At 36.3% G+C, this 72,089-nt stretch overlaps 2 protein-coding genes across 3 annotated transcripts; one reads left to right on the top strand and one right to left on the bottom strand.

Moving 5' to 3' along the window:
• Positions 1 to 8,892: 8,892 nt before the first annotated feature.
• On the bottom strand, positions 8,893 to 16,052 carry LOC139700905 (high mobility group nucleosome-binding domain-containing protein 5-like). The gene is made up of 3 exons (XM_071599358.1): positions 15,786 to 16,052; positions 12,456 to 12,623; positions 8,893 to 10,015 (listed from the first exon to the last, which is right to left on the bottom strand). The coding sequence occupies exons 1-3, from the start codon at positions 15,798 to 15,800 to the stop codon at positions 9,305 to 9,307; spliced, it is 894 nt and encodes a 297-aa protein (XP_071455459.1). The 5' UTR covers positions 15,801 to 16,052; the 3' UTR covers positions 8,893 to 9,304.
• Positions 16,053 to 27,854: 11,802 nt separating this feature from the next.
• On the top strand, positions 27,855 to 61,681 carry LOC139700786 (uncharacterized). Of its 2 annotated transcripts, XR_011703889.1 has the most exons (3): positions 27,855 to 28,122; positions 28,225 to 28,335; positions 60,945 to 61,681. XR_011703889.1 is itself a non-coding variant. In XM_071599208.1 (2 exons), the coding sequence occupies exons 1-2, from the start codon at positions 60,063 to 60,065 to the stop codon at positions 61,326 to 61,328; spliced, it is 393 nt and encodes a 130-aa protein (XP_071455309.1). In that variant the 5' UTR covers positions 59,981 to 60,062; the 3' UTR covers positions 61,329 to 61,681. The 2 variants fall into 2 exon arrangements, 1 of the variants encoding a protein (XP_071455309.1); XM_071599208.1 differs by lacking the exons at positions 27,855 to 28,122; positions 28,225 to 28,335 and adding an exon at positions 59,981 to 60,071.
• The last annotated feature ends 10,408 nt before the right edge of the window (positions 61,682 to 72,089 follow it).

The following is a 72,089-nucleotide window of genomic DNA, read 5'->3' as shown; positions in this document are numbered from 1 at the left end:
TTTATAAAATACTTGCGGAGAAGGAAAGACAATTGGGAAAACATATCAGTTTTTTTAAAAAAGAGAATGGAACTTTAATCGTTGAAGTACAAGGAAAGACTGGTGCATTTAACAACTGGTATGCAAGTACATAGCATATGTATGCAAGTAAGAACAGGGTAGGCAAAATAGAGTCTTTAGACTCAGGACTGCATCTTTTGAGTGGTTATGCATAATTACTAAGAACAACTCTCGCATATTATTGGAAAAATTATGTAAATGAGGTCGAGTAAATCAGTAGGGCCAGATAGAATTTCAATTGATTTGCTCAAATTGGGCAAGTAGCGCAGTTTCAAATTATATAAACCATTTATTCAATGGTACCATGAACAATAATGGGCTGCCAAATATTTGCAACGATGAATATTTGAGACCAATTTTCAAAGGAGGAGGAAAAGTTTAGATATTGCGACATGATTATGCCATAACTTCTTTAACAGCATCGGTAGTGTTTTTATAAAGACAAATGGGCCAAGGCTTGAACATTCTACTGTGTTTGTCCAAATTTGATTGCATCAATAACTTGAATGTTTCTATGTTAAAACACATAATTAAAACTTTGAATCATAATTAGTTCTCTATTTAATGGCATAAAGAAAATATCTGCTTTTATACTCCTTTTTTGACGCTTTTAGTAATTATGAGAACAATTTTAAAATTAACCCCTATGAAGGTCTTCAAATCTTTGGGGTAATTAATGTAATTTAAACTGCTTGATCGCGGGCACTCGCAACTCAAGGCGTTTCATCTGCGCGCCGCTTTTTCGCGGGTGTCGCCATCTCCCAGAGTTGGCTTTTATTATTTTCATTTTATTCTCCACATAGTTGAACTGATCCCCGTGAGAGTGAGCACACTGCTTCTGTTTTGAAATTTGTTTGCGAGAAAACCCCTCCCGATACTCAGATTTATTTAAATAGAAAAAAGACAATGAATAACTCCAAATATAGTTCTCGTCTTAAAGAACTTTAATCCTTTCTGGATCTCAATTAATCTCATTTTTAATTAAAAAGTTTTACTCCACTTTACTAATAAATTTTATCTTCTTTTTAAACATTTAAAACTACTGATGCACATGTTACATTAATAATATTCACCTCTCTGCCTATTCCGAAAACGGATGGCAATGTCTTATTCATTCACAAACCCAGCCGTATGAATATATAATAGTCGTGTATTATCATTTATATAATATTATTATATATGATAATATCTCGTCACCATTGTACCTAGTAAATATAGCGAATTAACGTGAAAGAGTTTCATGACATGTTAAGTCTTATTGTGACGAAAAATAGTAATTATAGTTTTTCCTTAAATGAAATACTTCATAGCAATGAACTCATGTTTTATCTTGTAAATGATGGTTAATCAACGTATTTTTAGGTAAGTATGCTTTAGCCTCTATTTTACACACGAAAACAGTCGTTGCCACGTTCAACCACATAATCTACGAATATAACTTGGAGGAAAACGCTCTCATCGCTTGAGTTGAAGTTTTTCGATTCGAATCACACCACGTCCGTTTCATTGCCATAGAAATGATACTCATACGTGGACTTGGACTTATAAAAATGTTCTTCCTCCATCTATCTAACTTTCCATAACTGCTAATACTTATCTACTGATGCCAAGAAATTAATGCAACAAGAATATTATTTACAGGTTTTACTGGATTTTATAATGACTTTAATTATAATAAACTTCCATTGGGAAGCGCATTTAAATCTTTCGTGATTGTCTTTAAATTGGGTGTGTTGTATGTTGGCCGTTATTGCCTGCACCGGAAAACTTTGGTTCGGAGTACTTCTTTCCTGAAAATAATCCTCCTTGCCTTAAGATCGTATTCCAAGAGTTTTAATCTAAAAATATATAAGGTGGCAATTAGGCCTAAGGAATTTTTCATCCCATTTTTATTGTATTAGAAATAATATTAGAATAATATTAATCAAACGTGTTTGTGTTATTCATCGTGAAGACATTTTAGTTTATTTAATTGATAGAGTATATTTATCAAACCAATCATCCGGTCGATAGTTGTGGGAATTTATTCGGTTACTTAAACCCAGGAATTGAATGTATTTTCATATTTTTATGTTAAAGTAAAATGTAATTCAGACGCGAAAGAACTAAATGTCCCATGCTTCCTTAATTGTTGTAATAAACTTTTTAACTTATTTTTTAAGCTTGAATATTAATATCTCCAATGATAAAAGAAAGTTTTGTAAACGCGAGTCATCTGTACGTTCATTTGATATCCAGGTGGTGCAGTATCGTGGGCATGAAAGCCCGAAACTTTTTTATTCTCTTCTCGTAACCATATTTGAATTAATAAGTTTTATGTGTTATCTTATGAGAAATACTTCTGTTATTGTTATAAAAAGACTTCAAGACGCAAATTAATCACTCGTTCGGTATCTCATTGGGACAAAAAGGGTCGTGGGGGTTCAAGCGTCCCAAATGGACTCGAAAATCAAGGAGATGTGCAGAAAGTGAGCCATTACTTAATGCATGCGAATATCTAGAACAATCCGTGATTGGAATTCACGGAAAGTACAGTATTGGTAATGTGGGGGCTACAGTTTAATGGAGCGTCAGGAAATCGAGGGATAATCCAGTGTTCCCAGAATGTTTTTTAATCACGGTTACGGTAACATGCCAGAAATTTTCTCCTCCACAAAAACTCAAAGTACGATGTAACCATCTACAGCTAAAGTTACCCTGTGGAGTTGGTACTGTCAGATTGGTTAAACTAAAAACATCATGGAACATTAAAAGTAACCATTATATTAACTTTGGAACTATTAAAAATGTAAGCAAATATCTTTAAACTTATGTTTTTTCGATAAATAGGATAAATGGTAGATGTTTGCGAAGTAATTCGTTCTCAATTTGGGAACTACTTGAACGAACATTATGAAAACCCTTAGAGTAAGGCCACTGAACAGCTAAAGACAGGCTTTTCCAATCTGACATAAACTATGCATACACTACAGTCTAGAAACTTTTCACTTTCAAATAACTTAATAATTTCATATTTTTCTGTACTCTAAGCTGCAAATAAAAAATTTAGCATTTGACTTAGCAGGTGATTTTCCTCCATGAATACATATTCAGTCTCAACAAATGTAAATGTCCAATATTATTGGCCCACTTATTTTTAGGAAAATCTTGGAAGCAAGTAATTTCCTTGAAATTTGAATGAAGGAGAGAGGAAGCAAAGTGCCGATAATTATTTGTCTGATGTTTCAGCAGAATAATCGATGTTTATGATATGGATCTATAAAGGGAAATAATCTTAAATAGAGAGCAGGAGAAATAAAATGCCTATTCATGATCTACCATTTTTTGCGAGTGGTTTCAAACATTATTCCGAAGGTCAGACAATAATATTAATGTCACTTGCCGGAAACTTTCAAGTCATCTTGAAATGCATCATCTTTATAAATAAGGAAAGTAAAGTAACCGCCGAAGGTAACTTCCTTCTTGAGATTAACGAGTCATTAGCTAACATTCATTAATGTCTAGTGAATACTTAACCTATTTGTCAATCCAGGAAATATATATTACTCTTTCAAAAACGTTTCAGCAAAATACTAAGAACACCACATAAGAGTCGAGGAAAAGTGAATTGATAGTATCTTTTGAAATCTTAGTTTTTTATTAACTTAAATTTTAAAGGATTCTTTTTTCCATAATCAGGAAAAAATATTTACTGGAGTGATAAATTAAGGCGTTATGTGGAACCATGGCATCAATTTATGGGCTTTTTATATTATATCTTTAACTTTAGGCATTAGGTGTGTATACGTACATTTGTAAATCAAGTGAATCTTCATCAGGTTATATCCATTCAAGGTAAGAGCGAATGAGGTGAGTTGTGGTTTTGCACAGGATCGCTTCGGCGAGATGATGAAACGGCAATTCAGTTGATAATTATGTTTGATGCTTAAGATTCGATTCATTGAGCCCGTAAAACACTTTATTAAAAATCATTCACTATTATTCCAAATGCAAGGGTAGATAGATAATTAAATGTTTGATAGCTAACAAGTATTTTGAGTCAAAAGTTGTCTGGTGTTTAGTCACTCCCTTTCACATCCCCGAGCGGTGACTTGCAGAATACTAATTATTGTCATAAAAAAACCACAAACACAGTAATCAACCCGAAGGTCGAATTGTTAGGTGATGGCAGCGGTCACCAAATACTAAGTCCGACGGCGTGTGAAATTCACACATCAGGGTAGGGGGGGTAGTTCCTTTCCCTATGCCGGTTATGGTTTCCCAGGAAGATCTGGTACCCAAAAAATCAAATATCTTGGTCGGAGCAGCAGGTGACCAGAGAGGCTTGCCCGGGAATCGAACCCGGGCCATCCGGTCTATGTCCAGTGCTCTACCCCGGGACCACCGTGACCCATAACCTCCTCTTCCCTGAGGAAGGTGGCTGCGACCACCGTAAAAACAAAACTTAGTGAGTGTCTTTTCTTTTCTGCGTGTTTCTGTGTTATTGTCTGGGTCCACTAGAGCTAAATTTCACACACACACACACACATCATCCTACTCTATATCAGGTCCCTCTTCATCTCTGAGTACTCTCTTCCTCCCTTCATCCCGTCCAACATCCCTATCCTGTTCCTTCCCTTTCCTCTTTTGCCCAACATTCTACCCTCTATCACAGTCTTCAACATCCCACTGCCGGTCAACACCCCCTTCATCCACTTTTCCTGCCTCCATAGGATTGCTCCCAACAAACCCCTCTCTTCACCCACCATACCAAGTACTTCCTCATTTGTTTTCTTCTCTGTCCATTTCACCTTCTCCATTCTTCTCCACACCCACATTTCAAAAGCCTCCAATCTACGTCTATCCTCCTGCTTTAATGACCACGTTTCCGCACCGTACATAGCTACGCTCCATATCAAAGTTTTTACGAGTCTTTTCTTAACATCCTTACTCAAAGTCCCTGTCATCAACTCCCTCCTCCTTGTGAAAGCCTCTTTGCCTAGCGCAATTCTTCTCCTTACGTCCCTACTACTTTGACCGTGTTGGTCCAAAACACTACCGAGATACGTAAACTGTTCTACCTGCTCTAGTTTTTGCCCTCCTATTTAATGTTTAGCTTAGCCTTTTTCTTTCTAGAAAATCGCATAACCTTTGTTTTATTAATATTGATTCTCATCCCATACCTGTCGCACTGAATTTCCAATTCACTCAGCAAAGCTTGCAGCCCCTTGGCTGACTGACAAACTAAAGCTTGGTCATCAGCAAACCTAACTGATTTTACGAATTCCTCGCCCACCTTCATTCCTACCTCCAGTTCTTCCCATGCCTCTTTGATCATTTCCTCTGCATACAGGTTGAACAGCAACGGTGATAATGGACAACCCTGCCTTACACCCCTTCCTAACACTGCCCATCCTGACTCCCCGTTTCCCACCCGCACCTGAGCAGTCTGAGACATGTACAGGTTGCGGATTAGCCTCCTTTCCCTCCAATCTATTCCTATTTTCTGCAATATACTCATTAGTTTTTCCCAATTCACTCTATCAAACGCTTTTTCGAAATCTAAGAAACAGGCAAATACCTCCTGGTTGTGTCCTATATTCTTCTCGATTAATAATCTCATTACTGCAATGGCATCACGCGTACCTCTTCCCTTCCTAAACCCAAACTGATCATCCCCTTAGTAATCATTTGCCCTACTCTCTATCCTTTTGTTTATGATCCTGAGAACAACTTTAGCTGCGTGGGATATCAAACTAATTGTCCTATAGTCCTCACATGACGTGGCCTTTACCTTTTTCGGAATAGGAACTAAAACTTATCTCGCAAAGTCTTCCGGCCAGATTCCCTCCTCATAAATACTACGGATCAGCCCATAGAGTCTCTTCCTCCCACATTTTCCTAAGCATTTTAAAAGTTCCACGGGAATATATAATAAATGTGAAACTCCTTTCTAATGAAGAAGTAAAATAGGCAAATAATCACTAATCTTAATGTGTTGAATACCGACATTATTATGTCAACATATTTCTAAATTATATTAGTTAAATTTATTTTCAACCTGTTATTTCTGTAGTAATTTTTTAGCGGAAAAATTCTGCTCTGTAAATAATTATATTTCCCCATTTCAGGGATTTTAAACCTTCATTTTACTTTGTAAGCTGATATGTTTTCTCATTCATTTCATTTCCTATGATCAATTTTTCCCCGCATTGTTGATTACTCGTTTTTGCAAATCAATCCCTTCAATCCAATATTATTGATAGTAATGAGAGAATATCAGTTTTATTGATACTATAACACTCTTCTAATGCATACAAAGTCTCATTTTAGCGTATTTTTTTCGGGGTGGCATACAATAGGCTATGGAGCATAATCGTGGAAAGCCATAACACCACCAAACAGAGCATAAAATGACACATTTAAGGTATTAGAAAACTCTTCATTGATGGAAGTTGTGCCACCAAAATAAACTCACTCAGTAATATTACCTTATTTAAGTTAACTTTGGCATTACCTAGTTCGCAGGTATTGACAATTAGATCAATTTTGGTGAAAAAGTCTCTCAGGTTTCACAAAAGGACAGAGATAAAAAGTAAGTTTAAATACCTTCCTTTTGCCATTCTAGAATGACAAATTAAACAATATAATATTGATAATTATTTAACTCAAAGAATAATTTTAATTAACCATTACTGAAGGAAGGATGTTATTTTTTGAAGAAACTAGTTGAAAATTAATAATATAAAATGAAAGTATGAAAAATATCTCATAGAAGTGAAACACTTTAAATTGCAGGCTATTAAAACAGAATATTGGAACTGAACATGGCAATGGGAAGATATATAACTAAACTCATTGACAGGAGTAATAGTTAAGAAGGAACGATGAAGGATGGGAGATGAGCATGAAAGTCAAAACAAAACATTTGAACAAAATTATGCATTGTAAAGATATCAGGAACATTTGTTGTTGTATGTGTATGTTAGTTGGTAGTTTGTATGTTAGCATGTGTGTGGGGTGTAAGTGTTCTTGCATGAATGTATACCATGTTTTATTTGTGGACTGCATAAATTTCTGGCTTTTTCATGGATTTTTTTTCCTTTCTTAATTACGGATGGTGTCCTAGCTCCCCCCACCACACGCCTATGCGGCAGCTTGCGGGGAAGTAGATATAGATGTGGAAAGTCAACAATAAAAGCCAATGCGAGTGTATGAGTTATTATGAGCTCTCAATGATAAAGCCAAAGTCAATGATAAAGTTAAGGCTAATGATGAGTGACAACGCTTAAGCCATCAGGTTAAATTATTGCAGTAAATTAGACAAAATTACGGACTAAAGATGCTCTGGGAAAAGGCAAATCAAATTTAACTTACTACTGGCTGAATACGATGATAATGAATGTTGTGGGTCATACAATGAGAAAATGAAGGGGAAAGTTATTGTAAAACGAAGGAGAAAATATGGTGGATGTTGGTTTTAGAATATAGTCAAGGTCGCAAGGGAATAAGGACATGACTTCCATCCGATGAAGAAGCTTTTACAAGAAGGGGTGTGTTTTTGGGGATCTTAAGTAAGAATATAAAGAATTGATTAGTGAAAACGTCCATGCATATAGAGCGTGGGAAAATTAAGTCATTGCGACAATAGGATAAGCGTAGGCTGAATGCTTTTGAGATTTGGGTTTGACGAAAGATTAAAAAGTAAAACGGACGGAAAATAAAACAATCTATGGAATATTGAGGATTCGTGTGATAGAATGGAGTTGCGTAAACATATTAAGCAAGCGAGGAATGCGGAAGAAAAAATGGGTAAATCGAACGAAATAAATGGAAGTAGAAACTATGAGGCATTTAAGGGTCTTTGGTTGTGTAGCACACTAACTCATTAACCTCCTGTCTTATGCTTTTCTCAATTCGTACTCTACTAATAGACGGCCAATACGTGTAATTTTCCGTAACTTGGTGAGACGAGTGCGGATATTAAGTGCTCCTATATTTAAAAAAAACGAGAAAATTATCGACCAATTCTGTTAAACAAATTAATGAAGGTTCATTACCTAAGTCTTGCTAACAGATGGGCATTTTTTTTAATAAGAAGATTAAGACTGGATTCTGAGACTAAAAGACTAGATTGGAATATGGAATAAGACATAAAAGTAACCAGGGAATAAGAAATCATAGAAAGGAGCTCTAGAATGTATCGGTGAAGACCAAAATCTACCAGAAGAATTTCAGGAAGGCACGGGAAGTGGATGTACGAGATATCGTGAGTTTGTCGAAGCATGAAATTTCTTAGTAACCAGGAAGGTATTTCAACATGTTATATTTTTTAATGAATTATGAAGGGAAGAATTGTTAGCACGAATTTAGACAAAAACAATAATAATTGTGCCTCTTCTTTACTAACGTATTTTTAAAGTCTGTGTTGATGTAATTTCGTTTTTAGTGACCTTTGAAACCTGTCTCTTAACAAATCATATAATTCTATGTCATTTATATACAAAACCATTCGAATAAAATTTTATTGAATGCTTAATATTTCTTACAGTTTAAATTTTGATACATTTTGTTCATAAAATCTGAATAATTTGTAAACAATTTCAATTTATTTTTATTTGCATGATGTTATGCCAATTTGATCGTTACGTCATATGGTTAATCATCGGTCTTATATCACTGACCTGAATTGAAAAGGACAAAAGTTTCCGATCAGAGAAATTCAAATTGAAGAAAATTAGCGCCTCTTGATATTTACGGATGAATTTCAATTTCCTCTTCCTATGCACCCAAAATCTAAAATTCGCTGTGATAGTAATATAACTAAATTGTATAAGTTAAAATAATTCGACATTTATTTTCAAGATAAGTATTTATTAACCAAAACATTTCCTTTATCAAGAAATTCATTGCCTTCATCATTTCCAAATATATTTACAAAATTATGCTCACATCAAAAGTGTAAATAATATCTCTTGTTACTCGTCTTCCAACATTTTTTTCTGTTGCCATTTTTTTTTACCTGCAACTACTATACAAAAATATTTACCTCCGAATTCAAACGAAGGCACTTTCATATTGGCAGGTAAATTATCCCTGACCACTCAATGATTTTTTGGACATATATTTCTGGATGACTTTATCGGAGATGCTTGTGACTCTCTTTGAAATATAACCTCCTGTGGTCATTCTTCTGTATGTTCATCATGTCCACTTTCGGCATTAAAGGACACTCGATCAAATAACGAGGGAGCAATTTGGACTTTCACAGTCCTTGGTACGGCGACCCATGCAGATACCGAGGATCGACCCTGATAAAGTAGATGGGCACGACTACTTTCCTCGGAGACAACAGTTCGTTGCCCACCGGATGCACCTCGTGGTCCGGGATGCCCGCAGCGGGGTGGTGGTCCAGAGGTAGAGGTTCCCAGGGCCAGGGGAAAGGTCCTTCCACGGGGTGGTGTCCGTATTGAAAGAATGGTCCTTCCTCGGGTCCCAAGGGCCTTCCCACCTCATCCATCCCGCCTGCCGGTATGCCCTCCCCATTCTCATGATTCACCTCCTCTTCCACTGGTATCCCCCCTCCGATCTTGCCCTCCGCCTCCCCTTCCTTTTCCTCCGCACCCTCCTCCGGCTTCTCGGTCTCAACCTCCACCGCTGTCTCTCCTTCCTCCTCATTCGCCCCTTCCTCCACCTTGGCTTCCTCTTCTTCCTCCACCTTGGCTTCCTCTTCTTCCTCCACCTTGGCTTCCTCTTCTTCCTCCTCCTTGACTTCCTCCTTTATCTCTTCCTGCGCCCCTTCCTCCTCCTTCACGTCCTCCTTCTCGTCGTGATCCATCGCTTCCTCCTCGGCCACCTCCGTTGTAGATACACCCTCCGTCTCCGTCGCTTCCTCTTCCTCAATCTTCTTGAGGGTGGTGATTTCGCTCTCAACCGGCTCCTCCCCTTCGCTCGCTTCTTCCACGACCAGTTCCGTCTGCGGGCAGGAAAACATCGTGTCTTTATAACAAATATACATATGGGTATATCATAGTAACAGTTACTAGCAAGAAGGCCGATTTTTTAGGTGATGGTAGAGTTCAACCAATATTAAGCCAACGGTTTGTGAAATTCATACATCTGGGTAGGAGAGCCAGACCCTGTATCGCCTATGGTCCCCCATGAAGTTTTGGTGCCCGGAAAATCTCCGTATCTTAAAAAAATGCATATATATATATATATATATATATATATATATATATATATATATATATATATATATATATATATATATATATATATACACGCACACACACAAACACACACACGCACACACGCGCGTGCACACACATACACACACTCATATATCACTCATATATATATAAAGATATATATATGCGGGTCGCGGTGGTCCAGTGGGTAGAGCGTTGGACTGCTGACCAGAGGGTTCCGGGTTCGATTCCCGTGCAAGGCACTCTGGGAACCTACAGCTCCACCCAAGCTATGTGATTTTTCGGGTACCAGATCTTCCTGGGAAACCATAACCGGCACAGGGAAAGGAACTGGCCCCCCTACCCTGTGTGTGAATTTTCGTGAATGTGTGAATTTTCACACGCCGTATAAGGCTTAGTACTGGGTGAACTCTACCATCACCCACTAAACCGACCTTCGGGTTGATTACTGTGTTTATGGTATATATATATATATATATATATATATATATATATATATATATATGTATATATATATATATGTATGTATATATATATATACATACATACATATATATATATATGTAGATACGGTCTATATATATATATATATATATATACCATAAACACAGTAATCAACCCGAAGGTCGGTATGTATATATATATATACATACATTATATAGATACATATATATACTTACACATTATAAGGTCTTAAAAAGGCGAAAACAGAATCCTAAGGATATGGAAAAGGATATAAGGAAAATGGCTAGTGAAACACAAAAAAATTTACCAAGTTAGAGGGGAAGGTAGAATGGTGCGAATGACATGTTAAAAAACATGCCGGGCTGATGCTGTGTCAATTAATCTTCCCAAAAATATATCTTCTATCTGCTTTGCTTATTTGGCTCACGAACATTTCCGAAGCAGGTCAATTCCTCCAATTCCACTATTTTATGAACTCTGATCTTATCGCTCTGTCTTTCCAATGCGATCAGCAATCCTTGGAACCCATTTGGACTGACCGGCAAATCAAAGCTTAATTATTCTCGAAGGTGACTGATTATATGGATTCTCCACCGGCTTTCATTCCCATCTCCAGCTCTTTTATGCCTCTCTAACTATTTCCACCACCTGTATGTGTATATCACCGGAAATAGTCGACACCTCTGTGTTACTCTACTCCTCAAAACTGTCCAACTAGACTCCATTCGCCACTCAAACCTTAGCAGTCAAGGAAATATGCAGGTGGGGGCTAAGGTTCCTATTCCGCCAGTCTATTCCTACCTACTACAATACATTCATTACTGCTACTGATGCAATCTATGAATCCCCTACACTAAATCTACGAAACAAAAAAGGACATTTTGAATATACTTCAAGTTCCTCTGTATTAGTGATTTCATTTCTGCTTAGGCACCAAGCGCGCCTCTACTCTTTCTGAACCCGAACTGATCATCTCACAAGAAATCATTGGCATTCTTCTGCATCATGTAATTAATGAACCCCTACACCACTTTAGCTATGGAGATGATCAATGACATCATTCTGTAGTCCTCACAAATGGCTGCCTTTCCCTTTTTTACGATGGAAACTAGCAACGAGTTGACGAAATAATTCCGGCCAAGTTCCTCCCTCATGGTATAATTTCAGAACCCTAGCCATTGGTTTCTTTCAAATGTCAAATTCCTTGGTAGAGGAAATACAACAACTCAGGAAGTAAGTGGGATTTTACATTTTTCTTGCTAGTTCGTATCTATTCATTTCTTTCATTTTTTTCCTGATAGCTGGCCTGTGTTTTTAATTGTCATTTTTATGATTTTTGCGTTTACGAATCACTTTGTAACAGGAAAACATTCATCCTTCGGATTAAATTTTTTAAAAAGAAAACCAAAAATATTTTTTATAAAAATGTTTGAGGTGGTTAAATGGCATTTATTTTACTAATTGCATCCGTATTCATTGATCCTGATATTTCTAAATTGCAGCTTAGTTGTTTCCTTGTCGTACATTGGTCCACCATCCAGGACGTATATTTTCAGTCCATTTAATCGCACAATTGCCTGAAGGGTTCCTGTGAAAATAGTCTTTCCAAGTATTAAACTTTCAAGTACTGAGGTCAGAATTTTCAGAAATTTCTGTCACAATTTTGATGTCGGTTTTTTCGAGTCGTGGCAATTGATAGTTGAAAAAGAAGAATGTCTCTGAGGCACACACGCCATTTACCTGCGTCTCTGTTGTGTCCAGATCCCCTCTCACCTCCCTCTTCTCGATTGACGCGCTCTCAGTGCCATGATCGAGAACGGAGTGAGCGCTAACCAGTGCTATCGATCGTGGTTCAGGAAGAGGGATTGCTCTGGTGGCCACCGCCAGCAACAGGAGAGGAAGAAAATCCTGCAATTAGAAATTAACAAGGGCTAGATTAGCATCTGGGATTCCCGCCAAAAAATAATAGAGGGATTTTCCGGCGGATGTTCTACGTTTCTGTCATGCACGACGACGCTGACAGAGGGGAATAGAGCCTTCAGGTGACCGAGGTCATGAAGGTATATCTTCAGAAGTCTTGAAGCACGCCGATTGCATATTTGCTGGTAGCCATTTCCAATTGTGGATGTAACATACGAGATTAAGTGTTTTTTGCATAATTTTACAACAAACATCTTTATAAATTGATGAGTCATATTTCTTGCTGATTTATAGATTAATTTCAGTATACAGAAATTTTCAGCAGCGTTCAATTTTCAGGAGGATAAACCACCTTGCAGGTTTTTGCGAATCAAGCGTAAGTGCTTGTGCCTTTAAATTCAACTTGGGATTGGGGGTAGTATATTATAACACAGAAATTGGCCTTGGTTTAATTTTGTTGCTAACTTAACAACAAAACTCAAAGAAAATAAGGGTGTTATAATTCAGTCCATTAATATTTTGAAAGTGAACTAATCTCGGACGTCCAGGAAATTTTGCTATAAAATCCAATGCAATAGTACAACAATTTTTTCTTATGAATGTGGAAAATTATATTTCTATTTTTAATTACTCGTGCCCTAATTTTAGTTTCTTCTTTATCAGTCAAGGAATATTTTAATCGCACCGAACCTCTATTACCACGAGTTCTTTAGGAATTGAATTATGGCCATGTACATTTTTACGACCAAAATTTTTCATCTCTCACGAAAAATCAGTAAAAATTTGAAGGATACGGTGTTAAGAACACACAAGTCAAATCATGGGCCAATTTAAGACTGGTTGTTGGTCATGCAAAAACAATTTTTGCCTCGAGAATTTATTGAGGGCACTATTAATTTCCCCTACTCTTTAAAATGACCTGACCCGCTTGGCGGAACAAACTAAATTATTTCATGATGTAATCAACCCAGAAATAGATCTTCTACTTTTGGGCTTTCTACTAAGGATAATTTATTCAATGTAAATCGCCCCTTTTACAGTAGATCAATCATTGACCTTAAAGCGTTAAATTCAGTATGAACATGTAAACCTATATTAGTTCGGCACGTTTTTATTGGAAGGTCTTCAATTTTCCCAGTGATTAGTAGATGCCCTAGTTCATCATGTATTTATTATACTGCAAAACATATCATTTGCATTAATTTGAGGTTCATTTACGGAATCACTGATTTATAGTTGTTCAAACACTTATAGGTTGAACGTCAGTAAGGATTAAAAAATACCTTCTCAAGGTTTGTGAATATTGAGCCTTGTAAAACTTTGGAATTTGTATTAAAAAAATCACTGACTTTGAGTCATTGCCTTGATATGTAAACTACTACTCGATATTACGCACCACGTATCATTGAAAATATTTGTCTGGTGATTTTGACTAAATTGAATATATTTGCAGACAATGGTAACATAATATAACGACTTGAAAGTTCAAATCTTTCTTGATTTATATTCATTAACGCTGTAAGTTCCGATGCTAGACAGTAACTAAAAATTCCAAAGGACATGCACTATTAAGTTAATTTATATTCCTATAGATATTAAATGCAATTTTGCTACATTTCTACATCCATTGTGTAGTAATAGTTGGATAGGATCTGATTTTTAAATATTAGTGCCCATCTTAACTTTGCTACTGAAATTAAAAAGGCTTGAATTGTCAATGCTGGTGACGTTTACTCTTCTTTCGGATCCGTTATTTATTTTCGCGATTCGTGCATTGAATCTCAAAATTCACATCTCTATTAACATAGCGAAAAGTTAAAAATTCATAACATTTTGCATACTCTCCACGATATAATTTTTCCTTTCAATTCTTGTTTATGTCTGGATTAAATTCTGTAATTTGGGTTAGTGGGTATCATATCACTCCAAAGTAGTGACAACCTTAGATAGAATACACTTCAGACTCCTCTGACCATGATTACAAGAAACAGATGATCTTTTTATCAAATTAACAGCAAACAAGCGTTGTGGAAATTATTTGGATGACGATGATTACAACTGATCTTTAGCACAAAACGATCCATCTCCTTCACATTTGACTTAAGTAAGTATGAAAATCCTTTTTTGTAAATTATTTTCCAACCAAATAATTATGTTAAATTTCAGTAAAATAGGTATGTTGCTCAGGATTCTAAACCGTCATTTTCCTCATTCACGGTGGCATATTAGTATTGTAAATCGTGCTTATGATAAATATTCGAACTACCCCAATGACAAATTCTTGACGAAAAATTTACCGCTCCACGTATTTTAAAAATGTCAACCATTCGAACCTATGAATATTTTTTATAAATAAACTAGACACAAATAATAACTATGATTAGATGACTCCACTGCAACAGAAATGGACAAATTTAGGATGATAGTTAACTCTAATTATCAAAAGTGTTTTAGCACTAAACGACCGACTTTATTCTATAGCACGGAGAGACATTCGAAGGTGAATTGCATGAAATTTTATTCAAATAACGGAAAAATATTTTTACCCTTAAAGAAAACTAGTTTCTGCCAATTAATTGTTTTTTCCCCCATTTAGTGAATCTCATTTGGGATTTTCTTGAACACCATCATATTGCATGTCCTCTGCTGCTGAATTGTAGCATTTATTGCCGATATTTGTATTTCTTTTTCAATGTTATAATCGTATATTCTATTCAACTGGTCGCAATTTCTAGTTCTACCTTTCGATTCTAGATCTAAAATCATAGCAAGTATCTGACTTAAGCGCTACTAACTTAACACCGACGTGGGGAGAAAGTGATCTGGAACGTCAATTTAATGACAACAAATTGGCAGCAGCGGTTCTTAAGAATTTTCTAGTAACTGCCAGCTCTGGATTTAATCAAAACAAATTTAATTCGGCTATATATCATCTGTCTTGGCATCAAGCACCTAGTTTTTTGAGCACCATAGAGAAAATCAGTAGGCAAATAAAGTTGTCCATTTAAATTGCATGTGCCTATGCATAATAATGGGCTTCGCCATGGTTGCCCTTACTTTCGTAAAAAAGACAGCAGTAACTATTGAGCTAACGAGAACAAGTGATGCGTACAAATCGATCTTGGATGCCACGGAATCTTTCCAACTTACCTTTAAGCCCTTCATGTCCTGGTCTGGGTGTCTTCACCCTTTGGATTCTCTGAATGGGACGGGTCGAACACACTTGGCCCCCGCGCTGCCTCTCGAGAGAAATAAAAGAGTGTGAACGCGGTGGCGTGGATTATTCCTGAGTGACTGCCTTGCCACTTCTCAATCCTTGGCACTTCTTACTGCAGTTATGGGGGACGGCCGCCTCGGGAGGGGGGGAGAGGGGTGCGGAGGGATGGAAGTGGTGCAGAGTGGGGAGCGGGTGTTTTGATTGTTGCGTGGGTGCTCTCCGCGCCGTGGATTTTCCCTCGTTAACGATCTAGTCGTGGTGGGGAGCGGAGGAGTGGAGGAGGGAGATGGGTGTCGAAACTGCAGTCATTTCTGCTTTCCACACACTGCGCACACACGCTATCCACTCCAGCGTTGGAGTCTCCACTTGCTCATTCCATAGTTGAAGTCTCCACAGCCTTCCCTCCTCCCCCTCTCCCTCCTACTGCCTTCCTTTCCATCGATATCACCGGTTCATCCATACTCAGGCTTTTATCCCCCCACAGATGCCAGCTAATTCCGCTCAGCATCAGGCAACGTTAATTTTCCGACAATCGATCTACCCATTCATTAACTCTGTTTGTTTCCTTATTCTTAGAATTGGTAATTCAATGCAGAATCTTTGTTTATCCGGAATATTGCGTAAAAAATCTCTTCCTTTACCACCCAGAGGGATATTCCAAGAGGTTTCAATGTAATCGATAATGTCCACATGATCAAGACTTCCTCCTCAGCTTAAATATTCTAGCTTGATAAATATTTCCAAAGATATTTGTTTCGGCTTAATGTTTAATATAATACTGATTGATTTCTCGATATATGCTAAGTTTTCTTTCACTCAAGATTCATTTCAATGCCATGATACTCGAGATATTAGTTGTTTCTAGGGGTTTCTGACTTTGTGATTACTTCGCTTTCCACGATTATGTCAGTGACTGTTTCCATATAATTAAAAAAAATTAACGGCCTGAACTTCCTCCACCGCTAAAAAAATAGAATTACTCAGTGTAGGTCATTCGGTTTTAAGGTGAGGGTGAACTGAGCCAGAACGGCCAAAACACTCTGCCGTCACTGCAAAGTACCGCCGACGTAAATAAAATACTGGGTCATGCGATTTCTCGGCACCGGTTGGATTGAGTCACGAGGCTGGGAACGCCTCTGCTCAAAATGTTCCCACTCTGTGTGGATACTTGTCTTCTTGCCATTACTTTATTTGCGTTTGTGCGTACGCTTATTTTATTTGCATCCAATGGCTCTGGTTACCTTGCATGAAGGACGACAGGTGAGCTTGCGTAGCTTCCATTTGTCCCCGCAGAGTGATCGTTGAACATGCGTTGAACGAAGCTCAAGCGCGTATTATTCTCTTCACTCTCCAACTAACTGGCGTCCGAAGTTGGTAACACTTTATGCGATTTCTCATCCTAAGTTCTGTTAGTTTTTAAACAACATTTCTTCTTTAGATATTTATATTAAAGATATGATTATTACATGGATCATTATTCCATGAAAATTAAATTACATAGATGAAAAATATATGCATGCAAGTGTTTAAAAATGAGTATAGAAAAATTTTTTATGGACTATGTCATCTTTTTTATGAGTAATTCAATACAATTTGTTATTTCCGCCACGGATAAAAGTGTATGAATTAAATCAAATCAATAAATGTTTGATTTAAGAGGAAAAACCCTGATCCGATCAGTTAATCGAAGAAAACGTCTTTTTGGGAGAAACTATGGAATGAAAGAAATTTTTTTCCCTGGTAAGATCATATAAGATATAACAGTTTCCCGTTTTATTAAACCGCATCATAATGTGCAATTCTATAACTCAAGTGCCCACCGGTAGAAACCTTACGATCGTTAAAGTTGTACATTTAATGTTCTCATTTGGAGAAATTATAGAACACAGCATACAGAGGCAAACCGTATATATTCCATGATTTTGATTTGAGATACTTATAATATTTTTGCATAAATATATGAAAATAACTGAAAAATTCTGTAATTAAATATAAACACGAATTAATTCAGGGAATTTGTGATTTCAATAACCTTCCAACATTCTTAATTAACTTTAAGCATGCTTGCTGATATTGATCAAATGGTATTGAGCATGCTCGTAGATAATTGATAACTTTGGCACTAGTTTGTATACTAATGTATACTAATACCATAAAGGTATCACCTTTTACTAACATGTACTTAGTCATACAAATTTATTAGCGGCTTGCATTATGTCGTATGCTGAGCGTGATCCTTTTTCTGGGTGATTTTCAATACGCTTCGTTTTACTCAATAGTTTTAAAAAATCCAAGCGGCGTAGGGGTATTAATTACGTAGGCTGACTAATCGAATGCGGAACTTCGTCAATTTTCCCAATAAAAGGTGCATGGTCCATTGTCGAAGTCATCCTCCATGGTGAATATTGCTGAAAGAGTTCGTGAGCGTGCCAGTGTCCCCAATTAGCGTAATTACAGATTTTCAAACAAGAAATGGTCGGATGACTCCGTTTATCTACTCGACGTGTAACTATCTATTAAACATTTTCCGAGGAAATAGTTTTGAGGAAGGTTGGAACAATCTATCAATTTGAGTGCTGGCTCACGATACGCTGCAGCAGGTACCCCAAGAGTGAATCATCATTTTTATCTCAAGGCCTTGAGCACGTGCACCGTTGGCGGTAACGATTTTGGATCTGAAAGTAGTTTTTTACGTTAATATTGGGATTCCTATCGTCTTTAGCTTGATTTGAATAGCAGGGAAGGTCGTCCAGTTTCTGCATACCCTCCCTGCAACAGCTGACACTATACCTTCCAAAACCCCAATGAGTCAAATGGCAATATAACTTCGTCCCATAGTCAACCATCACAATTAACCGCAATACTACAAAAAAATAATGGCACGGTCGCCGACGTTTTTGCAAGTGAATCAAGGAATATATGAAATCAAAAATAAATGCAAAACTCTACAACGCAATTGAAGTTGACATGATGTGTATTAATATATTTTACTTCGCAGGAAATGAATTGAAGGAATATATCTTTACTTTTTACTCAGTCGTGTGTGATGTTTTCTTATTGTTTAACAAAATAATATGAATAGTTGTCTGTGTCAGTCGTAATCATTCGAAAGTCATCATTTGCCTGGAACAGAGAATCTGGAAAGGCAGCTTTTACTTTGTTGGGTTATCCGTCATGCCTTTTTGTCATTAAATATATTAGTAATTATATCCATTTTAGTCAGTCTGGGTTGCAGTCAAACATTAATGAGAAAAATTAAAAATACCCGCTCTTTCAGAATTGAAAATCCACGAAATATTTCTACAGAAAGAGGGAAGTATTAGAGAACAAACTTGCCTCTATCGTCTTTATCCAAAGTTTAGACTGCTATAATATGTTTGTCTTTTACTTCAGCAGTATCAGCTGATATGATAAACCTATTATCAGTTAATGAATACCTGCTATGTATTTTAAACTTTTACGTAACTGATGAAAATAACCTCAGATTTCATATCCGTACAGAAATTTAGCTGAATTTTATAAAGGTAGCATTCCATTAACTTTCTTCCTCATGCCGCACTTGAGTTAGCTTTATTTTCTTCAAAGCGTTTCCTCACTCTACTGAGACACTCTGCCCAAGACTACACAAATTAGCATGATGAAATGTAGTCCCAGAGCTTTTTAAGGGCAAAACGTTGCAAAAATATTTTATGGAGCTAATATTTGTGTGTAGCACCCTATAAAACCAGCAAAATCGCACCTATCCGACAACATCACACGTGTATAATGGAGAGCATTTACCTTCCTTAGCCACATTATGCCTTTGCTATTTTCGCAGAGTTGGCATTTTATTTTCTCATAATTATCGGTCCTTTGCGGTTGAGCGAAGATAGGAGAGCTGGTGCGTTGTGCAAATGGTAACCTTGGCAATCATATGCCTAAGGATACAGTGACGCATTGCAGTTATCGCGTCCGCACTTGGTTCCATGTCGTTCACTTAGATGCCCATGCCCTTGTCTTCCACACATTGCTTCCGCAAGTTGAGTCCTCAAGGATTGTGACTCTTAATTATGGTGACCAGTTTTTCCCCAGAAATTGTCGCGAAATCCGCATGATCGAGCTTGTGACAGCATTCTTCGTAATGAATTAAAAATGCATCTTTAGATCCAGTGATCCTGACTCAAACTTTTTTAAATCTATCCTATCGTTGACCATGAGGGTAAAATACGTAAACCTGAGAAGAGGAAATAGAATTAATTTGCTTATGTTATGTTCTGTTGATCTTGTGGCATGATATTTATTCTGAAAGCCAGCATGCGACTCTGTTAGTGCGTGGAAAATATTGAATTAAATGCCATGTTAATATTATCATATTCAAGAGTTAGAATTAGCCCAAGTCTCTTGCTCAAAAGGAGAACTGATAAGAGTTACCAAATTGTCTCAACCATTAAAAGCACAATAATTTTCCCGGAGGGTGCTTTAAAGTAATTATCGAAGGCAAAGCTCATTCGCCACGCACTAAGTACAGCTCTATCTTGAGTTAAATGGATACATTAGGTTGGTGGAGCATAGCTCTTGCAATGCCCGTGGATATCCAGGAAGATGTGGTCGTCGAAATTCAGCGTAGCTTTGATGGAGCTGAGGGTTTCAAGAGATGTTACACGGATTTGCACCAGGGCCCTCTGGTCTCAATAGTCTATCCAATAGCCCGACCCAATTTTTCGCATGCCCAATGATGTAATAGATTCACACATTTACGGTAGGAGAGGCATTCTCTTCCTCTTAGCCCAAGTGGTTCGGCCAAAACTTCTGTAATTCATAATATCTCAAAGCTTTTGTATGGCTAATGGTATTCGTAGACTTTACACGGTATAGAAACCCTCCGGCTGCTAGCAAAACGCAATATTACCAGCAAAATGTTACTACATACAAGCATGCCAATTTTTCCATGCTAAAACTATAACTTTATATTTAATGGTTAGGGTCAAAAGCTTGATTATGCTGCATATTATTAAGTTGATGGCTGAGGTTAGAGTGATATATTGGTAAATGCTAAGAAAGTAAAGAACCAGTTTAAGGGTTTTGACGATTGTAATATGTACTTTTGATGGCATATCAATATCCCGTATATTTAATGACACATAACATTCATATATGGTTTCTTTTTTTTTGTTTTAAGTCAAACAATAAATTTGGATACTGGATTAGTGACGATTTAGTTTTTGTATTTCAATATGCATACGTGTATTCTCGATTATCACATAAATAGTGAAATATTTTATTTTTCCTTAATTATTTTACTATATTGACTGCGTTATTACAAAAATTTCAAAAATGACAGGATATATTTTTAATTTCTCTCACTAATTTTATTTTACGATTAAATACCTTTAAAAGTTACTGTGGCGACATCTCCCGCAGTCTATAGGAGTTATAAGAGTGGGTTAAATAGCATTAGAATATTAATATATCTATTATTTCGGTTTTAATTGAGAACACAATTATCATTTGATGAATAGAACCATTCTGAAATTACTATCTAAATATATTGAGTTTCAATCCCACAGATTTGATGACTTTAGGTAATGAAAGATATAAAAAAATATAACGCGATCATTTTAATACCGTATTCCTTGCGCTTAATATGTGTTACCAAAAAATTTAGCCATTAGTGTACCCATAAAATAATTCTCCAGCATTGGAGTGAAACCAGTAAGCTACCATCTCCTCACCTCCACATTCTTATTTAATTGCAGAAAATAGACTTAAGTTGCGTAATCACGAAGAGCTCTCTTTTTTTTCTCTCCAACCGATCACTATCTTTGGCTCGCCCAATCTTCTTACTAATCTTTCGCCTCCTGCGTAACCTCCCAGGCTCAACAAAGGCATTACTCTCTCCCTACCTCCCTCTCTCTCTCTCCAGTAGGTCACATTCGCCTTCCAGCTGCGTTCAGCGATGCGTCATTTCTTAGTGATTTGCATGGTTTTCACGCATTCAGGAAGGCTTTAGTCTCTGTTTTTTTATACTGAGTGTAAATTCATGCGTAAGATTTAACATAACTCAGGTGTATCACTAAATTGGCTTTGCTCACCATTATTAGAGGTAAAAAGAAGTATTTAGATAGCATAATGTGGCATTTAAACTAATATTGCATATTCCAAGTTTGATAGAACCGTAAACTGTGTCACTCTCAGTTTAAGGTAGGAAAAGGAAGATTTTTACCATTCCCCTTATGCTTTTTCTCTTTTAGCGATGAAATAACCATGACTGTGAACATTATCGCAAAAGAAGTTCATCCACGCCATAATCATCATTGAATCTTGATGGGAAAATCACAAACGGCACAATGTGGTCTAGCAGGGAAATCATTAAAGCGTAAGAGATATTATTTACCACTGGGAGGGCAAAGTTTCCGGTTTGCTATCGAGAACCGTAACGGTCTTTGGAATGTGTGGTGATGAAATCATACGTATTATTTAATCCTAGTGGCTTCCCGTTCATAAATTTTAAAATTATTCATGGTAATTTTATCCATATAACATTACCACGACTAAATTGCAATAAATATAACTAACACCACTTTAAAAATATAAATTTCAATAAAAAATATCAAAAAAACACGAAAGATAATTTACTGTGCGTGTTCCTGGAAACATATTTTTTAGTGGCAAAAGTGAGATAAGATGATGAGAACGTGTAGTTTTTTTTCAATTCAAATATTATATTTCTCTGTGGTCTATCAGAATTCGACAGATTGACAGCTCCACTGGAAGGTCAATTGAGTGTTAAAGTGACATAGGAAAGTAAAAGTCTCTTCAAAAGATGTTTACTACTACGAGACTAGTTTGAGCAGTCCGAACAAAGTCAGAAAGATGGCACCACTAGTGCGTTTTGAAGTTATTTTCAGTTAGCAAAATGTCTTAAGAGAATACTCACGAGACTTTGGTAAGATCAGTGCATTGCTCTGTGCTTAGGATTTATTTGAATCAAGCTAGTCAAATGATTTTCAAAAAATAAATGAAGGAGAATTTTGTGTATTGATCATGCATTATTTTATGAAAAGCAAATCACCCCAAGGCAGGTTAGATATATTCAACAAACACTATGGTGAAACTGTGCCTGCTGATGTACTAATTATGGTTTATATACATAGTTTCAAAATTTTAGGAGAGGTCAAAATGCTTATTTCACTTAGTTTTTGCATAATTTTCAAATTAAAGTGTGTATTGTGTAATTATATTCGCCCGTCTAAAGTATTATTTCTATTATTAAACAAAATTGGCTTAATAATTAAGGTTTTCAGATTTCATGGACGCTGAAAACCTTAATTGCCTCAAACGAGTTCCTCACACCCAAAAATGTTTGGTTGAACTTGTGAACGGAATGGAGGCTTTTGGGGGAAGTTTTGATTTTTTGTTCCATCTAGATAAGTTCATTAATTGTTTTTTATACTTCAATCGAATCAAGCAAGTCAAGTGAATTTAAAAAAAACAAAAATAATAATATATAATTTAGTGCATGGATTAAACATAATTTTAAGAAAGTAATTTAGCTCCAAAAGAGGGGAGAGAAATTTGATAAAGATTACTAGTGAATCTGAGCTATGGAATACAATGCTTCATGAATTGTTTCCGTATTATCTGAATGGCCATATGAGGTGTTGCTGCATTGCCATGTGAGTAATGATGCTGAGCTTTCTGTACGCCCTGTTGAATGAAGGTGCTTGACATTGCAAATGTTATCGGCATATCGAGCAATTGAAGTGCGTCAACATGACAGACATGAGAATGTACACGTGGGTTTTACGATTACTCACAGTTGACCGAATACGAAATCGTGTGACTTGTGCCAAGGCTAGTTTGCAGCTGTTTGCAGGGAAATCCGCAGAACTTTATGCGTCTCTCCGTCACTATGGACGAAACATTGATACAACCATATCTGCCTGAAGCCAAGGAAAACTCCAAGAAATAGATCGTCAGTAGGGAGTCTGCATTAAAGAAAGCAAAGCCGTTACTTCAGCTGAGAAGGTTTTGGCAACTGTTATTAGATTTTTGAGTTTCACAAAGAATAATCTCAATTAACCATCAGGATAAGGGACCAACTTTTACAGATTTATTTCATGCGTTATTATTAGACCGTTTGAAAACCGATTCACAGTAAAAATGTGCACGATTGACCCAGAAAAAGTGCATTTCCATTACGACAAAGTATGAGCTCATTTCTCTGCAGTTGTAGAAGCAAAATCGATTACAGTTACCGTTCCAACTCTTTTCCCATCTCCCTGTTCTCTAGATTAAGCTCCCTTGGACTACTAACTGTTCAATAGAATGGGAATGGAGTTGGTTCGATAGCTTGTGCACTGACTCTCCCCTATGAGGGCCCAGATTCGATCCCGAGTTGTGATATGACTTTTCAGTTACATCCCGACGCCTATTTCGGGTTCTATGTGGAAAGCTTTTCATGTGGAGTACGCCGTCCGTCGGATGGGACGTTAAAATTTTGTTACCCCTTGGCTTATATCGTTTAGATTATGCCAATGCTCACCCCAGGTGTCTCTCCACTCTTGCTCTATTCAATGAACATCCTTAATAGCGAAAATGACCTCAGATGTCGTTCACCTCCCCTTCAACTAACTACTACTGCAATATGAGCCAATGGCTGGCGGGCAGGCGATTTTATCTAAAAGAGAAGGTTATATGAGGAATGACTTGCCTGTTTTGCAGGGTGGAATCGATCGCATTATTTAGAAGGTATTAGCCAACTAGATCAGCGTTTGACGAAATGAATAAGCCTAAAAGGTGACTTAGCTGGGAATTTTAAATGATCTATTTCTAAAAATTGAGTATCTTTCATTTTTGCGCGGATTTTTACATTCTTATTTTTGTGCAGTGATGTTGAATTTTGAATCTAATCGGCTATCCAATCTAATGCACAATCGAAATAAATCAGGAGGTGCATGTTGAAAAGAATTGAACATTTATTACTACATACACGCCTGCTATGAGAAATCGTTCAAGGTGTTCCGGTTAATGCATTCAAGTGAGTTTTCAAAGCATCTTTAGTGTCGTCATCACTGTGTTCAATGTCTTGAAGGTTTACTGTATCAAGAAGAACTAGTCATGGTGAAGTACATAATTTATTTAACGAGGAAAGGAACAGCAAGGAATATTTAGACAAGTTGAAGTTTTGAGCTAGCACTAATGAATAAGCAGGCTAGTAACTATTCTTTCGTGTTATTCATGAGTGAAAACAAATTTCACGCATTGGTCATGTCATTCGGTGTTTTTTATTGGCTGGGAAACATTGCGGTGATGTAGTCTTCATGTGCGTCTTACAAACCTTCTAAAATTGTTGTAAACCCTCGAGTGAACTTCCTTCAGGGCGATCGGGTTTATAGCTTTGAATACTTCTTGCATGGGCAACGGAAAAATACCAATTGATGCGTTAAATGGTTTCAATGAACTATTTGTCCGATATTTAGAACAGTTACGTTTAAATATTTTCAATTTATTTAAAGAGTTTGCATATCTAGTACTATTAGCCAATGTTAATTCTTAACTCTGAGTTGAAATCCTTCATGTAGTACCAATTGACAAATTTTGTCCATGATGTCATTAACTGAACCAAAGTGACTATTCCTGACTATGCGATTAAATGGTGGTAACTTTCGCACGAAGGGGCGGAATTGGAACAAAGTTATTGGATAGGTGCAATGAAGTCTAAATAATGGACGGCAGGGGGAGGGTCTCTAAGACCCGCCCACGCCCTACTTTCTGGACAGCACGTCAGAAACCTCTAATTGCAGCTTGCCTCCACGTAATTGTCTAGTACCTCATTCTTACATCACTAGCTTAAAATAAGAATGACAGCATGTTAATTCCTGGATAAGAATAGAGTTAGGATGGTCTATTAAATGAATACAAAGTAAGAAATTTATAACAGTGGATACATCGATAATTGAGATAATATCCGCTTTCATCAGCAAGGGTATTCATATTATATCCCAGGGCAGCATCTCAAATTGAAGTCGGAAATTATATCAAAACCCCTTGGGTTAAGTAGAAGCATAATATGCTTATACTGAGACTACTCGATTGGTGTTTTGCATCGGTCAAATTCTATCTCAAAGTTGAAGACCGTGTTTATTGCATTTCTCTTCATTGATATTTAACCAATTTAGATATGCTTATTGTTCGCTGCCTAGTTTTAAGCATAGGATTTAGAGTCAGCATAGGAGTAGAGTTTTAAGCATAGAATTAGAAATAAGTGAGAATTTTCCTTTGTATGGCTGTAATAATTTCGCCAACCATTCCCGTACAAGTTCAAATATATCTATATCTACACCTACTTAATACACCGCAAGCCAGCGCAAGATTGTGTGGCGGGGGGTGATAGGATACCACCCATAATCAAGAAAGAGAAATAACCGCATGCAAAAGCCACAAATTTATACCATCCACAAACAAAACATGGTAAACATTCATGCAAGAACACTTACACCCCACACATATGCAAACACTCAAACTACCAACTAATATACACATGAACCTACACATGTACTTTACAATGTTTAATTTTGTTTCGACTTTTAAATTCAATATTTTTAATGTTTCTAAAGTGACTTCGGTTCCTTAATACTATGATTTCTGATTTTTCGGGTAAACAATGAGCATTTGTATTTATCTGTATTGGAATCTATCTCCCTTATTTTATCTTTGTGGTCTAATCTGCCTAAGTAGTGTTGGGCCATTAAAATACCTTTAGTGTCATCGTTAAACTCGTTTGTTCTGAACCTTTATAAAAGTGTAAGTCTCGCTTGTTCTCTTCGTATTTCAAGTTGCTTCCAGTCTAAATCTCCGAAGAAAGTTGAAAGAAAGTTGTCACTCTTGTGTTCATATCATGACAATTTTTAACGAATCTGGCGGGTTTCCTCTCGACTTTGTCTAATTTTTTTTGCTAAATTTTCTCCCAAGGATCCAAAATACCTGCAGCGTATTCCAAATGAGCTCTAACTAGAGCAGAATAACACCTGTCGTTAACTTTCTTATTACATTTCCCCATATGATGGATAACTGCAATTAATCAGTAAAAATTCAAATAGCAAGTGAAATACCCATTAGCGACTTGTCGGGGGTCTGGATGTGAGTTATCTGCACGTTTGACCTGAGCATCTACATAAACTAAGTAACGCATGAATGGCATTTAGGATTTGAATGACACAGCGTTTATAGAAATAGCCTGGAGAGTTAGTCCTTGGAACTTTTCTGAAGAGACGATTGTTTAAGGTGAAAACGCTGCAATCATGTAACTCATTTCTTTCTATATCAATTCATCGAAAATATCAGTAATAATAATATAATAAGTACCTAGGCGTCCATTGCGGAACTTTGAGTACAATAGATACCGAGATCAATGGCTCCACTGTTGCCTAATGTCTACCGCGCACTTTGGATCACTCTTCTTACGAAAGGCGATGGGGAGAGACACTTGACAACAACGGACGCATCTTCATTCGTGGCATGTGCGTGGAAATTTTCCGTAGTAGACGTTCCAGTCGAATGTGTTATCGTATCGTTGTCACGCTCTCAAAGCGCAAGTACAGTGCAGCTATATACTCTCCCTAGAGCGCGGGTTTGTTTCACTCGTCACGCATCCGTGACCGAGCACCATGCTAATTAGGACCGACGGATTGTGTTGTTGGGCCTGTCCCGTGAAATGTTGGGAGGGACGGTTCGAAGACTGCCGAAAAGAGATGTCGCTCGTGAAGGTGACCCCTCCGGGAAGTTGTGAGCCGGTGTCGCGACGGTCGCCGGCAGGGCCGCCTGGCACGCTCTCCCGAGCCCCGCCCCTGACGCGGTGGCGGGTCTACGTGGGACGGGTGGGGTCGGAGACGAGTGGACAGAGAGGGGGGGGACTGAGGGGGGAGGAAAAGGGTTGCGGGGAGAGGGGGAGGAGGCCGAGAAGAAGAAGGAACGTGTGCTCGTGTCACTCGTGATTCGAATGCGGCTCGCGGTGGCCGAACCGTTCCTCCCCAGGAACCGCGGGTGTCTGGTGGCTGGCGGAACGGAGAAAGGAGGGTGGAAGCAATGCCTTTAATTAATATTTTCCGAGAAGATAATTAGTCCAAGGAATCCTCTTGTCGTGCCTAACCACCAAAAACCCTTTCAAAGCCCACCTGAAGGAGACGGCAGGTCGTCCTTTCTTGTCCTTATACAGATCGGCGGAATGTCTTCCGTGAAATACCTAGTGGGGAGGAAGACAGGAAAGCTGAGCGTGCTGATTTAAGACACGTGAGCTCCATAAGCACACCAAGGTTAAACCTTTCGGCGGACATCTTGCACAAAAACCCCTTTCCGCTGCCCTTTTCTTTCATCCGTATTTCTCCGTTCTAGAGTGTGTGAGGCGATGCGGTTTCGGCGAGGGAAGGCGGTGTCTGCACGTGGGAGAGCCTCGCGGGAAATTCTTTTTCGATCGCACCTCTGCAGCACTACGGGAAACTCGCGGTAATAATTTCTTCTCTAGCCATGCAGAATATGAACAGCATCCCGGGCGATATATTGAACCTGAAATTTCTTTTTTTTAACTTTTACGTTCAACGTGATAAAGGCTATAAATCAATAGCAACAGGAAATTGGCAATGAAAATGCCCAGTTATTGATTTTACGCAAAATATAGCAGTTAATTATTTTTGTCACCTAATAGCCATTATTTCTTGCGAAATATTTTTACTTTACATGCGTAGTTATGGGGTGTGTTGACTTTGCACTTGGAGTATTCGGTAGCCCATGGGTACAAACCGTTGTCACTCAGTCACATAAATTCAGATATATTTTTTGTCTAGGTCGTAGGGCATAATTAAGAGTGGGAAAAAAGATAATAATGTCATCTTCAATCGAGATAAAAGTTTCTTAATGAATATTCCTTTTCACTTCAGTTAACACCAATTGAATATGCTTCGTCCTCTATCTGTGTGTTTCACAAAACACCATTAAATATTTTACGTGATATCAGAGTACCTATGTTGAAGTAAATTATTTTAATGTTTTCTTTACTTTTTATAGTCCCTTTTCCATTTATTCAGATGTACCCATCGAGCCAAACCTTTTCTTTCAGCATTGTAACGCATATGACTCCTCCAATAAGTATTTTTCTTAGTGCTCACCGACACTTAAATTTTTGCTGAAAAATGTAAAAACATTCTCTGACGCGTTTCACTTACTTGATGATGGAACATAAACAGGATGTAATAAATTAAGTGGCAGTTCCATGTATGATATTTGATTAAGGACCTTGTTTACGCAAGGATATTAGTATTATTTAGAAACAATTCGGTAACCGATAAGGTAGGCGGAAAACCTTCGAATGACACCTAAGGATTTCTTTGTGAATGAACTTTCCTTGATGTTAATGCATACTAATGTACTTGGACGCCTGCTCTCAAAATGGCAAGGGGGAAACCAAAGGCATAAGTTGAAGTCATACAGATGTAGAAATTTGCAGGCCAAAACAATTTTCAAAACGTAAAATTATCTACTCAGTACTGAATTGCAGAATTAAGGGGATATTAGCACATTCATGCAGTTTGTAGTAAGCAATAACCTATAACAACCACTTTTACCATTTCATTTTTTATGCTCACGCTTATGTGGTATATCCTTTAATTTGTATGAGTGGAAAATGTTCATATTTGGTAAAGATTGAAGGAAACGCAAAAAAGCTACAGAAAAGATATCGTTGGGCTATGTCAATCTACATTTTCGTTGAATGCAATGGTATTTCGACTGTAAATTGACTCAGGAAAGCGTCCATCGCGAGCCATATCAACTAGAAATCAATTCCGTTTGGTCGTTGGATTGAAGCTCCTGATAAATGAATACATAAAGTTTAACCTTGGTGAAATCTTGCTAAACCGGCTTCTGGGTTTTTCCATAAAAAATTTCGTCGCGATTCATCATTTCAACTTGCCGCTGCACGAGTTGGTGGTTGTGTAATGAAGCAAATGCGTTTCGTACTTTGATGTATCACAGGTCGGTTTCCATGTTCAGTAAGCACCTGAGACGTCAGGAAAAAAGGAGAGTATTAGTATTTTCCTGGAACGGCAACTTTTTATCTGGGAGTATGTGTGCACCTGATTAAAAAGGCGCCCGATTAAAAATCCTCCGTGTTCCCCAAAGACGATGGATCCGAGTCCAGTCCGGAGTTACGGGCACCGTAGCGGTTCTGCCCCCGGGAGATCGATTGCCACCATAAAGTGACCATCGGGATTTCAGGAGCTCATTGACCATCAAAAATGTTTCTGAAAGTAATTGACGAGGAAGAAAACTACAACTGCTGCAAATGTTTGTATTCACCCTCCTCCCCAATGAACGCTGTAACCAAGAGACATATTTCTTTTGTCCGTGTATTTATTAAAGAATTCAGCTGTATTTGTCGTGGAAATTTTGTTCGGCTTCCGCTTAGAAGGCATGTCTATGTTTTGAATGAGAGGCTTTTCTGTTTGCATAGATATGGGTTAAGTACGGTATAAGTTTGTTCCTTACGATTGCATAACAAACCTTCAAAGACTTTCATGAAAATTTTAACTATATTATCAAATCATTGGCTTGCTTATCTGACATCTGTCTCAGTTTGCTTTTCTTTATAAGACAATCAACGATTCAAACTATGACCAAACTATGATTTCATTTTGGCATCCACTCTGACGATCATACTTCGATTTCTTATCATATCAGAGTAAATCGAGGAAAATTAATCATATTATTAGAAGGTATTATAAATAATAATAATAATAATAAATAATAATAAATAATAATAAATAATAATAAATAATAATAAATAATAATAAATAATAATAAATAATAATAAATAATAATAAATAATAATAAATAATAATAAATAATAATAAATAATAATAAATAATAATAAATAATAATAAATAATAATAAATAATAATAAATAATAATAAATAATAATAAATAATAATAAATAATAATAAATAATAATAAATAATAATAAATAATAATAAATAATAATAAATAATAATAAATAATAATAAATAATAATAAATAATAATAAATAATAATAAATAATAATAAATAATAATAAATAATAATAAATAATAATAAATAATAATAAATAATAATAAATAATAAATAATAAATAATAAATAATAAATAATAAATAATAAATAATAAATAATAAATAATAAATAATAAATAATAAATAATAAATAATAAATAATAAATAATAAATAATAAATAATAAATAATAAATAATAAATAATAAATAATAAATAATAAATAATAAATAATAAATAATAAATAATAAATAATAAATAATAAATAATAAATAATAAATAATAAATAATAAATAATAAATAATAAATAATAAATAATAAATAATAAATAATAAATAATAAATAATAAATAATAAATAATAAATAATAAATAATAAATAATAAATAATAAATAATAAATAATAAATAATAAATAATAAATAATAAATAATAAATAATAAATAATAAATAATAAATAATAAATAATAAATAATAAATAATAAATAATAAATAATAAATAATAAATAATAAATAATAAATAATAAATAATAAATAATAAATAATAAATAATAAATAATAAATAATAAATAATAAATAATAAATAATAAATAATAAATAATAAATAATAAATAATAAATAATAAATAATAAATAATAAATAATAAATAATAAATAATAAATAATAAATAATAAATAATAAATAATAAATAATAAATAATAAATAATAAATAATAAATAATAAATAATAAATAATAAATAATAAATAATAAATAATAAATAATAAATAATAAATAATAAATAATAAATAATAAATAATAAATAATAAATAATAAATAATAAATAATAAATAATAAATAATAAATAATAAATAATAAATAATAAATAATAAATAATAAATAATAAATAATAAATAATAATAATAATAAATAATAATAATAATAAATAATAATAATAACTAATAATATATAATAATAAGTAATAATAATTGCTGGTGAAGAATGCCTGCTCATGAACATACGCATGTTCTGGACATCAATGTGTTCTGCAACATGGTGCAACATCTCTCCCGTGTCGTCGGCCATTATGACTGCGACGAAATCCAATTTTTTCCGTGGACTCAGAAGTGGATTTAATGCCTAAGTAAATATCAATTTTAGGAATACTAATAACAAGGTGCATTTTTTGTTTTAGGACAATGAAGGTTGGAGAAGACTTGGAGAATAAGTTATTTCTCCGGAACCTGTCAGTTTCTCAGACAGAAACAGTGATGTAGGCGTGAAGTTTGAATTGATCATAAGAAATAAAGATAATCAGATTCTTAAGAAATGGCAAGCCTGATTTAAATAAAATGTTTAGAGGTTACAAAGTAGGGTAGGTAGAAAACTTATTTTAAAATGGTTTTAGACAAAGATGAATGAAGTCTTAACAAGAATATTAAAAAAAATATTTTAGATTTAAAAAACTTTCAAAGAGGAAGAAGTTGATTGAAAAATCCTTAAACTAGTATTCAAATAAATATTTATTGAACTTCATCTTTGACTGTATTTCATGAGGCACGGAAACTCGAAGAGGCAAGAGAACTAGTTTGACTTTGTGGTTTCGTTGGTATGGGCGTGGAGAAGAATGTTTTTAGTTTACACGATAATTATTTTGAAAGTATGGACCATTTGGTCTTAAAAAAAGGCTTTTATTGACAGGTTTAATTTAAGTCTACTTCACTCTTTTGCGTACTGGCCGTTGACTTCGAAACACTTTTCTGAACGCTACACCAGATTCTTAAATCATTCAGCATAGGAGTTCGCCATCTGGGAATTGAGCCAGTTTACAACGGAAGTCTTGAGTTCCTCGTTATCTTCAATCCGTTATCCATCAGTTTGGGACAAGGGATAGTGGTCCAAAAACGATCGTCCACTCAGCACTCCTTGCTCGGCATGCATTTTCGGCACACACCTGGCACGCAATTTGTAGTATCCGAGCTTTTCTGTTAAAGTCGTATTAATAGTGTTAACTCAACACGAGAAACTTTATCAGCAAGAACACTTATCGTCAATCGGATGGCAGTTCTTGGTGCACTCGTTGAAGGATTTTATCGGTCTACATACTGGGCCTGTCACTCTACATTTCATCGTACACATTTATGCGGCTATTTTTTAAGTCTAGACATCACAGTCTAACCTTGAGCTCCCGATAATTCAACAGCTGATGACCTTTTTGCACAGATGAGTCGAATCAAAGCACGCACTGCGCAACTGATGGGAGCAACAATTTTCGAGAGCATTGCTAGATATCTGCATCCATCGATATGCAAACGACTTGGATGTTCCGATATTAAACTAGTAATGTCAACCTTATACTCTTTTCTGCATGTTTTTAACATTGTAGGAAGATTTGTCTGCTATCAGCCTTGAACCGAGAAAAAATAGTTCCGGGTAAGCGCTCAAAAAGTGGCTTTTCTAATTAATTTTCTACTCTTAATTGGTTTTCTTATTATTGATTCTTTTAAGTGCAATACACTCTCAGACAATTGAGATGGATTAATTAAGTTGTATATTTGCATCTTCCACACCTAAGAAGCCTAATGCCGACGATTTCCTATCGAGCTATTTACCTGACTTGTAACCATGCCCAAAACCGTCTCTCCTTATCATCAGTATTCAGTAGTCTATCGCGTTCCATATTAAATACATACCATTACCATCTGCTCTTTGAGCACCACCCTCACGCAATTGCCTTGATAACCTGACTATTCTCTCAATATTTTTCCTCTAATTTTTTATATTAATCTCCATCATTATGTGAAAACTGATGTTTTTGGACTTAAAAAATTATTTCAATGGGCAATAGCTAATTAAATGTGCAGATATGAGGTTTAATCAGAAATTTTATTGGCTGACCCTTTTGTCCAGAGTTGTATTGTTAGCATACACCTATCATTCAATGTAAAATATTATATTACAATTGGATTTACATTGGCCCACCTGGCTCGCGAAAGGAATTTTTTTTATCTCACTTCCTCCTCTCCCCATCTCTCTTCCACCACTCCTCCCCCTCACTAACTCCTCCCTTGCCGAGAGGGAGGGATGAGCAGCAATTGCGAGGTCTCCATGGCAACAGGCCGCCTACTTCACTTGGCAACCGTTGCTATTCCTTCCTCCGCATGACCCCGCCCACACCACCTCTCGGGCAGCCAAAGATGCCGGTGAAACATATATGTGGCTCTTAATAGGGGCAGGTCACATACAGTGATACATGCATAGTATGCACACATATTTATACGTGTTTGTGCTGGGTTTGGATCCTGGATTTTTCTATATATATATATATATATATATATATATATATATATATATATATATATATATATATATATATATATATATATATATAGAAAATGTGTGTATTTATATATATGTATATATATATATACACACATAACTTGGAGAGCAACAAAAAATATAAGAACACATAAAAAGAACACACGTATTTCTTAATAATTTGGACGGAATTCAGCTCCGTCTTCCTCAGAAGAAAACAATATGTGCATATATAAACATTTAAACACAAAATCCCGCCAAACGGCGAACAAAATTATTCATTCACATGGAAATGTTTATAAGAAAAAGGGATGGGAACACATACATATATAGGATGAACACAGAAGAGATAGGGAAGTCGGAATCGAGTAGATCTGCTCGATTATATATATATATACAAATATACGTACGTATGTGTATATATGTACATGAGAGAGAGAAGCACGCTGTCAATGCACTTAAGGAAGGAGAACGGTCACATAATTGCTATTCATGAAAGAGCCTCCTTTTTGGTGACCACTAACCCGTTTTTAGGACTTAATGGACTTAAATGCCAAACGGAGTCGTTTCCATGCTAATTTTAAGCAAGCACGTATTTCCTTTCAGGAATAAATTAAAGAAAAATGTATTTTTTTAACACTCGGATTTTATCACCATACTTCCCGAAACAAAACGCTTCTCTGTTCCGCGATTCCGGTGAGTTTCCCATGTTTATTAACATACCTGTCATTTGCTTTCGGGTCAAAAAACTGCAAATCGGGTATTTGCCTCAAAACTTTCTTTCGGAACTTTTTCCGGAACCAACGACCAACTGATAAAAGATAAATATTTCCCTTCCTCACCATACTTTCTAATTCTTCTATGCTATGTTTTTTCACCGATAACATCAGGTTAATCTCTTAATCTTTCTCCTTTGTGGTTTTCAACTACTCAGTGTTTATTTGTGGTAAGTTCTCACCAGTTTTTTATTACCATATATTTCTCAATCTCTTCTATTTGTTGCCTATTTGACTTAATGAACGCCTTGTAACCTAGGGAAACCGAGAAAAACTGTCAAGGCGTTGTGGTAGGTGAGGACAAAACTCACCTCGAACCCTACGTCTTGTGAAATTATCACATTTTGAAAGACAGAACCACCACTTTCCCTTTGCTCTCCCTGGTTTCTCAGAAAGATCTGACAGAAAAACCATGCAGCATGGTTGAAGGTGGGGGTGACCTAAGGAGTTAACATAGTTTTGGACACGTGGACTAAGATCAGTTATCGAAAACTTCACGCACTAAGCTAAAACACTTCCTGTGAAGTAGGTACGTAACATCGAAAAAATAATTTCTCTCTCGTGCATTACCAATGATATAATTAATCACTTTTCGTCATAATATGAGAACGATATAGCCAGTATAAAGTAATCTTCTTGATTAATTTTATTTTTGGGGAAAATTAAATGAAATAATTGTTAAAATAAAAGGAAGATAAATGGTACCCTTATGAAATAAACTGCGATATTTTTCTCGCTATTAAAAAATATATTTTATTGAAATATAACGGGGACTTTAGGTGATAAATTTGTCATTTGAAATCAGATATTTTTTTCTTTTTCGAAGTGTGAAATGACAGTATAAAGTACATTGCCAAGTTTTTATGAACTAGGTAAGAAGGGAGGATGCAGAATAATTTTTGAAAGCAGTAAATGTGTAGGAAGTGTATAGGACAAAGGTCCGCTGCCTTTTATGGGCCTTATAAAAACAGAATTACTCGTGATAGTTTCATGCTAAGGTATGATTATAATTGGAAACGCTTCTGTACGTGAAGGAGGCCAACAGTTGCCATCGACGGTTTTCAAGTGGGAGTTGACTGATTATGTGGGGGAGGTGGAGGGACTGCTGCTGCGGGAATCGGAAGGTAGTGTCGGCACCCGCATTTCCAATTCCCCGTCACGCGATTTTGAGGACTCAGGAAAGCATTCGAGTACTAATTATGGATATCTTTATAACACTTAGGTCGGCCTTGCAATCTCTGAAAACCTCTTCCCCACGCCAGCACCATATCGATCATAGTCCCGCTAGGTGAGTGATGTATTTCCTGTCAAATTAAGGTTTGCTGCCGATCAGATGGCAGCTTGTTATCTCTGCTAAAAAGACAGGTTTTGAATTTAAAATGGTAACCGTAAACGGGGATTACTAAGGAAATTTTCAACCGTTTTGAAATTCAATATCTAAGCGAGTCAACCATTTTTATTCAAAACATTCAAATGACAAATATTGGTCTTGATCCAACTATTGTCACATTCTGTGTGGATATGGTAAGAAAAAGATATACATTTTGATAATGAACTAAAGGAGATAATGTAGTTTTCTCATGTCTAGAGTTATAGACTTTTCTATAAATACTTGATTTAAATACGTAATAATATAAATAAAAGGGGGTTTCTGTTTCATAATTTGTATATCTGATACCATCAGTTCCTTAATTTAAGTACCGCTCTTCATTATGATTTTCCAGGTTGATTTTTAGAAACATGTATTCCAAATTTTACGATATTTTTTAAAGTTTAATGCCATTCAATTACACGATCTCCCGATCGTCTAAATGAGATTTTATGAGAAGGAGCAAGAATTAATTTCAGCACGTTCAGAATAATATGCATTACTTGTATTAGTTTTTTTATGAGTTTCTTTTACAATATTAGTTAAGACATAACGCTGTAAGTACTTTGGAATCAAACAGGGAAAAGCATCTTCGTCTAAATTAGCATTTCAACAATCTCGAGCAAGACGTTTTACCGAATCTGGAACAATTAGCTGATAAATTGGTCTCATTTCATTACTTTGGCAGCTCTGGTTGGATTCCACTTAATTTAATGCTGGATAATCACCATCATTGCTTATAATTTTGATATTTGAATAATGTTTTCGACTCTGAAAATGTGCCGCCTGGTTTCAGTTTAAAAGAGTTAACCTATGTCAGACAATTACGGTGATCATTGGTAGACTCAAATTGCACTCCAATAAAGTGAATTGTTGCGTTTCCTTGACTCTAAGCCAAGTAACTGGTTCATTTCCGTATTCAAACAAATTGCATTCATCATTAGAGTATGTTCTTTTGGCCCTATTTTGCACTACGATTTCTCGTTTAGGTGTGAAATTTTTTGGTCGATTTTTCCCTAATAGATTGTTGTTCACGCCTTGAGAATTAACTCTTTTTGAATATATTAAAGGTTTGTGTTCATTCCATTGATAATTTATAAACAATAATGATATATTATTTTTCAAATAAATCTACAGATAGGTAGTGTCAGGTGGTAAATAAATCCCTAGCATCACAATCAAACATGAACATAATCATGAAACAATGACATGAACATGCATAAGGAAATCAAAATGAAGCCGTTACACACTGAGGTAATTGAAGAAAATACAAAGTCAAATGGTGCAATATAACACCAGACAAACAACGCAACGTTCAAAGTCACACTCTGTCCAAAACAACGCACTATCCAACCTCATAATTGTCCAAAATCACGAACCGTCACATATTTTTGCGGTCCGACCTCTCAAGCCATCCAAATTGATCATTGTCGCACAGAGACATTTTATCACTCAGTCCTTTGCCCTGTGGCTTATCTCACAGCTTACCTGATACCTATTTCTAAAACTCTTGACGTTTGATGAAAAGAGTTCAAAAAACTTGTTAAAAATGAACACTGTTATCTCTCTGTTTATGTGCTCTTACTTTTATTTGAAAACTAAGGTCATTTTTTCCTTCAAACTTGGTTGTTCTATTTCCTTCCTTCCATCTTCTCACGCTTCCACGTTATTTATAACAAATCTATGCATCACCCCTGGCATGTTTTACATCACTACCTCTTCTATTTTACAATCTTTCCCATTTCAGAATACCCAGCATACCCGTTATGCTATCAAATCTTTTCTGCCAACCGACTACATATCTGATTGCCTTCCGTTGTACTTTTTCTATCCCATTAATACATCCCACCTCATACGGGTCCCATACTTGGGACGAATAATATAGGATAGGGTAAACTAGGACCGCATAATCTATTTCTTTTGTGGCTATGCTACTTCCTTTTCAGTTTCTTATTACTCAATGCCTTAACCCAACTTTAAATGCCTTCCCTCGTGACACTGTCCACTTGAGCCCCCCAACCAAGTACCCAGGTTAAGTTACCAACTATGTATGAACCATTCATAACATCAAATCCATATATCCAGGAGCAAGTTATTCATCATTTTCAATAAAATGTCTTGTTTGCATAAAGGGACAGTAAATTAATGTTTGATCGATACACAAAGTTCTCTTTCATCCATTTCTTGGAAATCTCTCGACCTGATCTATTTAAAAACGTACACTTATTCCACAGTAGATACCAATCCATCTTAAACTTCGTGTTTATTTCTTTAATAAATGTAACAGACCAAAAGTAACTACTGTACCAGGGATATTATTTGACTTTTCTGACTTTGCTCAGACTATTAACAATACCCACGCTTTTATTGAAACGCCACAAAATTTCTGTTTACCCACACATTTAACTCATTCAAGCTTCATTTAAAATTCATACTGTTGAATATTTGCCATAAAAAATACTAACCTTAACTGATGATTCCGAGTTCTGACCTTCAATCCGGACTGGTGGGCCTAAACCCCACGATGCGACCCATCTATTTTAATTGAAACCTTAATATTATAGGCCCTAGTTATAACATTTTACACTGCCACATTGACTACGTTGTGCGGAGAACGACTTACGCTCGGAGTTTCGTGAAATGGAGTGGTAGAAATATTGGATTATTGGGTGAGAAGGGTGAGTAATTTTTCCCGGGCCCAACTTGCTTGAGGTGGAGTCCCTTGGTAAAGCTATTTGCTGACGTATGCTTAAACTCTGTTCAATATCCGCGCAATTCGACCTCCTACTTGCTCCCTTCCATGGCCGCAGAGTGATCCAAACAAAGCCCTTCGTAATTCGGGTACTTGGTCATTCTCTCAGTGTTCGTATATTGTAATCATTCCCGTTTTATTAACCTTCTTCTAAGAGCTCTATCAGAGGTGTCTTCTGTGTCAAAAATTGCTTAAGAACTTTTCCTATACGAGACTCGTTATAAACTTTCTAAACAGAGGGGTCATTATCGATACTGACCTTAGACTCCCATTCTCGGCTTAAATGAGTTCCTTTTCAAACTGAACACGCTCATATGGCTGCCGAGAATGGCGACTATTGCCTAAACAAGAATTCCGAGAATTGATCGACGTCCAGGAAACCCTTCCATCTTTCCAGGTGGAGTAGAGGTGTTTAAAAAGAACTAATTTTTATATGTTCTAAGCGCTCGAATGTTAAGCGATAAACGAATTAAATACTACATTTTCACTTGTTTAGACAATGTTACTTTGGCTTTTGATTCAGCTTATTAACAAATTTCAAAAGGGTGAAACGACACGAAGGATTAAAGATTGGACAAAATCGATAAATGAGAATAAATTCTCCTAGTCATTGGATCTAAAATTCCTTGTAGTATTTGATTCATGTCAAAATATTTTTCACTTATCAACCTCTTAACCACAAATTACGGGACCGGTAGTTTCTATTACGAAACGACGGTAGTTTCATTTAGTCTAACAGTTCCTCAGATTTTTTTAGTTGTCTTACTATCGAGTTAAGATTTATTTTTTGTAAGATTGAGCACCTCGATGGTGACCACGTAGTATCATGTTCATTACATAATTTCCATACCGCGAAAGAAAATTTATTCCAATATTAAACTACCAAAAAGATTTTTATGGTGGTTTCTCTGGAGTTCAATGGAATCCCGAATCATTTAAATTATATTTCGGATCGTTCGCAGCGCTTCAACGCACGTAGACTACGTGCATATTGGGTTGAATGCGGTCTGAGGTCTAGACTGCTACACTGTGCTGGCGATCACTCCACTCCCGAGTATTTCAATGTCCCGGCCAACCAGTTCCACGGTCAGTGAGGGAAGACGGTGGACTCGGGGTCAGGGAGGGTGGGAGGAGAGGAGGATGAGCCAAAGGGGGAGAAGGGAGGGGCAGAACGGGAGGAGAGCGTGAGGGGGCGGTATCCTCTCCGGTCTGCCTCCTCGTGTGACGACGCATTCAAGGCGAATATGCGACCTGTTTTGCGAAATGCTCGAGAGATGGCAGGCAAAAAGAGACTGAGTGGTCACTTGTTCTCCGAAAACGTTGAAAATAAAGAATAGCCTTTGTGAATTTTCAGGCGTGCGTGACCAGCAACATATAAAAGATTTTTTATTCTACAAATGAAGCCTCAAGTAAATAAGAAAAGATGTTTGTAATTACAGCTTAATTTGACGAATGAATGGAATGTTTTGAGCCTCATTTTTTTGTCACAGATGAACATATAATTCTATTCTCCATTGCATCTTAAACGGTTGCTTCTTTTCCACTCACACCATGAATAATTTCTTAAAACCGCCATACCCGTGATGAATTTAATCACTTAAAGACTATTTTTTTTAGATTAGAAATATGTGAAATACAGAGCACTTCGATGAAATTGTGATTCTGACAATATTATGGGTTGCCAATTTGCAATTGCAAATTAAGTTAAATACTTGGGCCTCTCACAGATATACTTCTGAAAGTACTCCAATTTTAGAGCAGAAGCGAATGTATGACCTGACAGGGGCGGTTAATGGACACATTAATTGGGTAAGTGGATTTCACCCTGTGATTCTATGCAACCACTCAATTGTCATATGCAATGCACCTCTGCGTCATATTCACGATGGAGGATTTCAGTCGCGAGCACTGCCCATAATGAGTGAACTGTCTCTCTCTAAAAACAAAATTCTTTAGATCTTAAAATTATCTTTTTCCATAATCATGATGGAATAGGAATTAATTCACATGAAATCAGCCCCGATTTGACAGAAAATTAATCTACATTTTTTCCGACACTGGAGAAATGAATACAAAACTATAATGGTATTTTGGAATTTTTATGACCAAGATGTTTTTTTAATATATTCCACTTACTATTAACAATATTTATACAGTAATTCACAAGCTATAAGATCTCTTTTACTTACTGATGAACCCTTTTTCCTTTTATGCTCAAAATACTTATTACTCTACATCTACATCTACATCTACTTAATACCCCGCAAGCCGCCGCAAGGGCGTATGGCGGGGGTTGTTAGGACACCACCCATAATTTAGAAAAGAAAAAGAAAAAAAACCGCATGCAATAACCACAAAATCATATATAAAAAAAACATGGCATACATTCATGCATGAACACTTACACCCCACACACATGCAAACACTCAATCTACATCTTACATACACATGCACCTGAAAGTATACCTACAGCTTTGCAGTGTTTAACTTTGCTCCGACTTGTAAATTCAATGTTTTCAATATTTCTAAAGTTACTTCGGTTTCTTACTATTATGATTTCTGATAGTTCGGGGAGAGAATGAGTATTTGTACCTATCTGTCCTGGAATCTATCTCCCTTAGTTTATCTTTGTGGTCTGATCTACCTAAGTAGTGTGGGGCCATTATAATTCCTTCAGTGTCATAGTTAAACTCGTTTGTTCTGAACCTTTCTAAAAGTCTAAGCCTCGCTTGTTCTCTCCGCACTTCAAGTGGTTCCCAGCCTAAATCCCCTAAGAGACCTGTCACACTTGTGTTCTTATCATAACAATTTTTAACGAATCTAGCGGATTTTCTCTGGACTTTATCTAATTCTTAGCATTCAAACATTCCATAATCATCAATCATATCGTATATACAACCAGGAATTATTATATTTCCAATATTTGGGCTCATATAAATCTGTAAAAATGCCAAAAGTTATGCAACATGCAAAAACGAGTCAGTAAGTAACAAATTATTTCCCTTCTTCAGAACTGAACTAGCTGTAATTCCTTCTTTCTCACAACCTTTCCACACTTGAAGATTAACCCTGGTATTTCATTTTTGTATTCGCTTATTTTCAGCCTCAACATTACTCTTATGCAACTTAAAATACTCCCTCCAAGTTTCTAACGCCTTATTCATCCTTGATGGTGTCAAAGTTCTTATTTTAAATTATATTAACTCCGTACCCCTCTAAACTTATTTCCAAAACTGCTTCTAATTTCTTTCAAAAATGGCGAGCATATTCATTATTGCCATTTACATTCTCTCCTTACTTTCTTTGTCATAGCCATTCTCTTTTTTTTTGCAAACATTAGTAGCGGTCATCTGGTATTCAGCACATCGCGCTTAATTTGCCTCGTTCCTTTTGTGACTTTTTTGCACTCTGAGTAACTTTACATCGTCGCTCCATCAGAGATCACATTTCATTTTCCTGATCATATCTCTCCACATTTTTCACTTTTCAGCACTTTAAACAATCATGAAGGTTAGTACGAATTCCTTCACCCTGTCCTCCCTCTTGGCACAGAGGAATGTATCATATTTCCAAATTGAGTAGTTTTAGTCGGAATACAAACTGAAATCAATGTATTTTTTTAATGGAATTCGAGCATGATAAAGAACGGATAGCAGCAATTTACCCCAAGTTATAGATATACTTATATATGACTAGTATACTATATATATTATATATACATATATATACACACACACACATATACACACACACACACATATACACACACATACATACACACACACACACATATATATATATATTATATATATATATATATATATATATATATATATATATATATATATATATATATATATATATATATATATATATATATATACAGGGTTCGTCCGGAAAATAAGTGTACTGAGCTCAGGAAAAAAAATTTATTACACTTTTACATATCTTAAGCTAATATTCCTCAAAATAGGACCCTTGTGAGTCGATACACATGTTCCAGCGGCGTTCCCATTCCTGGAACGCTCCCGCGAAGGCATCATCGGGAACCTCTCGAAGACTCGTCGTCGACCTCTTCTCTGCCCTCCACGAACATCTTGTGCCACCGAAAGATCATGTTTCTGGACATGGCTGACTCCCCGTAAGCCTGGTTAATCATAGTGACAGTTTCGTTAGACGATTTCCCAAGCTTTACCGCAAATTTGATGGAATAACGCTGCTCCAAAAACTTCGGCATCGCGTTCCGTGACGTGGGTCGAGCGTGGAGGTTCGCGTTAACAGAGCTCCTCACTACACCACAGCTCAGAGCCGACTGCCTTTTTCAGCGTCGCTTGCCAACATACCCCCATCCAATCGCAGCCCGTCAGAGCGGTGCTGGGCGCGCCTGGAGCGGCGCGCCCAGCCCAGGAGTCAGTACACTTATTTTCCGGACGAACCCTATATATACATACAGCGGTAAATTGCTGCCCGTTCTTTATTTTGTCATAGTTTATTGAAAAAGTGAACTTTTGCAAATAGGCCTCTTATTTTCAAAATGTTCTTACTCCAAACACGACGGATACGGTTGATTTAATCCATTGCTACACCGCGGACATAGTCTCAACGATGTCTTGCTAAATCCTCTCACATGTCACCCACAACCATGCTCTCAATATTAATTGGTGGCGTTAGAATGAATTTAGCACAATTCAGGTCTATCGTTTCTTAATTTATTATGGAATGATTTGAAATATTCAAGAAGTTCATGGATGGTTGTTAATATTTGTTTATTTGTTTCTATTTTACTTAACACAAGGTGCTTAAATGTTTAAAGCACCAAATTCACAGAAAGAAATATAACTGCCATCTTACCAATAGTGAATATCTGCTTTTCATTCATGCCGTAATTTTAAAATAAATGTGTTGGATATTACAAATTCGCTGTGATTCTATTCTATTCCCAGATTTATCATCACAGTTCCAAATTTAGTTTTCAGGTATTAACTCTTTATTTTCTGAATGATTAATGATTTATTCAGCTTAATGATTCATCCAAGAAAATACAAGCTTTTCTAGTCAAAATATACTTAAAACTGCAGTCACATGAACAAAACCCTCAGAATGGGGAAAATAAGAGGTCGATGTCTGGACTACTGAAAGCTAATCAAATTTTGTACCCTCTTTTAGTTTTGTTATCTGCATTTTTCTCTTCAATAAACGTTTAGGTAAGATTCCAGTTGCGGTTGTGAGTTTGATACCTCATTCTTGAAGTACCTGATTTTTATCCATTTTCTTATGATTTTCAAGCAAGCAAGTGAATTAAATCAACCATAGTTTCAAAATTATCTCAACACCTCAGTTTTAATCCATCCCCATTTTTCGCTAAATTTAAATAGTATAACGCCCAAAGGTGCATGTCCGCGATAGAATAAGCGGTCGATACTGAAAAAGAAAATTCTGTGGAAAAATGAAAATTTAAATTACCCCTCGCAACCATTCCTCCAATGTTCTGCGGCCCAGTTATATTGCAGTTTCAAGGCTGACGAGAGAATCGGGGCTCTTTATGTACCCGACGTCTTAAAATAGAGTGCTTGGGAATGAGCGGAGGAAATATATCTCGTCTTTTTAAATCCGAAGTTGAGTCAGTTCTGACCACAAGTTGTACTCGTAGGAATACTTATTGCCTCGACAATGCTTTCCAACCGTACACAGCAAAAAGGGCCCATTTTTCGTATTCAGCGTGTATCCCAAGTGCCGTACAACAGGTTTGTCGAATAAATTAAATACCTCTAGGACATGTTTCAGGGTAACATCTTAATCACAGGACAACCACAATTGAAAGGTTTCCATCAGATTGAGAGTAATGACAAGAAGAATAAATGAAGGTCAAAACAACACGAGTAACGCAGGAGATTCTTCGACAATGCCATTCTTTCTCCAGTTTTTGGAGTATTTGGAATAACATTTACGACTATGGTACAATGTTTAATTAAACCAAAATGGTGGGACTAAAAAAATCACTGCAGTTTTTTCCCATTACAGATTATTAAAATTTGGTGACAAAAGTCAAAATCTCTCAGATATCTCTCAGACCAGCCAGAGCGAGCACAATTTTTTAAATCGTTCTCTCTCGATATTTTTGATAGAAGCGTTGAGACAATTATTTTTGTCAATGACTCCTGAATAATTATTCAAAAGTGTTAAGAATATGTTTTGCCGTCCATTAAACTATTGTTTGAATATAAGTCCGGTAAGATATTTCATATTTTCCTTTGAATTCTACGAAAAATAATATAAAAATGAACAAAAGACTTTATTCCCTGAATTGTTGCTTAAGCAAATCGAAATTTATTCTTAATAAATATATTGGCGCCACTTTATACTGTTTTTGGTAGGGAGTTGAAATATTTTATTCGCTTTTTCACTTAGTGTAAGAAAAACATGCTTACAGGACTGAATACATAGTCGCGGCTTGGGACCAACTATTTTCTTATAATTTTTCAGCACTCTCAAACTTTGTAAGAAAGGAACACTGCATTTGAGACACTGATTCAATTTGTTAAGGTGTACCTCCTATATGAAACGGGATATGCTATGGCAAATTTAAATAAATTTGTCTTTTATCATTTGAAGTTTTATGTATGTATTAGAATACCACCTAAATGGAATTTTTATCTGATGTTTGTCAGAAAGAAATAAAGTGTTTGGCAGAAAAAAATTGAAATGAACTAAAGTATTCTCTCCTTTTTATCTAATTGACTACATTTTTGATTTAATCTTTAAATACTGTAAAGTTACTAGTAAATAGAGTTGATATTCTATCGATTCCAAAATCTCTCTAGTTGTTCACGGGCAACTTAGTTAACTCTTATTTTTAAGTATTTTGCTGGTATTTTTACGATGGCCCAAAAGAGTAGATAAATACGGTGCCTCTCTATTTGATTTTAAATCATTGAACGCAATTCTTAGTTCTTCTCACAATACTACAGAGCTGAAGTAAAAAATATATCACCTCTTATTCCAATAGAAAAATATTTACCCACTTTTTGAAAATTCCAAGAAATTAAATAGCTATCAAATGTTCATTTTCTTAACTTTTTTATGGTAAAATGAAATTTTATTACAAAATTATTATTATAAAATTATTTTAATTACAAAATTATTATAAAATTTCGATTCTATGTGTACTCTGTATATTGAAAGATGGACACCAGATGGAATGAGACTTGCTGCCCGTCGATTGAATATCCACCGACACTCAACGGAAATCTCACTTTCGGAAGTGTTGACGCTCCCCCAGCCATCATTCTCGCGACGTAAATGGAGAATTCAAACTTCGTTGCAGAAATGGGCTCTTTCTCACGAGTTCTGTGGCTTAAATGAAGGGATCATTAATGGTTCCAAATGGGCCAGAACACCAATACAACTTTAATAAAATCTTTCCGCAGTATTGATGCTCGCTCACGGGATCGGCCGCTCTTGAAGTACCTCCCCTCGGCCGACGAATTGGTTTCCCGTCGCGTCTAACGCTCTTCCTCCAAGGTCAACCCCTAATCCTAGGGGCGTCCACCGTCTTGGCCGTATGGCAACTGGGATGAGCAGAGCGAGGCATCTTCTCGCCTCCTATACGTCTTTTTTTTAGGAAAAGTCGAGAACCAAACGTCCGCTCTGCCCTTGAGATCGAACATTAACCCCACGCTTTCCGAAACGAACGGAAGATTAGCAGATGTGCTCCGAAATAAACGAGTCCCACCCCCAGGGGACTCTTTTTGACCGAGGAAGAAGAGGGCGGACGTGGGGGAGGGGTCTCGGGCTCACCCTCTGCGATTAGTGATGCGGCGGCGTGATGAGCGTATTTCCCTCATCAAAGAGGGCATCAGCGCATCATCAATTCGGGGCACGGATAGGACCGCCTCGACCCGTCATTCGCACTGCTCCGAGAGTGAAACCACTCCGGGGCAATGATGCATGGCTACGGCTTGCTGAACCAATCTGGCTCACGCCTATTATGACGACTTTGATCTAAATAAAAAAAATTGAAATTGTCAACTCTTCATTCTGGTTGAATATACATGTACTAACGTCCTTCATACTCGCAGCTAAATTTGGACGAACTTCTTACTTTCAAGAAAGGGTATTTATCATTTTGTCTACATTTCCTTTCATAACGTGGCCCAACCTTCTTCTTTGAACCTAAGTTCGACTTACGAAACTCAGCTTCCACTTCATTCGCTCAAACCAATGTCAGAAAAAAGGCTTTTGGTCTTCCCAGGAAGTTGATTAGAAGAATTCTTTAAGGTAATTTTGATCGATAATACTTCATGAACTGATATGTGTACCCAATAAAGTGTGATCTAATAATGTATATTTCAAATACCCAATGCAATGCAATCTTTATGTAACCTGTGTGTATTTCCCATGTACCCAATAAACTGTATTCTAATAGTGCATATTTCAAATTCTAACAAATAAAATACGATTTATTTGTTAAATTTCAGGCATTCAGGTATCTTACGATATATTGTGCAATCTAACTGATCATTTTTATATTTGATTCACCCAATCCTATGTCGAAATTCAATGTGGTAGGAAATACAATTTCTTTCTCCAAACCACCAGCAGCTTTAAAAAAGGTTATGTTACCCAGCAGATCTGAAATATTGCCGTCCTGAAGCATCATTCATTTTTTTCTCCGATTGGCCGAGAGGTTTTGGCTTTGGATCGACTCTTTTGAAGTGACTCCCCTCACCTGTTTTTTGCCGAGGAAGAGGAGGGAAGTGGAGGGGGGGGTCGAAGAGAAGTGGTGGGGCTTTGAATTTATACTTTGTGATGTAGTTTTTTGAGTGATAAGTACTTTTGACGGTAACAGCTAATACGGCTAACCACCAATTCATAAAAAGAAATAATATTTATACCGCAATGATGATTTCGCATTCCTCGATATTACTGATCTCCGTGTACTTTAAAAGTAAGTTATTAAATTAGATAGAGAGTAGAAGTAATCAAGCATGATGCTGAAAAATTATAAATGCATCGCAATTTTAAAATCAAAAAAAATACACTCCAAATTGCATGCAATTTCACTCAAACTGCTCACCGCAAAAGCTCTAGTCAGGCTAGTTCTAACATAGGGGCAATGCAGGTCTTGTGTGTCGGCAGTGATCAGTCCTTCACTTGCAGTTGATTACTGAGCAGTTGAAGATGACCAAGGGGTGAATCCAGTCTCAAGTGCATATTTCAGGCGTATATTCAAGTTTTTGAAGGTAAAAATGCTACTTCCCCCAGCCTCTGAGCATTTTGCTGCGTCCGAGGGTTGATTTCAAATTAACGTGAGGGTAAGCGGCGGTTCGGGCGACATTGCTTCGTCCTTTCCCTCATGTCTCCGCCCCCGACCCTCGTCCACTCCCTATCGACCATCCACCCTCCCCCGCCCACCCCTTTCTCCCACCCATTCCGGTTTCCCAGGTCGCAAGGGCCGCTGCCTGAGAGAACGCGGCCTCCGCCACATCCCCTTCGGACGACTCGAAATTGAGAGCGGGATTCATACGCTCGTGCCAAAAATCCTCCTCGAAAAATCCCTTGAAATAGATTGATTTCTTGATTTTGTATTTACGTCTCTGCCAGGTGGTGCATGGAGCGGAGATCGTTAGAGAGGGGCAATGTTTACGGAACTTCAAATAACAAATCATATTTTGAATACAATTTAGTCTAGTTTACGCCATCTATTGGCATTTATATTCAATGTATGTAGTTGGCCAATCAAGGTGAGTGTTCCTGTGTAATTAGCAATTTCGCATGTAAAACATCCGGGCTTCAGTATCCTACTAAGCAAAACTGTAGTACTATCAATGTAAAAAGCAAGAGTTTTAGTATAAATTAGATAAAAGGTCACCATGGTACGCGGTGGACACAGATGCACATAATTTTGGGAACATATGAATTGTTTCCTTAGGAGTAAATGAGGGAAGACAAGTTTTGCAGTTAAAACTAGAATGTGTATTGTTTCGTTTCAAGTCAACATCTTGCAACGCCTAAGACAGTGCCTTATATGAATTGTTATTCCTTTTAATTTCATTCAGAACAAATAAGTTGCAAATGGCACTATGATATTGTCTTTCTACTTATAGGTACGGATTAACGTATTCATTTTAATTTTTATTCTCTGCCACCTTAGTTCGGCCGATCATTGTGTATTTCATTGAAAATTTCACGAAATCTTGCACCAGCACTATTAAGTATTTAATGAAATAAATTTTGGCTCCAAAATCCTGTACACTTCCACTCAAACCTAATGGTTATACTACGGCTAGAATGAATGTTTGCTAAGGTTTTTTTTTACTTTGACCCCTCCACGCCATCATTTTTTCATAAATCTTATACCAAATTCAGTTTCGAATGAAGTTATTTCATCCAGCAGTTCAATCGTATTGAATTTTAACATAAACTGCCAATATCTGGTAACGGCAAGGAAGTGAAATGTGAGAATTCTATTATCTCTCATATTTGATGCACAATTACAAATTTCGATTTGGGTAGGAAGCGGTTTAAGTGATCGTTCTGCGGAGATGAAGATCCCCATTGCTGAATTTAAGACATTGATAGGGTAACGATAATCCTCCTAGTTTTCCCGGTGAGCCAAGCTAGGAGCATATTTCCTATAATAATTTCCAATTATCAAATAGTTGGAGTAATAACAGGCCAAAAGAAATTAAGACTTTATGCTTCTTTCAACAGCGTGGGTAGTCAAAAGCTCTGGCGCAAACTATGGTAATCACATTCAGTTCTTACATTTCCTGGCCTGACAAATTGTATGTTTTCATTATTAATCATGCGTTGCTGTTCTTATTCAGTAAATTATAACACCATACTTCCTTATTCCTACATTTTTCTTTTCATCGAAAATTCTCTTTTAGCTTGATATACGAGTAGTTCATTTCTCCAATCCCAATTTACTTTTTTTTCTGTCCGGACATATTTGGTGGACCATTTACTGATAAATCTTTTTCGTATTTATACCTCGTAGTTAATCTTTTTCCCTTTCCTTCTTCATGGTATGTACATTTTAAAAGCAATTTGATGTATTTCTGCGTATTTTACGGCATTCTATGATAATTATGACTGTTTTTTTGCTTCGATTCTTCAATTTACTTCCTTGGTGGTTCACATATAATCTGCCCCCTTTATCTTTCTCCTAGTGAATCAGGTTTGGAAAATTCCCACACTCCTTGGGTCTGGTTTGCCCATGGTTCACGTATATAATCTATGTACAACTTGACACACTCAGGATTGGCAGAGGAAACGTTGACATGGAAAGTAAAATAAGAACAGACAGATGGTCAGAGAAGATAGCACGTCAATGAGGATAGCTAAAAGAAGCAGACCTGAAGGCAATGTTGCCATGATATATTCAATATGTCAATATTATCGCATTTTAATGATTTTAAATAACAAAATGCTCCTCGAATATCGACGGCGATCCTAAGAAAAAAGTAGTCATGTGCAAATATGCAAATAAACAAAATATGTAATTGTTAGTCTATTGCTAACTCTAATGAAGCAGTTAATAATACATGAAGTTATTATTTATATATTTTTATATTCATGTTATGGCTTTGCGGCCTTTGATTATGCCACGTAAAGAGATGTTGATCCTGAAGTTAAATCATCGTTTTGGTCTCACAGGGACGATTTAAATCATTTTCTCAGCTAACAAAGAATGCTTGTCAGTTTTTACATAATAAGGATATTCTATTAAATTTTAAGCATGTACGAAAGTAACATATCATAGATAATGGGGTAAAACGTTTATACATGTATTATTTCACAAATTAATTCAATATCCACCAGAAGATATTCGAAGTTCATCCATTTCGAAAGAGGACAAAGCGTATTGAACAGACTCGATTTTAACAAATTTGTATCGATGGCTAAATTAAAAGGTTGCCATGAAAAATTTTAGCTCTTGCATTTTGTTCATCCATTCTAACCCGTGATGTTTTTCCAATTCATCGTCGTGCTATTTAACATAGTTAGTTATTTTTATCATACCATTTTATGCTAATTTCTGTATATATTTTTGCTGATTTTATTGAAAAAATCTATTGTATCTAGCCTTCTGGAATAATATTGAGCGATAATTAAAAAACGAATAATGTGATAAGTGACCTTTTCTAATGTAACCATTAAGCATTTCCGATTGTTTTCAGGTTAAATATTCGTGTACACATTAATAATTTCAACAAGCATCAAAGAGGATTTTTTCCAGTAATAAAATGTAGTCACACATGATAATATCCCCAACAAGTCTGTGTTCCCCGCTCTCTCAAGCCCGGATTATGCAAGAGAGTGTGCAGAGGCTGAGAGATTTAGCCGGCTTACGCGTAAGGGAATACGAGAGTCCGAACCCACACCCTGGGATGTCGAAGAGGCGAACATCGCTGACCTGAGATGTACTGGCGAGCGTGGGTCGTTTATCTGCCCCTTTCGAGCGGCATCTCCGTTGAGATCGGGGAGGGCCGACGCCGTCTCTGCCCCTTTGGTCTTGACCTTGCGTCGGGCTCGGGAAGCAACTTACGAAAACGAAAGTGGAGGAGGGTTCGCAGGTGGCGTGTAACACGTCACAGGAATTTATGATCGCGGAGCCATTCTCTCAAGAGGGGGAAATGTATAAATTTTTTTCTCCTTTGCCATTAAACGACATCGAGAGAAATGGCTGAGAGGTCACATTGATAATACTTGCAAATGGGCATGGCCTCAAGGAGCACTTTTTCATCTGCAATTTGATCTACCCATCCCGGAAAAGGCGACGGCTCATGGACATATTCGTAAAAGTTTACAACACATTGATCACGTGTGCACTTCTCTACGCCAGTTAAATTAATCACTTATCTTAATACCTAGTCATTAGGGGAGGCCAATAACCTTAAGGCTGAAGCCATTCGACCAATCAGGAGGGGGCGATGAATTTGAGACGTGAATTTGGGGAGAGAAGAAAGAAAGCAGATGCTCCTAAATCCTTAAATAAGGGAGTCAGAGGGATTACTCTTAGTTCTGAAAATATTGATAGTTTTCCCAAGAGAGCGCACGATACGCTGTACTCGAAATCGTGCCTCCCGGAGGAATGCAATTGAGGCTTAAATTTAAATCCTTGCCAAAGTTTGGACATGACTCCTAAGGTTGCGTGCTAAATCTAACATAATAATCTCTAACCACCTTCTTCCAGATGTGTCGACTTCCGTAACTCATTGCAATTCATTTGACTATGAAGTAAAACGGTGAATTTTTCTCAAAACTAAGTAACGGCAAATCCATTTCCTTCCTAGAGTGAAACATTTATCGTCTTGTTACCTTTTCGGGAAACAATCGTAGTGAAAAAATATGCCTTTTCAAAAAGGAATACAGCTTCAGTAATATCCTATCACCTTGTAAGCGCTCCCAATCATACGTTGCTATTAGTCAATGCTGCCAGGTCAGTCGCATAGCACCTTGGATAAATATTAATTAGAACCAACCGCTGTGAAAGACATAAACTTCAATTATAATAGATCCTAAGTATTAGTTTCTGCTGAATATGAGTACAAACTTAATTTTATAATAACTTCATTGTATACTCTCGGTTAATATCTTATTTGGGAGGATTTGGTTAAAATTATCACTTTCTTATAGCATATTGCATTAATATGTGTATTCAATAAATGATTATCTATATACATGTATATATGATATAAATAATAATTTATGAGTTTATTTTATGTGAAAATATTAGGAGTAATTATTTAAGTGATTCGTGCCTAACATTCAACTTTTTCTAGAATCTTTGAAATTGTTTGTAACTTTATTATGTCGCTAATATTTGACTCTCTAAAAATTATAATATATATCATAATGCTGAAACTATTTATTGAATAACACGAGAGCATTAAGGGCCGTTTTAAGGTAATTTACTCAAGCCCCAATTCAAAGGAAATTAAAGTATCGCCGCCGCAGCCACCCCTCCCCATTACCTTCCCTCTTTGCCTTGACCGTGAAATCGTGAGTCTCTTCGAAAAAGGAGACTCCACGTGGAAGGGTAAACTTGAACCGGTCCTCTACAAATGCGAAATCCCAGGGCTGGTTTCCTAAGCATTCTAATTTATTCGACTCGGGTGTACGTTGGTCATTATTGGTCACGTTTTCCCATTGGATTAAATAAAATGCGACATTGTTTCACTACTGTCTACATTTTACGAACTCAACTCGAGGAATATATTTAAACTTCTCCCATTTTTTCTTTCGCCAGCTGCAGGGATTGCCTAGTAAAAAAAATAAGCTTTTTTTCTGAGTGATGCGCTGTATCTCATAATATTTTGGCATTCGTATTTTTCTTCGACGAGGAATTTTTATTTAATGGCAAGAAATTGACCACTTAGTTAATATGGTCGAACGTTAACCTAATCAGCCACGTTTAATATTTTCAGTCTGTTCGTATAGTTTAATAGGAAGATACACTTCTTATAACTTTTAAAAAGAAATTATAAACCCATATTAGTCATCAACTCTGCAACCACGATGTTTTTTCTCTTTATAAAGCTTGTAAAATTAAGTTGCTAAATGTTAAGAATACACTAATAATTAAGTTTTAATCTGGTAAAATATGTACATAGAGGTGCTCAAGTTATCCTTTTTAATTGAATAAATAAGTTATTTTTGTCAGAATATTGGGAACAAATGAGAGCTTTCATAGACAGAACGTTCAATCATTTCTACATCAACTACGAGCTTGATGAATATCTGATTGAAATCATTGACAGTTACCATACAGAACTCTTGTTTTTGAGCGTACAGTATTACGTAAAAATTGAATTGAAAATAAACAATGTTTTTTTAAGAGTTTGGTCTTTTAAAACTTATTACATAACGTAAAAATATAAGGTTTCTTTCTTGTGTTAAGTGTCCCTACCATCCTCACTGAAGTAAAACAACGTTACAGCAGCTGAATGTAAATTTTAGTATTTTTATTCTAGGATTTGTGAAGTTTCTTTTTCTGCATAATTACTAATGAATTTTGATCCAGCCACTAGCTAGATCTCGACGGAATTCCATTCCCTACTTACAAGGCTATTGGGGAGAATATAGACATTTTTAAGCTTGTAAAGTAAACTTCACTTTACCCGGCCGGCCCCGATGGCGGCTGGGTAACGTCCTCGTCTGCCGACCCAGAGGTCGCGGGTTCTATCCCCGCCTAGGTGGTTTTTCCTCAACACAGGGTTTGGGTGTATGTAATTCTCAAATGGTTATATTAATGTTTAAAGTCCGATGTAAAGGTCGAAGTGCTGTATTCGAACTAATGCAAAATAAATAAATAGACTCATGGTATTTGTGGTTATCTGGTATCCAAAGTTGATTTCTTAAAACGTTTTTTCGCCCTTCACCGGAACTCGTAAGTACTTTGAGTATTCTTTCCAGTGACACAGTGTGTAAACATGGTGGAAATCCTTTATGATGAAAGAAGACACTTTGCTTTCCCACATAGAAGTTTTTAAGTATGACCTAGGTTTTGTTACAGCGTTGCATCTTCAGGTTGACCTGAAAATGTTACGCTGTACTGAAACCTAGGTCGTAATGAAAAAAATTCTATGTGTGAAAGCAAAGTATCATCTTTCATCATGTTCTTTGCAGTGTTTCTTGGAATATCAATCAGGAAGTCCTTTACTTAAGTATCACAAATTAGAAATATGTTGAGGAGTCCTGCCTTCACATCAGTAATAGCAACTTAAAATTAAATGAGACTTGTGATGGGAATATTATATATTGTAGATGATCAGTGAAAATTTAAGCTTAAAGTTGCGCACCCTTTAGGACCTTCCACCTACCAGGAAGTCTTAGAGTCGAGGAAAAGCCGCTGGCAAAAGTTTTTTGACGCTCAAGGGATTAAATTTTAAGAGCTTTGAGGCACTGTAGCAGTAATATCTAAAATAATTCTACTTTTGAGAAAACTTCCCGATACTTAAAGTACAAACCTTGTAAATCAAAACTGTCAATATAAGTCGTAAGTTTAGTATATATATCGTATGTTTTGACATAATGGACACATTTTGGTTGGATTTTTTTATAAATGCGATGGAACGAAAGCTATTTCTAGCAAAACAAAGGTGGACAGAGCATTCTCTTCTGCATATAACATCTGACGCCTTATGAAACAAAACCACTGTAAAGAGTAGCTATATTTTTTCTCTATTTCGGGGGAGATATACTTTTAAAAGGGTAACATTGAATTGATTTCAAATTTCAAAAATTAGCAACCGTTCCCGTTTGAGCGTGTCATTATTACCTAAATTTTGAATTGAAATTCCACAGTTCGTTATTATCTCACCTTATATGAGATATGGCTGTGAGAAAGTGATAACAAATTGTGAAGAAAGCCAAAAATATTATCTTAAATAATATTCTAATTGGTACAATTTCTCTAATTGTTAATCCCAAGAAGTTAGCAGGGTAAATATTTCCTGGAGGAAAAATATTTCTACCCCTCTGAATAAATGCAAATATTCCGATAAATAATCTTTGAAAATCGTTGTTTCTTACAATGGTAGCACACACATAATGTTGGACACCCCAATATCTTAAAATGGTAATTCAATACTTTTTTTCCTTTTGTGCTGTTTGAGGAAAGGGTTCCCTTCAACACAATGTTTTTCCTCGATGCAATAAATATTGAAAATTGTGTGACTGATATTTTAATACGAAATAAGTAGGAGAACTTAATACTAAAAGGCAATATAATAAACTAAGTCCTGATGTTCGAAAAAGTATACTGAGAGACCGAAGGAGCTACCGTGGCTGCCTAACATAAATGGACCCTACATGCAACAAATTTCCGTATTCCCTTCCCAGTAGGTGGCGATATCTTCTGTGAGATGATGCGGTTTCCAGTTCATGTACAAATCAAGGGTCAGTGACCCTACAACGCCTTAAATAAATGAGTGAATTTAGGTGCAGTGATTGAATAATATACTTGTACTATAAATACTTAATTATTATGCCAATTACTCTGAAGCTATCAATAAATAAGATGTTTGGCATTTTCTCCATTTATTCACATATTGCTGTATTGATTCTAATCAAGGATATGGAGGGGAGTGAGGAGATTGAAAGTTTAACTTAGTAATTACGAGTATGTACATTGAAATAGTGGAAGGTTTTATCCGGCCCTTCATATTAATTCATGGAGAAATAAAAATGCAAACAGTTGGTAAATATTGTTTTATTGCGCTTCTATTCGCTGCTGAAGTCATAAGATAATTGAAAACGGTTCAAACGCATCATTTCCATGCATTTATATACGCAGGTATGCTATCATACTTAGTCCGGGTTCACTTCAACGTCATTTTCATCTTATATTCTCATCATTTTTCAATCCTTACCACCAATCTACCTTTTCTCGTATCTTTCAGTGGTTTCAGTATTTTTAACATTAATAACTTCCTATTTTCCTACTCATTATTCAATTTACCCACTATCCAATGTTGTCACACCTAATTGAACAACTTTCAATCACTTTTCTTTCTACAAGGACGCACTTATCAACCTCAAATCCATTTATTTTAAATGTACAATGCATTGATTAACTCTTCTCAAAATCTTCGTTTCTGAAAAATAGTTTAGTCTCTCCTTTATATCCAGTTAAATGATCGAAATTATTTTCTATTTTTTTCTCTTTTCCCAGTTATTAGGTGGACATTTCACTTTGGCTCAACCACTTTTCTTATATCTTTACCAATTTTTGCGCTGATGAATGCCGTATTTTGGTACTGAATGTATTATTCAAAAATCTGCGTTTAACTGTTGATATTTTAAGCACTCTCATTTTCCTATAAATAGCATTTTCCTAAAAATACACATTGGAATAGCCTCCTGCTATTCCATGCTATTCCAATGTGTATTTTTTCATGCTGATCTCTAATAGCCTTATTCAAAATTTCAATAATTTCATTCTTATTAATTAACTCTTTACTATCCTTACATGATAAATTAATGATTCAGTTGTGATGCGGTGGAACTCTTCCATGATAATAGAGACTGCAGTACTACAATTTATCACTAAATTTTAATTTTATTCACGACCAGTTTTGATCCACTACATCATCGAAACTAGCTGTGAATAAAATATTTATTAAGAGAAAAATTGTAGTAGTCTTCGTCTCTGTTATTATCCTTATATTTTCTAACCGTTTGAAAATTTCGGTTTTTCTTGTCGATTTCAACGTAAGTTCAACACTTGATGAACATGGACCTTTAACTAAAACAGTGAAATATACAACAAAATATTTATATAATCGACATCCAACGCCTGGGGACTGAATATATTCCACCTAGGGGGCACAGGAGATAACTTTCTTCATCTTTGCCGCATTGCATTACCTTCTCTCCTGCCTAAATCACGGATTCTTCCAACATTTCCCTGCTTGAAAAAAACTACTGAAAACTTTTCCCACCGCCTACCGTGGATAGGTAGGTATCTTTCCCTTAGAATGTTTGCGTTCTTTTTTCTCGACTTATAGCTGAACCGACGGCACGCAGAGAATCCTCTCCTCAATCCTGAGCGTTTTCTGCGAGGACATAAATCCATCCACCCCTTTGGGGAGTCTAAGCCATCCAGCCAACCAAAGGCCGCTTCGGGAGGCTGTTCGGAGGGCGAGGGGGAATGGGGGAGGGCCGGCGTGGGCTGCTGAGGAGTGCCTCCCATCTCCCCACGCCCCCACACGGTCTGTAGAACGCCGTCGGATAACTGCAGGCCGGCAGGCAACTGGTCTCCATACTCCGGGCTCCGTCTGGCGGAAAAATATAATATTTTTTCGCATGGAGATAGATCTGGACACTTGCGTTATGGGCAGACAAGGCGGTTGCGAATTCTTAGTATTGGAAGTTACAAAGAAAAATTCTTAAATTGATAACGTTTCTAACGAATGTTCCTTCCAGGATTGCATGGAACTTTCAATAAAAATGTGGTTCATAATTAATCATTTTTTACTTATATCCGCCGTATCACTTTATAAGCCGTTGGTTATTTGTATATCCAGAACATCACAAATAAAAATAGAATTAGAATTGATTTTGGGCTTACCAACAAATTTTATATGCTTTCTGGTTAAAAAAAAGAACTCATAATAGCTATCCTTTAGGATAAAATTGATGATTTACACTTAAAGGCTTTAAGTTAATGGAATCAATAGAGTAAAATTAAGTTTAAAAATATGAGAAAACAAAAATAACCAAGCAAATTCAGCCATTTTTAAGTGGTCTAGTTTGTGCCCAGATCTGTAACACAATGAGCACCGATTAGGCACTAGTGAATCTTCACTAAAAAGTGTTTATTTAAGTCTAGGTGGGTCGGTCTTTGGGGAAATTGATAACAAGAGAAAGCTTAAAGGTCAGTTTACCTCAATTAGTCTACTAAAAAGGTAAATATACTGTTGGGAAAATAACTAATATATTGTTAGGAAAAAGTATTAAAAATTTTTGGTGGTATGGTGTTTAAAAAATTTTTAAGTGTAATATCATCATGTATCATCTCGTATATGATATCATCCAAATTTGACATTAAATAACTGCTAATGATCAAATTCATGTAACTGCATGCCATACGCCCTACGTCGCTCGTCAATGATAGAAAACAAACTTGACGGGAAATGCAATTAATTATGCCCTCACTTAACATTTTATTCCAAATCCAAAGGTTTTGATCCATTTTTACTTATGAATGCTGTGAGTATTTCATGTAAAACCCATTTTATAAAATCAACGTTGTCCATGAATTATTTGTATATCCTCATATTTGGCGAAGAATGATTTAGTCCACATGAGAATGTCCAAATTTTGTGGACTGTAAGGACATTGAAGTTCGACCACCGAAACATTCTCCCTCACTGGTAATTGATTATCAATTCCTTCATTTTCAGAATGACTGTACTCACTAATAGTAATGAATGGTGCCTAACCACAAGGCAAACCAGTGGGCTTAAAACGTTATATACTATTGTCCGCAATTTATCAATTGCTGTGATATTGCTGTCATGCAGCTACTCAGAACCTTGACTATTTCATATTGGTAGAATCATTGTATTGGATGACTATTCAAAATAATCGAGAGATTGGCCTTTGCGTAAATCCTAATTGCAACCCCCATGTATCTATTTAATTGAAAATATATTTTGGAATGACTAAAGGTTATGCACTCTATGGCAAATGTTGATATTCCCACCAACTATTGCCAAACCAATATGGACTCGATTATTGCAAAGATGATATTAATTAATTTTCATTTCCTGTTATTTTGTTAATTTCAGATCGATATTCATCGTTTGAAAATGTTATTAATGCTTTAAAATCTTACTTGATAATATATCTTTGAGACCTCAAGAATGACACCTGTAACACAGCTCATCGTTGAAATTTTTGCGTAATATTTTGCAAAATGCTTCAGTACTTCCGTTGCTTAGTTCTCTGGGAAAAGATTTTTACGAGTTTAAACGCGGGATTCCTTCGCTCACTTCCCCTCTAATGGCCGGATAAGGGGATTTTTTAAAGGAGCGTAAAGGAGGAGGACGATTGTGTGAAGCAAAGGAGGATGCTCCTCCTGTTCGTCCTGGTGCTAATGCTATTCAAGCCTCCCCCTCTCCCATTGGAAGGTGGTTTCGCGGGGGGTGGGGGGCAATAAGGGGTTGGGGCTCTTCCTCTGTGGCTGCTGATCCTAAGGATGGCTCTCGTGGGGATGGGGAGAGTGCTTTTGTGAGGGAGGAGGGGTGAGCAACACGCCTCCTTTCCGCTTCCCCCACCCCTGGACCCCATCCCTCGAAGGAACCTCGCCCAATAACGGAGGGCATGTGGGATGAGGAGAGGGATCGTCTTCGGGTATATAAACCCTGTGAAACACACTCAAATTGTCTGCAGTCGTTGAGTCCAGAACTAACTCTCCAAGTCTCACTCTCGCTCCAACAACCCTATCATCATGAAGGTGGTAAGTATTACTACAGATTTCTATGGTCTTAACTTTCGTGCTCAAATCAAGAATTTCCTATGTAAGATTCCGGGACCCTTCTTAAATGTATGAGTAATTTTTCTAGATGGAAGATTATGGTAACATGTTCAAGGGCTTGATTATTTCTTCTATGGATATATTTTGGAATTAATGAAACATTTATCGAGTAACGTCCTTGTACCTTACTTTTGCTGTCAGTTAGGCTTTTTTGGGCAAAGTATTACTTGGCCTAACATCTAATAATTAATTTTCTTTCCATTTGACGTTTAAGTCTTTACATTCAAGGAATTTGCTTAAAGTTAAACCTGTTTTACTGTAGGCCCTAAGGAATGACTAAATCTGAAGGAAATTCATAAAGATTACGTTCATTTCTGAAAAAAGCTCCCATTATGTTTTTACCACTTCTTCAAATAGTTCATCCTAATATTCAGTTGCACTAACCATTACTTTTGAATACATTTCTTAGATAAATCGATCATAGTGGCTCGTATGACTTGCTCATTGTGACTCACGTAACATCAGTTACTGCTATTTGATATAATAGGTTATTGGCACCCTTAATTTTTTTTCGGTTTGATTTCAGACAAATGTGCGTAAATTTAAATTACTTTCATTTTAATCCCGATTAAAATTTTCTTATCTCAAATGTGAGGATTGATTCGCTCGCTATCCAGCATTAGATCTCCAACTAAACCAAGCGTTGAAGTCTCCAGTATTTGGAAGAGACTTCAACGAGCGAGTCTAGCGTATGAGCTACCATAACGATAAATTCGTTGAAATAAGCGAAGTTTAGTAATTTTAAATCACCAACTGACAAATGTAGTAATGTTTTCTTTTCCTCTCTACTTCCAGCTCGCAGTTCTTCTCCTCGCCGTTTGCGCTGCCTCAGCCGCGGCTATTGAAAACGTCAAGGTCGAGCGCCACGGGGGAAATTTCGCCTATTCGGTGGAGCAAGGCGTGGTCCCACACCCATACGTCGCGCCTACACCCTATGTGGCTCAACCCTACGTGGCCCCGTACGTGTCCCCCTATGTGGCCCCCGTGGTCACCAAGGTGGCCGACGGTAAGCCTGTTGTGAGCGCCTATAATGCTGGAGCTTATCCTTACCCCGTTGGAGCTTATCCTTATGCCTATGGATACCCATACGCCCATGCCCCCGTCGCCTACCCCTCCTACCCATATGGCGCACCCTACCACACCGTCCCAATTGTGCCCAAGCCCGAGAAGGTTGAGTAAGGCGGACGACAACCCATCTGCACGACCGACTCCAGCTTATCCGGGAAGATTTAGCACCGCCGGTGGATCTCAAGGAGAAGAACACTACATCAGCAGGAGAAGGGTCTACCCCTCCCAACTGCTCCGAAGATAACCACCGGCCATCCATCGGTCTGATCTCCTTGAGGCTGGAGTCTTCGACAAGCGATTTACGGATTTGCGGAATAAACGACGTGACGGACAGCAATCCCTACACCCCAAAACCTTTCCCTGAGAACCAATATTGTCCAACTTTCACGACTCAATCAATGTCATTCAAGATCTTTGGGCCACATTCTGTGCGCTTTTAGGAATTGTTTGTCAATAAAAATCTATCAATCATCAAAAAACTCTATTTTATTTTATCCTTTATCCAAGAATTCTCTCGTTTTGGTTTTTAGTCTAAGTAAACGGTACACACGTTTTATAATTCAAAGTTTTTATTAATTTCCTCTTATACCGTAACTCACATTTTATTGATAGTTGTATCACTTGTATAAAGAAATTTGTAGGAATGGTCCACTGCCCGACTTACAATGATATCACATATTTAAAATAAGTTAGCGCGGAAACATTAAGGTAAAAGGTTAAGACAGAGACGAGCCCAGTAAACAAGTTAGCATGAAAATATCATTTTCAATAGTTTCTAGAAATTAAATTGACGCATTTTCTATAACCATTGACCATAGGGGACCTTACTCATTTCCAGGAACGTTTAATAGACTAGCCTTAAAATATCCGTCATAAAAATCATTATAAAATACACTAATTAATTTGTTTCACGTAATTAAGCACGAGGTTCAATGGAATTTTCCAAACTTGGTAAACGAGTACTCTGCAGCCTTTAAAATATTTATAATTTTAATGACCAATTAATTATTCTAAAAGTACAAAAAATATTTTTTTTAATGATAGAGCTATAAATATGAGTAATATTTCGTACATCGCGCTTTTTTGCTTTATCTCGCAGGATTCCACTCATACCCAAAGCTTTAGTTCTCGGTGATTTGAATTTAAAATTTAAATTTATTTGCTAACATCCAATGAAGTCATGTGTTCTCTCCTCGAAAACTCAAAATCACAATTATATCAAAAAGATACTACTCAGTCCCTCTTTTGGCTGTCATCGAAAGTGTGAATCAGTGGGAAATCAATTGAACTATTTACATATAATTTAAAATGTTAGGGCTGAAATAACAAGAAGTACCAAATAAGATAAAAAACACGTTGATATGTTTTAAAATACTATTTCCTAGTGGTAAAATGTTCCAAAATTAATCGATATAGTCTCATAAAATAGGTTATTATATTTAAAAATCACTTAATTCGCGAGTATTTTACAACGGTTGTTTTCATATATTTATTAGTTTGTAATGATTCGGCAGCGACATATTTCAAGCTATTATATTGCATAGTTAAAGCTAAATATACATGAAGCAACTGATATTATTTGTAATTTATGCCTTATTTAACACAATCCTTTCGATTGAAAATTGTGGTTAAAAGGGTTCAACTATATCCTTGTTTTCATCACTTTATACTACTTTATATTTTATGTATCCTTTGCATAACTCAGCTCTACTTAAATACTCTTTAATATGGGCAATATATGAATTTCTCATTGACGTAATCGAATGCGCTTTTTGATACGAAATGATGTGAGTACCAGCTTATGTGCCAGTTACTACCACTTAATCATTTGATCTATCTAATCCATGCATTTGTGCATTTAATTTCTGTTTCATTGATAAGTGCTTTTGTTTCGTCAATATTTTGGTATGAGATTGACGATCGCGCTATCTTTTAAAACCAATTGGTGCGAATCTAGAATGTACACTGAAAGTTTTTTTGCCTTACCAGCTATTTTCCAATGGAAGGACGGCTTCCTCCCACCTCGAAGAAGATGAGGGAAGTCTACATTGAAGCTAGACAAGCCATCCAGCGATAATCAAGTGAAGTGCATAGTTGATACATACCTATGACTCACAGTGCACGCCAATTGAATCAATATATCTCTATAAACTGTTAATGACTACCAAGTATGCTTTTACGTTGTTACTGTTTCAAATTGTCATACTGCTGCTCCCTGCTATCTTATCTCGGCTTTCCTAATGTTATTTTATTGATTTCCTCTTTTATTTTTTAACTTTTCTCTTGCTTCCGGCAGTCAGGCGGAGGCTTAGCGGGTTTCCATCCGTCATTGGGTAAATACCTGTCCAATGCCGCTCCCGATGAATATACGTGTATATCAAGGTTCTTCGCCAACGCTGTTCACTTTTTAGGCATTTTTTTTGTTTAATTCCGACCACGAAGAGGAATTTTTCCTAAAACAGGAATTCCGGGTCGCTGTTGCTATTTAATATTTTATTAATATTTTTACTATTATTTTTTCTGTTTCTATCACGATTATGATAAAACACCTTTAAAATTGAAATAGAAAAATCAGAGACTAAATTTCTGATTTTCAACAAGTTTTTATCAGCTAAATTTTATAACTACAGAGTTAGTTTTAAATTTTTGCTGGTTTAGCTTCGCCGGCCAAATTTTTCATAATTTTGTAGTTGATAGAAAGACTGTATTTTTTGGTTGTTGCAAGAATATTTTTTCTGCCCTTGACGGGAACAATAAAATTTCGTTTATACTTTGCTTTATAGAATGAGTGAACCGATTCCAATAATTATTTTGGTATTAAAGTCATTTTTAGCTCCAATTATTGGATGCTCGTGCCTTTTTGTAGCCAATGTTGATGACGAAAATAATAAATGAATCCTATCATGGCAGACCACGCATGGTTCCTGTGAAAGTGTATTTAATACGTGAATTGTAAGGACTTGTACAGTTCTCCAGTGTTGCTGTTAATCCTGTGCACGGAACGGGTAAGGTCGAACGGGCAGCAAACTAAATGCTTTTTCCACGAAAATCTATCGTCAGTTTTTCACTAGCGCGACTTTTCTTTCATAAATTCGTCAATCAAATTTAAAACAATATATCGCTCATTGAGATCTCACCTATAATCGACAGTATTGATACAAGTGTATTAACAGACCTGCTTGACGCCAATTCGAATCGATGGACAAGATGGACAACTTTCTTTTAGAGAAATTTAAAGAGATTGAAAATAGTTCTGCCAACTCTAAATATATTTGCAGTTTTGTGGCTAGGGTAAGATTCTAAGAAATGAAGTTGAAGAGACCTAAATTTCAATAAGATTTGGCACAAACATATTTCCGTGCTCTACTTTTGGGGTTATTTGAGATAAAAAATGATATGTTCTGTCAACGTTGACAACATACAAATTTATGTGTTGATACGTTTGCATAGTCCTGTAGGTGACACTAAATTGAAATTTTGAAGAGGTGATGATACTCCAAACAAGCAAACACTTCAATTTGCCACCTAAATGAAAAATAAATCTCTCTTCAGCAGTCTTCGATTTACGAATTGAACAAAGTTAATATTGCTGATTTTTTGTGTGCATCTAGTATTGTTTATTTTTATTTTCATTAAGTCGAGACACCAAACAATGTTAAACATAAGGATATCATTTCGGTTTTTGCTGGAAACACCTGATGTAATGAAATAAAAATCATGTTATATGAGCACTGGTTCCTTCCTCCGGTAGCTATTTATCACTAAGCATTTATCGTTGATTATTCTTAACCTATGTATCGTATATCTACATGGTATCCTGCTATCCACCCCTAAGACGTGTGGCAGGAGCTGATTTAATACCATGCAGAAAATTTCATTAGTCATTCATCATATATTACCATTCGTTCTGGAAAAAGATTTTTTTTCCAGAACGAACGAATTTTCCAGAATTTAGATTTCAACTCGGCAATTTTTAATTTACACCATCCTCATACAATTTAGAGTAGTCGCCTCTTATTCGCGGCTCACGCAAAATTCACCCTGGTGTATTAGATACATATATGGTATAATAGAAAAATATAGATAAAAGAGGATGATCGCTGGTTAGAAGGTTATTTAGAAGGTGCGCTCTCGTATAGCTGGTAGAGCACCGATATTCTCATTGGGAGGCCCAGTTTCAATTGTATATGACACCTTGCTCTCTCAGCTTCAACCAAGAATAGTGATTTTTTGGGTAGGAGATATTCCTGGGAAACCGCAGAGCTCACAGGGAGAAAAACAGCTACCCAGCTACCCTTCTACCATTATGTGTGAATTTCTCGCGCCGGCTTAGTACATGACGAACTCCACCTTCACATTCGAAACTAACCTTAGGGCTGATTACTGTGGATTTAGTTTCCTTTTGACTTTGGGGGAATTGCCTAAACTATATTTTATTTTGCATATCAGACCATATGTAGAAAATGTGCATTGTGATAAATTATCTCACAATATACCACGCAATTCGTTGCATCACATTTAAAATTAATGCACAAAGAGGGGGTTGGTTACTCTTAAAAATATCCTTTGAAGACGGCTCCAGGTAAAATTACTGTAATAAAGAGTTGACAAAGTTGAGAAATGTCATAAAAATCACCAATAAATATTTCAACTTTGACTAATAATTTCAAAATTAACGTTACCACACCAAGAAAGAAAAATTACAACTTTTTTGATTCCACAAAATGTTTTTGCATATACTGATCGTCCCCTAAGTCAATATTTCCTTTCTCTTCTGTCCTATTGTTAATTATCCTAAAATCCATTATAGCCGCATGATAATTAAAACTTATTATTCTATAATCATTTCACATGGTTGTCTTCCCCTTTGTTGGAATGAGAGCTAACAATGCCCTGAGAAAAGCTTTCGTTAAAGTTCCTCCTTAATAAATATCAAAAATTAGCTCATAAAATCTCTTCCTTCCACGATTTTCTCCACCCTTAAGTAGTTCAGCTGGAATTTAACTTTTCTAACGGCCATACGTTTGACTCCCTTAGCAATCTCTCCATCTCGTACTTGGTTGCACATGGTCCTAAGCCATCTTCTTCATACACGGTCCGCACAATAAGTATTGGGACTGGTTCCAAAAATCAAAATATATTGAAGTTATCATTACAATTATTTTATTACTTAATAATCTTCAAAATACATTCCTCCTGCATCAATACCCTTAGTTCGGCGCTACTACCACTGGAAGTCGGCTTCCGGAATACTGTTGAGAATCTTGGTCGTCGCCACTTGAAACACCTCGATGGAGTCGAACCGATATCCTTTGAGCTCCTTTTGAGCTATCCTTTGAGGTGATAACGTGGTGGAGAAAATCTTTATCTCCCTGGAAGCAGTCTAAAATTTCTTGCGAAATTTCCACCCGCGGTAGTTTTTGTTCCTCGCTCAAGACTTTCGGCACCAGCTTCGCGCACACTTTCCTCATCGTAAGATCCTTTGTTACAATGGTGTGGACGGTTCTGACGAAAAGATTGGTCACCTCACTGATAAGGGCGATGGTTAAACGCCTGTCAGAGTCCAAAACATTTTTCACTTTGGCAACCTGAGCATCGGTTCGAGCGGTCGTCGGGCGTCCGACGCGGTGCTCGTCTTCGACTAGCTCCCAGCCTTCCTCAGAAATTTTGTGCCACTCAAAAACTCTTGTGCAGCTTAAGGCATCATTCCCACAAGCCTGTTTAATGAGTTCAAGGGTTTCTGACGAGGATTTCCCGAGTTTAACGCAAAACATCACAGCGTAGCGTTGCTCGACGGTGCGCCCCATACTGGCGCGACGACACCGCAAACATTCACACGTCACAAAAATCCACCTCCTCTCTTAACGCATGCTCAGAGGCGACTAAACTAAAGTGCGCCTAAGTGGTGGCGGATTTCTCTACTCAGCCGTCCTGTCGAATTCCCATCCACCGTTGAGGCTACAGCGAACCAGTCCCGATACCTATTTTACGGGCCCTGTATTCCTTAGGTTTACACTTGCTGCCCTAATATCTTTACTAAAATATCCTCTATCTTTTCTAGCCGTATCTGCTTAAACTTTATTGTTCAGTTGATATTAGGATTATTCCTGATTTATATTTAATTATATTCAGGGAGTGACCAATCTCATTTCCTCATTGGTTTTGTCACCTTTCTGTACAGCGATTCTGCACAGCGTCTCCCCTTTCTTTGTAAATTCATCCTTTTTACAAACTCCACCAAGCTTGATTTATCTTATTAGTTCCTCAGCATATGATAATTATCTTTGAACTGACATGATACATCATGGTACAACTGATAAAAGTAGTCGTTAGGCGATGAAAGTAATACGTGTGAACGGAATGGTAGCAGAAGTACAAAAAATTGACAACACGAAACATATTTACGTAAATTTAAATTTACGATCTTCTAATCTTGTTTCAAAAATATTTTATTCAAGAGGGGTTAGAGCGCTAATTTATACATATATATATATATATATATATATATATATATATATATATACTCATATATACAGAAACATATATAAGGAAAAGGGATAGGAACACGTATAAAGGACGAACACAATAGAGGTGGGGAAGGCGGAATCGAACGGATCACAAGAGTAAAAATTATATATATATATATATATATATATATATATATATATATATATATATATAATTTTTGAGCTCGGAAACTTTTCAGACCCCCCTCGTATATATGTTTTATGTAAATATATATATTTACACATATATGTATAATTTAAACAAAGGAGCAAGATGAAAAAAAGTAAATAAAGTTAACAAAAATACAGAGAAATTTTTTCGCCAGGTGAAGGTGGTTTGGCCATTTAATTTGGAATACGTGTGTCATTGATATGTGATTTTCTGATATATATATATATATATATATATATATATATATATATATATATATATATTCATACACTTAGCTCCTTCTCTCCCACAAGGAAGGTGGTTTGGCAACGGAAAATTCGGAATACGTGTGTTTCATTCGTGTGTATTTCTCTGTGTTTTGTTCACTAATGCCATCTCACTTCTTTGTTTACCTTATATGTATGTATGTATATATATGTATATATATATATATATATATATATATATATATATATATATATATATATATATATATATATATATATAAACCATAAACACAGTAATCAACCCGAAGGTCAGTTTGGTAGGTGATGGTAGAGTTCACCCAGTAGTAAGCCCGACGGCATGTGAAATTCACACACCAGGGTAGGGGGGCCAGTTCCTTTCCCTGTATACATATATATACGAATATGTTATCAACCACATTAATGCATTAATGATTACTCCCTAATTTTGAAAAACTCCCATATTCGATAATCCTGATTACGCAATAATCTTCTAATCGTTCGATGCCGATTACGACACTCTCCCCGCTGCCACTGCGTAGCAACCGGATCTTCTGCCGCCGTTGGCAGGAATGCAATCGGCGCTCAACCCCAACAAAATATTGCTACTTTGAAATTTTACGGATAGTCGACAAGAAGTAGACCATTTTATTCTTGCGTCATTTATTTAGGGAGGAAAGGTTATGCTTTAATGGTAGCAGACCCGATTGCTAAAGAAAAAAGATAATAACTTCCTACATAAAAAGAAAAATATACCGTCTCTGCATAATATAACCTTTGAGGCAAAAAAATTTGGTTGCAAGGCTTATAGGAATTTACTCTCTTTTAATAAGTTTCACCACTCTGTTTTCGTTTTTAATATTTTTCCCCCTAATCAAATTTACATGTTCTTTCATGTATTATCTTTTGTTTCCCATACTTCAATTATAATTTAAAATAATTTTTATTCCCTTCCTCAAATTTCACCATAAATTTTAAGTTTAGGTGTTTCTAGATCCCTCGCTCTTAATTCTCATTTTGACTTTCTTTAAATGTTAATTAAAAACTAAATTCTCACCCAAAACTGAAAGATTTGCTTTCAGAAGTTACTCTATTATACTTAAGTGTTATTTTCTATTTATACGTATTATTTACTTGTCTTAATTGAATTCACATGCTAATTTTTTTCCAGGATACCATAATATTGTTTTCGCATTTCTTAAGGAAGTATCTCTTAAAGAAGAGATAGAATCACAAGTGTTTGGATTGATCATGATGCTGGATAAATGAAGATTATTCTAGTAATATTTTCCCTGGTCTAAATATGCGTTTGGTGAGGAAAAGGTTTGTTATTTTTACAGTTAACGGCGCTTCGTTAGGTTAGACGATTCTTCTCCAACAAAACAATTCACAGGTTTCAAGGCGTTCCTATTAACCTAAATTATTTCAATTGAGAAGCTCATACTTTTTAAAATGGTAACGGATTTTTTTTCAAGACGAAACAAGTCCAGAGGGCTGTTGCTTCTCTTTTTTTTCAAAAACCTGTTTTGCATGAATGAGCAATTTGTTGTATTCATTTAACTTGCTGTGAACCCAAATTTGGTCACTTTTATGTACATATATTCTTTTACACCAGGTATTAGTTTCAATTGGATTACCCCTTAAGGCAATTACCCCTTAAGGTAAGGCTTCTTAATGGGTACGGAGACGATCAAACTGTTGCATATTTTAATCTTGCTAAAAATTGCACATATACTAGTCTTTCTTCTTGACTTCTGTCTCCCTTATATTCAACATGCCTAATCTTTTCTTCCATTTACTTTACCTGTCCAAAATATTTCTTGCAACGAATAAATATTTGCAATTCATGATAAAAACCGAGAAAATATTAATGCAATCATTCAGCTGTATATCATTTTTTATTATATTTATTTAGTTATTTCTCAAGATATATTTATATTTTACTTGCGAGAACTTTGAAAGCTTATAATATCTATTTATTTGTCAAGACTTTGCTCACAGTTATTTTTATATAATTTAATCCCAACAGCATCTTTGCTTCTAATTAAAGATAATGTAACCCTACCCTTTTTGGTTTCTTCTCCTCAAATCCTATTGAGTTGTCCATTGGGTATCCATATCCTTGACTTTTTTTTATTTGTTAATTTTTCTCACAAACTACTTCTCTTATTAAAAAGATCTCGTTTGTCTTCTCTTTTGCTCAGTCGTGTTTCCCTTATTTTACTCCTCAACCATATAAAATTGAACTAAATATTGCATAAGCTTGATAATTACAAATAGCAGAAGCGAGTGACCGAGGGAAAATCATGAAAGTAGCATGCTAAAAATGCTACAAAAGAATAAGAAACATATTCTGAAGAATTTAATCCTGTAAACAATAATATTTGTGAAAATAGCTGGAGATATTTAACTGGAGATGCCGAAGAAAGGCCTTGCCAAACAGATAAAAGGATAAGGTCACAGACATTCGGGAGTAAAGAGAAGGATATCTGAGAAGATATCAATCGTTTCTAATTGGTATGAAAACGGAATTTTCGGTTTTGTATCTGATTTTGGAGACTACTTAGCCCTCACCTTGCCTGTTAACCTGATTCTCGGAAGTCGTCCTCCGAGTAATGTGTAAAAACCGCCAGTCTTCCTTGAGATGGCCTTTTCAGATTATCACATTTGTGGTACGAATTTTGCCATGCTGCAAGATATTTTCTTTATATTTAGATGAATCCTATACTGGATCATAAATTCATCACAAAACAGCATTTTATTCTCGTTTGAATATATTCTTGTTTTATCCTGATTTCATTTTATATCCGTCAAGTTTTCTTCATTCAGTTTTTCATTGCAGCAGTCATATGCTTAATCTAGTTACCTCTGTCTAAATACACCTTACATCTTTATCTTTTTTACACGGCCCAACATACATAGTCTTCATGTTAATACAATTGAATATTTTTATTTGTTTGACATTGAAACAAATATCATAGGAATTTAATTAATACCTCAGCAAATATTGGTTGAGAAACCTAACCTAAAACTAATATATGTTTATATTATAATTGATTGGCTATCTTTATTTATTTTGTTGCCATTTCGCCAAACAGTACCGGTAAAATTTGAATCCTTCCTTCATTTATGCATTATTGGTTTTACTTTAGCAGATGCTCAAAGTTCCAATGCTTTAATATTAAATTCAAAGAATAGAATGATTGATTTTGCACGTGAATTGCAATTAAATTTACTTTATTTCAGTATTTTCTTATGAGGATCATTAAATACTATCAGAACAAGTTCATTAACTAAAAATTCGTCAACATTCTTTAGTTCAAATTGGTATGATGTTCTGGCTCCATCAAACATTCGTTAATAAAACAACATCAGTTTGCCAGCTGTTGCAAGGGAGATTCAATTAGAAAAGATAGCATTGAACTGTAATAACTAGAATCACCAAGTTAGTTAAAGGAATTTAAGAAAGAAAATTGAAATTCTGGAAAATATTCCTACCTTTGAACTTGCCTGCCGTGGGAGAGAGAGAACTATCTCGCCGTATTCCTGCGGGAAGAGGCGACTGTCGCTATGCGTGTGTATCATGCGTTGCCTCCGTCGCGTCCCCCCACCGCCGCCGCCTCCCCATCCAACGCTCTCGTGAGCAACCGCCCCTAGGGACGAGGGTGGAGCGATAACGACAGGGGGTGGGGGTGAAGCGGCCGCCGGAAAGGGGGATGATTCCTCAGCCCGATCCAAGGCGGAGGGGGGAGGAGGAGGGTGGTCGTAGTATCGGCGATTCGCCAAAGGGGTTGATGGGGCGGGAAGGGCAGGAGAGGGTTTCTATCTCCCCCCCACACCCACCCCCCCGTCGCGCCACCCCCTGGTTTTGTCCGGGCGGCGATGACGGCACGTCATCGCCGCCCCCTTCGAAGTGCGCGGAATGGGTGTGGTCGAGTACACCGCGACCGAAGGGAAACCAGGGGGAGGG

The sequence above is a fragment of the Hetaerina americana genome, unplaced genomic scaffold, assembly GCF_022747635.1.
Source record: "Hetaerina americana unplaced genomic scaffold, ioHetAmer1.1.p SCAF_11, whole genome shotgun sequence".
In the NCBI taxonomy this organism is placed as follows: Eukaryota; Metazoa; Arthropoda; class Insecta; order Odonata; family Calopterygidae; genus Hetaerina; species Hetaerina americana.
Note: the sequence above shows the minus strand (reverse complement) of the source record. Positions and strands in the feature narration are given on the sequence as shown.

What these genes read in the sequence shown, in the direction of transcription:
- LOC139700905 (XM_071599358.1), bottom strand. An exon ending in TGGACACAACAGAGACGCAG is followed by an intron (nt 10,016 to 12,455) that starts GTAAATGGCGTG and finishes TCCTGCCCGCAG; the next exon opens with ACGGAACTGGTCGTGGAAGA.